We start from the raw sequence: 72089 nt of genomic DNA on the forward strand, positions 1-72089 counted from the left end.
TTTGGGCCTACTGCGTCTGCCTCCCATTACAGTTGTCCTCCACTGAACAAAGCTATGCCACCTGTTTAGTCCTTTTACCAGTTTTGAACTGCATTTAGCCTACTTATTTGGGCCTACTAACTGTGTCTGCCTCCCATTACAGTTGTCTTCCACTGAACAAAGCTATGCTGCCTGTTTAGTCCTTTTACAGGTTTGAACTGCATTTACCCTACTTATTTGGGCCTACTGGGTCTGCCTCCCATTACAGTTGTCCTCCACTGAACAAAGCTATGCCGCCTGTTAAGTCCTTTTACAAGTTTTGAACTGCATTTAGCCTACTTATTTGGGCCTACTAACTGTGTCTGCCTCCTATTATAGTTGTCCTCCACTGAACAAAGCTATGCCGCCTGTTTAGTCCTTTTACCAGTTTTGAACTGCATTTAGTCAACTTATTTGGGCCTACTAACTGTGTCTGCCTCCCATTACAGTTGACCTCCACTGAACAAAGCTATGCCGCCTGTTTAGTCCTTTTACCAGTTTTGAACTGCATTTAGCCTACTTATTTGGGCCTACTGTGTCTACCTCCCTTTACAGTTGTCCTCCACTGAACAAAGCTTTGCCGCCTGTTTAGTCTTTTTACCAGTTTTGAACTGCATTTGCCTACTTATTTGGGCCTACTAACTGTGTCTGCCTCCCATTACAGTTGCCCTCCACTGAACAAAGCTATGCCACCTGTTTATTCCTTTTTATCAGTTTTGAACTGTATTTTGCCTACTTATTTGGGCCTACTAACTGTGTCTGCTTCCCATTACAGTTGTCCTCCACTGAACAAAGCTATGCTGCCTGTTTAGTCCTTTTACCAGTTTTGAACTGCATTTAGCCTACTTATTTGGGCCTACTAACTGTCTGTCTCCCATAACAGTTGAACTCCACTGAACAAAGCTATGCCGACTGTTTGGTCCTTTTATCAGTTTTGAACTGCATTTAGCCTTCTTATTTGGGCCTACTAACTGTGTCTGCCTCCCATTACAGTTGTCCTCCACTGAACAAAGATATGCCGCCAGTTTCGTCCTTATACAAGTTTTGAACTGCATTTACCCTACTTATTTGGGCCTACTGTGTCTGCCTCCCATTACAGTTGTCCTCCACTGAACAAAGCTATGCCGCCTGTTTAGTCCTTTTACCAGTTTTGAACTGCATTTAGCCTACTTATTTGGGCCTACTAACTGTGTCTCCCTCCCATTACAGTTGTCCTCCGCTGAACAAAGCTATGCCGCCAGTTTAGTCCTTATACCAGTTTTGAACTGCATTTAGCCTAGTTATTTGGGCCTACTAACTGTGTCTGCCTCCCATTACAGTTGTCCTCCCCTGAACAAAGCTATGCTGCCTGTTTAGTCCTTTTAACAGTTTTGAACTGCATTTAGCCTACTTATTTGGGCCTACTAACTGTATCTGCCTCCCATTACAGTTGTCCTCCACTGAACAAAGCTATGCTGCCTGTTTATTCCTTTTAACAGTTTTGAACTGCATTTAGCCTACTTATTTGGGCCTACTAACTGTGTCTGCCTCCCGTTACAGTTGTCCTCCACTGAACAAAGCTATGCCGCCTGTTTAGTCCTTTTACCAATTTTGAACTGCATTTAGCCTACTTATTTGGGCCTACTAACTGTGTTTGTCTCCTATTACAGTTGTCCTCCACTGAACAAAGCAATGCCGCCTGTTTAGTCCTTTTACCAGTTTTGAACTGCATTTAGCCTACTTATTTGGGCCTACTAACTGTGTCTGCCTCCCATTACAGTTGTCCTCCACTGAACAAAGCTATGCCGCCTGTTTAGTCCTTTGACAGTTTTGAACTGCATTTACCCTACTTATTTGGGCCTACAGGGTCTGCCTCCCATTACAGTTGTCCTCCACTGAACAAAGCTATGCCGCCTCTTTAGTCCTTTTACCAGTTTTGAACTGCATTTAGCCTACTTATTTGGGCCTACTAACTGTGTCTGCCTCCCATTACAGTTGTCCTCCACTGAACAAAACTAGGCCGCCTGTTTAGTCCTTTTACCAGTTTTGAACTGCATTTAGCCTACTTGTTTGGGCCTACTAACTGTGTCTGCCTCCCATTACAATTGTCCTCCACTGAGCAAAGCTATGCCGCCTGTTTAGTCCTTTGACCAGTTTTGAACTGCATTTAGGCTACTTATTTGGGCGTACTAACTGTGTCTGCCTCCCATTATAGTTGTCCACCACTGATCAAAGCTATGCTGCCTGTTTCGTCCTTTTACCAGTTTTGAACTGCATTTAGCCTACTTATTTGGGCCTACTAACTGTGTCTGCCTCCCATCACAGTTGTCCTCCACTGAACAAAACTATGCCGCCTGTTTAGTCCTTTTACCAGTTTTAAACTGCATTTAATTCATCATCATCAGAAAATAACTGATGAATTACCGAGGCTAAGACAGATATAGATAAAATAAATATATTTTTATTAACAATAACAATACATAAAAACTCACATAAACAAAGCAAGGAAATTTCTGGAATATGAAATAACTAATGGTCATATCATTGTAAGGGTCAAAACATTCTAAGACCCGCGGATACAAAACAATACATATTGGTATGTCACTGTATAAAGGTATATTTCAAACATATATTGTTTTCAATCAAGCTCTGTTGCTGTTTCTAATAGAGTTCGTCTCATGCATAAATAAGACAGCAAGAATGTAGGCACTATATAAAGTGCTCTGTGCTGTGCAAAAAATTATGTGCTCAGTGCTATATAGCAATGCACTTATGCCAAACTCCAATAAAAATAGGTAGGCACTAAATAAAGTGCTCAGTGCTGTACAAAAAATACTGTACTCAGTACTGGATGGTAATGCACTAATAGAAAACTCCAATAGAAAACTCAAAAAGTACTATATAAGGTGCTCCGATACATTTTATAGCAAAAAACAGTAGATAATAAACTGGCACTATATAGAGTGCTCTATGCTGTTCAAACAATAGTATGCTTAGTGCTATATAACCATGCACCTATCAATAATCTCCAACAAATAAACTAACCGGCACTACATAAAGTGCTCCATGCTTGTATAAACAGTGCATATCGATAGATGCATGTAGATGTATAACAGAGCCTCCATAAAAGCAAATAGAGCTGAAAAATAACAATGCCGTAAAAGTGACCATAACCTCCGCCTGTGAATCTCGCTACTTACATTCAGAAAGACCATTAGTGACCCCGACAGCGCCGTTTCGCCATATTGGCTTCCTCAATAGGGGCGTATACATGTGTTCACCAGACCGCGTTTATAAGTCCACATAGGGCACATATCAACAGCTGATTCAAGAATCGGCATTAGCGGCGTTCAATTGCGCATGCGTCGTTTTTCGGACTGTTACTCCTAAAGAGTGACTTCCCTTGCCGCACGCCTGGAACGCAGGCGTGACACGCACTGCATCCAGAGAAAGGCGGGGTAAGAAGTCACGGAGTCGCCCCAAACTGCGCATGCGCTAGCCGTATGCCAAAAGAGCTGAGGAAAACGTCAATAAGAAAAGAAAGGAAAGAATGGGGGAAGCACCCATAGAGATGACGCGCCAACTGGATTAATAAATATCCAGTGTAAAAGGAAATAAAACTGTGCAATGAAGAAAATACTAAAAGTGGGGTAAGAAAAAATCTAAATAATATATACAGGCACATATATAAGAAATAAAAAATATATAATTCAAAAAAAGTGCCTGACTCAAATTTATGTTGTGTACAGTGACTGTTATTATAATCAGACAGTTCATTATCATAAAAAGTGAATATTATACTGTGATAACAAAAATTATTTATAACAGTAAGTAAGACAAATAACCATGCCTCAAAACACAATTGTGTGCATTGTTAAACATGAACAATTAAATAAACGTGATGTAACAGTACTAATAAAGACTCATATCTTGTAAACATATTTAAAACGGCTTCATCATCCCAGAGTTGTATAGCTTCCCCAAGATGGAACCTTTTCCAGGGTAGATAATTCTATTTTTCCAGATATTCAGTAAAAAGACCATCCCGAGCTCATCATCCCACGCTGAACAAGTGCTCCAAATAGAAGATTCTCGCTCTCTAAAAAATATATATTTCAAACACAATCAATTAAAATACTAACGCACAAACACATATATTAAAACCATATAAAAGAAAAGAAACAACAGGAAAATGGGAGATAGTCTTTCTAATATTCTTAAACCTTATTTTATAAAATTTCTCACCTGCAATATTTATTTTAATTTTTTCACAAAAATGCCATGAACCCCAAGTTTTCATTCAGGCCATCTGGGGCCATAGTGCCCAAGAGGTAAATCCATTTACTCTCTTTCTGAGCAAGGATTTTACTTAAATTCCCTCCTCTTGGTCCCAAATGGACCTGATCAATGGCTTGAATTCTCAAGCCGGATGGGTCACATTGATGAAAGGACTTAAAATGCCTTGGGAGCGTTTTCAAGGAGGCAATATCCTCTACTGCTGATGCCTTCTCTATGTCTCTAAGTAAAGAAAATTGGCGCGCACTCAGGATGATGAGGGAGCGAGGTGCAGGTGTAGTGGGCTGTGGGGAGCCCCGTGTACATAGAAAATATAGTACACCGCACACTCTATAAGTATTTTGCAAAAGTGAAAATTTATTTTAAAGGAACAATTATGCGATGTGAAAGCGACCAGAAGCAATTATGACGTTTCGGCCCTACCAGGGCCTTAATCATACAATCGCTTATTAATGCAGAGGAGAGAGGATAAAGATCCTTGAGGGAAGAGGCATAAACTTTAGTGCCAGATAGCTGAGGGCATGCAAACGCATAGGCTGCCCTACTGTGAGGGTCTTATGTATAAGGCTGCTAAGCGGCGCTCCCGCGCCCTGCTGTCAGCAGGGCGCGGGAGCGCCGCTTAGCAGCCTTATACATAAGACCCTCACAGTAGGGCAGCCTATGCGTTTGCATGCCCTCAGCTATCTGGCACTAAAGTTTATGCCTCTTCCCTCAAGGATCTTTATCCTCTCTCCTCTGCATTAATAAGCGATTGTATGATTAAGGCCCTGGTAGGGCCGAAACGTCATAATTGCTTCTGGTCGCTTTCACATCGCATAATTGTTCCTTTAAAATAAATTTTCACTTTTGCAAAATACTTATAGAGTGTGCGGTGTACTATATCTTCTCTATGTCTCTAACGTGTTCTCTGGTTCTAATCCTGAGTTCACGGGTAGTAAGGCCTATATAAATCTTTTTGCAGGGGCAAGAAGCATGATATATAACCCCCTTTGAAGAACAGGTAAGTTTTTTCCAGATCTTAAAAGTTCTTGTATTATTGTGATTATGAAAACAGGTACTCTTAAAGTGGTTACTACATGCTTTGCAGTCATTACATGGAAAAAATCCCTGGAGTTTTGATTCCATCTTCTCTCCAGTTTGTTTGAGGTAATGACTGTGTACCAAAAAATCGCCTAAGTTTTTAGATCGCCTGGGAGTTAGTAGTGGTCATTTCGGTAAAATCCTCCTCAAAATTGGGTCAGATTGTAGAATAGCCCAATGTTTTTCAAATATTGACACTAGATTAGGCCATTGTTTATTATTTGCGGTAATAAATCTTACATAGTTAGAGGTCCCCTTTTGGATTGTTTTTTGTTTGTATAGCAGTTCCTCTCTAGAATATCCAATTGCCTTTTTGAACCCTCTTTTTATAATCCTCTTACTGTACCCTCGGTCAGATAGCCTATGGGCCAAATCTGAAGCTTGCCGCATAAAGTCCTCTTCCGTAGTACATATCCTTTTTAATCTCATGAATTGGCCAGTTGGAATACCTTTTATTGTAGACCTATGATGTGCTGAGGCCGCGTGCAGCAGACTATTAGTCGCTGTTTCTTTTCTGAAAACGTCCGTGATTACATTTCCATCCGCCAAAGCCTCAATTTTAAGGTCCAGGAATTCCACTTTCCTTCCATAATTAAATGTGAGTTTGATATTGAACTCATTTTGGTTCAGCCTTTTCATGAGAGAAAATAAATTTTCAACCGAGCCCTCCCATATGAAGATTATGTCGTCTATGTAGCGACTCCACCCATGGATGGAGTCACTACCGACGACAGCCTCCTCCTGGAAGATCCTCCTCTCCCAAAATCCCATGAAAAGGTTTGCATACGAGGGGGCACAAGAGGCCCCCATCGCTGTACCTTGTTCCTGTAAAAAGATCTCATTGTTGAATATAAAGACATTATGCTCTAATACAAACCTGAGGAGTACCAGTATAAATTCAATTAGAGGGGGGTCCAAATTACTCTCATAGAGGAAATGAGCGACTGCCGACACACCATCCTCATGTCTTATGGATGAATATAAGGCTTCTACATCTGCAGTAACAAAAATTGCCCCCTCCTCCAACTGCAGTGAGTCTAGTCTCCTCAGCATACTAGTCGTATCTTTAATGTAAGAGGGTAGGGAAAGCACAAAAGGCTGCAAATAATAATCAATTATTGCACAAATATTTTCACATAGGCCTCCCATAGCCATACCTGGCGGACAAAAGTATCGGATTTGTTTAAGCAAGGGGTTTCGGTGGGATCACAGGAATTTACGGTAGAACATAGAAACCTCTCTCTGCAATATAAAAATGCCATTCACAAGAAAACAAGATTATGGTGGAATAGGGCCACCTTGGAGAACTATATAGCACAAAATATCATTCCTAGAGGACTTAGAGTGCAAGTTTACCCTTCCTTTGAATTGGAAGATGCTGATTTAATCCAGAGGTGGAAAAAGGCGGCTATTACATGCTCAATTGAGTTCATTAAAATCATAATTGACAAAAATACAAATAGCATGAATACTCTGGATATGGAAATCGAGGAGCTGCATAAAACTCTCAAGAGGCAACTAGCCGCTGATAAAATGGAGAATTTTATTACAACTCTGGAAAAAGACATAGATAAATGGGAAAAAGATATCAGTGAACTAAAGCTCAAGAAATTTCTGAGGGACACAGCTGATTTCGAAGCAGACAAAATATTTAGATGGCAACTCCCAAAGAAAAAATCTAACTCAGACAGTTTTAAAGATTCAAATTTGAGACGTGAGCAGAGATCTTATGCCGAAAGCAGCACCTCATGTAGTGAAGCTGAAAGTAGTGAGGAGAATCGCATGCAAACCAGGGCAGGTAATCGTGAAAACAAAAAACCTTAAAATTGAGGCTTTGGCGGATGGAAATGTAATCACGGACGTTTTCAGAAAAGAAACAGCGACTAATAGTCTGCTGCACGCGGCCTCAGCACATCATAGGTCTACAATAAAAGGTATTCCAACTGGCCAATTCATGAGATTAAAAAGGATATGTACTACGGAAGAGGACTTTATGCGGCAAGCTTCAGATTTGGCCCATAGGCTATCTGACCGAGGGTACAGTAAGAGGATTATAAAAAGAGGGTTCAAAAAGGCAATTGGATATTCTAGAGAGGAACTGCTATACAAACAAAAAACAATCCAAAAGGGGACCTCTAACTATGTAAGATTTATTACCGCAAATAATAAACAATGGCCTAATCTAGTGTCAATATTTGAAAAACATTGGGCTATTCTACAATCTGACCCAATTTTGAGGAGGATTTTACCGAAACGACCACTACTAACTCCCAGGCGATCTAAAAACTTAGGCGATTTTTTGGTACACAGTCATTACCTCAAACAAACTGGAGAGAAGATGGAATCAAAACTCCAGGGATTTTTTCCATGTAATGACTGCAAAGCATGTAGTAACCACTTTAAGAGTACCTGTTTTCATAATCACAATAATACAAGAACTTTTAAGATCTGGAAAAAACTTACCTGTTCTTCAAAGGGGGTTGTATATCATGCTTCTTGCCCCTGCAAAAAGATTTATATAGGCCTTACTACCCGTGAACTCAGGATTAGAACCAGAGAACACGTTAGAGACATAGAGAAGGCATCAGCAGTAGAGGATATTGCCTCCTTGAAAACGCTCCCAAGGCATTTTAAGTCCTTTCATCAATGTGACCCATCCGGCTTGAGAATTCAAGCCATTGATCAGGTCCATTTGGGACCAAGAGGAGGGAATTTAAGTAAAATCCTTGCTCAGAAAGAGAGTAAATGGATTTACCTCTTGGGCACTATGGCCCCAGATGGCCTGAATGAAAACTTGGGGTTCATGGCATTTTTGTGAAAAAATTAAAATAAATATTGCAGGTGAGAAATTTTATAAAATAAGGTTTAAGAATATTAGAAAGACTATCTCCCATTTTCCTGTTGTTTCTTTTCTTTTATATGGTTTTATTATATGTGTTTGTGCGTTAGTATTTTAATTGATTGTGTTTGAAATATATATATTTTTTAGAGAGCGAGAATCTTCTATTTGGAGCACTTGTTCAGCGTGGGATGATGAGCTCGGGATGGTCTTTTTACTGAATATCTGGAAAAATAGAATTATCTACCCTGGAAAAGGTTCCATCTTGGGGAAGCTATACAACTCTGGGATGATGAAGCCGTTTTAAATATGTTTACAAGATATGAGTCTTTATTAGTACTGTTACATCACGTTTATTTAATTGTTCATGTTTAACAATGCACACAATTGTGTTTTGAGGCATGGTTATTTGTCTTACTTACTGTTATAAATAATTTTTGTTATCACAGTATAATATTCACTTTTTATGATAATGAACTGTCTGATTATAATAACAGTCACTGTACACAACATAAATTTGAGTCAGGCACTTTTTTTGAATTATATATTTTTTATTTCTTATATATGTGCCTGTATATATTATTTAGATTTTTTCTTACCCCACTTTTAGTATTTTCTTCATTGCACAGTTTTATTTCCTTTTACACTGGATATTTATTAATCCAGTTGGCGCGTCATCTCTATGGGTGCTTCCCCCATTCTTTCCTTTCTTTTCTTATTGACGTTTTCCTCAGCTCTTTTGGCATACGGCTAGCGCATGCGCAGTTTGGGGCGACTCCGTGACTTCCTACCCCGCCTTTCTCTGGATGCAGTGCGTGTCACGCCTGCGTTCCAGGCGTGCGGCAAGGGAAGTCACTCTTTAGGAGTAACAGTCCGAAAAACGACGCATGCGCAATTGAACGCCGCTAATGCCGATTCTTGAATCAGCTGTTGATATGTGCCCTATGTGGACTTATAAACGCGGTCTGGTGAACACATGTATACGCCCCTATTGAGGAAGCCAATATGGCGAAACGGCGCTGTCGGGGTCACTAATGGTCTTTCTGAATGTAAGTAGCGAGATTCACAGGCGGAGGTTATGGTCACTTTTACGGCATTGTTATTTTTCAGCTCTATTTGCTTTTATGGAGGCTCTGTTATACATCTACATGCATCTATCGATATGCACTGTTTATACAAGCATGGAGCACTTTATGTAGTGCCGGTTAGTTTATTTGTTGGAGATTATTGATAGGTGCATGGTTATATAGCACTAAGCATACTATTGTTTGAACAGCATAGAGCACTCTATATAGTGCCAGTTTATTATCTACTGTTTTTTGCTATAAAATGTATCGGAGCACCTTATATAGTACTTTTTGAGTTTTCTATTGGAGTTTTCTATTAGTGCATTACCATCCAGTACTGAGTACAGTATTTTTTGTACAGCACTGAGCACTTTATTTAGTGCCTACCTATTTTTATTGGAGTTTGGCATAAGTGCATTGCTATATAGCACTGAGCACATAATTTTTTGCACAGCACAGAGCACTTTATATAGTGCCTACCTTCTTGCTGTCTTATTTATGCATGAGACGAACTCTATTAGAAACAGCAACAGAGCTTGATTGAAAACAATATATGTTTGAAATATACCTTTATACAGTGACATACCAATATGTATTGTTTTGTATCCGCGGGTCTTAGAATGTTTTGACCCTTACAATGATATGACCATTAGTTATTTCATATTCCAGAAATTTCCTTGCTTTGTTTATGTGAGTTTTTATGTATTGTTATTGTTAATAAAAATATATTTATTTTATCTATATCTGTCTTAGCCTCGGTAATTCATCAGTTATTTTCTGATGATGATGAATTAAATATAGTGATTGGAGGTGACTATTTCACTATTGGACCACTCCTCTCTTTTGGTAATGTATTAAACTGCATTTAGCCTACTTATTTGGGCCTATTAACTGTGTCTGCCTCCTATTACATTTGTCCTCCACTGAACAAAGCTATGCCGCCTGTTTAGTCTTTTTATCAGTTTTGAACTGCATTTAGCCTACTTATTTGGGCCTACTAACTGTATCTGCCTCTTATTACAGTTGTCCTCCACTGAACAAAGCTATGCCACCTGTTCAGTCCTTTTACCAGTTTTGAACTGCATTTAGCCTACTTATTTGGGCCTACTAACTGTGTCTGCCTCCCATTACAGTAGTCCTCCACTGAATAAAGCTATGCCGCCTGTTTAGTCCTTTTACCAGTTTTGAACTGCATTTAGCCTACTTATTTGGGCCTACTAACTGTGTCTGCCTCCCATTACAGTTGTCCTCCACTGAACAAAACTATGCCGCCTGTTTAGTCCTTTTACCAGTTTTGAACTGCATTTAGCCTACTTATTTGGGCCTATTAACTGTGTCTGCCTCCTATTACATTTGTCCTCCACTGAACAAAGCTTTGCCGCCTGTTAAGTCCTTTTACCAGTTTTGAACTGCATTTAGCCTACTTATTTGGGCCTACTAACTGTGTCTGCCTCCTATTATAGTTGTCCTCCACTGAACAAAGCTATGCCGCCTGTTTATTCCTTTTACCAGTTTTGAACTGCATTTACAAAACACAATTCCCCATACATACAGGTCCTTCTCAAAAAATTAGCATATAGTGTTAAATTTCATTATTTACCATAATGTAATGATTACAATTAAACTTTCATATATTATAGATTCATTATCCACCAACTGAAATTTGTCAGGTCTTTTATTGTTTTAATACTGATGATTTTGGCACACAACTCCTGATAACCCAAAAAACCTGTCTCAATAAATTAGCATATCAAGAAAAGGTTCTCTAAATGACCTATTACCCTAATCTTCTGAATCAACTAATTAACTCTAAACACATGCAAAAGATACCTGAGGCTTTTAAAAACTCCCTGCCTGGTTCATTACTCAAAACCCCCATCATGGGTAAGACTAGCGACCTGACAGATGTCAAGAAGGCCATCATTGACACCCTCAAGCAAGAGGGTAAGACCCAGAAAGAAATTTCTCAACAAATAGGCTGTTCCCAGAGTGCTGTATCAAGGCACCTCAATGGTAAGTCTGTTGGAAGGAAACAATGTGGCAGAAAACGCTGTACAACGAGAAGAGGTGACCGGACCCTGAGGAAGATTGTGGAGAAGGACCGATTCCAGACCTTGGGGAACCTGAGGAAGCAGTGGACTGAGTCTGGTGTGGAAACATCCAGAGCCACCATGCACAGGCGTGTGCAGGAAATGGGCTACAGGTGCCGCATTCCCCAGGTAAAGCCACTTTTGAACCATAAACAGCGGCAGAAGCGCCTGACCTGGGCTACAGAGAAGCAGCACTGGACTGTTGCTAAGTGGTCCCAAGTAGGGTTGAGCGAAACGGGTCGATCATTTTCAAAAGTCGCCGACTTTTGGCTAAGTCGGCGTCTCATGAAACCCGATCCGACCCCTGTGCTTGTCGGCCATGCGGTACGCGACTTTCGCGCCAAAGTCGCGTTTCAATGACGCGAAAAGCGCCATTTCTCAGCCAATGAAGGTGAACGCAGAGTGTGGGCAGCGTGATGACATAGATCCTGGTCCCCACCATCTTAGAGAAGGGCATTGCAGTGATTGGCTTGCTGTCTGCGGCGTCACAGGGGCTATAAAGGGGCGTTCCCGCCGACCGCCATCTTACTGCTGCTGATCTGAGCTTAGGGACAGGTTGCTGCCGCTTCATCAGAAGCAGGGAGAGCGTTAGGCAGGGTCCACTAACCACCAAACCGCTTGTGCTGCAGCGATTTCCACTGTCCAACACCACCTTCGGTGTGCAGGAACAGTGGAAGCTATTTTTTTTTTTTTTTCCCCTCAGCGCTGTAGCTCATTGGGCTGCCCTAGAAGGCTCCGTGATAGCTGTATTGCTGTGTGTACGCCACTGTGGAAACCAACTGCTTTTTTCAAAGCACATATCCTCTTGTTCCTTCCTTTCTGCACAGCTATCTTTTTTGTTTGTCCACACTTTTTATTTAATTTGTGCATCAGTCCACTCCTATTGCTGCCTGCCATACCTGGCTTACATTACTGCAGGGAGATAGTAATTGTAGGACAGTTTTTTTTTTTTTTGTTTTTTTTTTGTGGGAGATTAAGATTGGCATTTCTGCTACAGTGCCATCCCTGTGTGTGCCATCTCTCACTGAGTGGGCCATAGAAAGCCTATTTATTTTTTCCGTGATTTGTGTTCTAAAATCTACCTCAACACAGAAACACTACATCAATCAGTGGGAGAAAAATATTGGCCTCAGTCAGGGCTTGTGTGCCACTGCTGTGTGTGCGCTATCTCTCATTCAGTGGGCTATAGCAAGCCTATATTTTTTTTTTTTTTTTTTTTTTAATATTATTTGGTTTCAAAAGTCTCCCTGAAAAAAAAAAAAAACCTAAAAAAACAGTGGGAGAGTAATATTGCCCTTTCAGCTTGTGTGCCAGTCTTGACTCCTGGGTGTGCCACCTCTCTCCCTCTCATTCAGTGGGCCATAGAAAGCCTATTTATTTTTTTTTTTAAATATTATTGGGTTTCTAAAGTCTCCCTGAAAAAAACAAAAAATACATAAAAAAACAGTGGGAGAGTAATATTGCCCTTTCAGCTTGTGTGCCAGTCTTGACTCCTGGGTGTGCCACCTCTCTCCCTCTCATTCAGTGGGCCATAGAAAGCCTTTTTTTTTTTTGGTTTTTTTAATATTATTTGGTTTCTAAAGTCTCCCTGAAAAAAACAAAAAAAACATAAAAAACAGTGGGAGAGTAATATTGCCCTTTCAGCTTGTGCGCCAGTCTTGACTCCTGGTTGTGCCACCTCTCTCTCTCTAATTGTGGGCCATAGAAAGCCTTTTTTTTTTTTTAAAATATTATTGGGTTTCTAAAGTCTCCCTGAAAAAACAAAAAATACATAAAAAAACAGTGGGAGAGTAATATTGCCCTTTCAGCTTGTGTGCCAGTCTTGACTCCTGGGTGTGCCACCTCTCTCCCTTTCATTCAGTGGGCCATAGAAAGCCTATTTATTTTTTCCGTGATTTGTGTTCTAAATTCTACCTCAACACAAAAACACTACATCAATCAGTGGGAGAAAAATATTGGCCTCAGTCAGGGCTTGTGTGCCACTGCTGTGTGTGCTATCTCTCATTCAGTGGGCTATAGCAAGCCTATTTTTTTTTTTTTTTTTTTTTTTTTAATATTATTTGGTTTCTAAAGTCTCCCTGAAAAAAAAAAAAAACCTAAAAAAACAGTGGGAGAGTAATATTGCCCTTTCAGCTTGTGTGCCAGTCTTGACTCCTGGGTGTGCCACCTCTCTCCCTCTCATTCAGTGGGCCATAGAAAGCCTATTTATTTTTTTTTTTAAATATTATTGGGTTTCTAAAGTCTCCCTGAAAAAACAAAAAATACATAAAAAAACAGTGGGAGAGTAATATTGCCCTTTCAGCTTGTGTGCCAGTCTTGACTCCTGGGTGTGCCACCTCTCTCCCTTTCATTCAGTGGGCCATAGAAAGCCTATTTATTTTTTCCGTGATTTGTGTTCTAAATTCTACCTCAACACAAAAACACTACATCAATCAGTGGGAGAAAAATATTGGCCTCAGTCAGGGCTTGTGTGCCACTGCTGTGTGTGCTATCTCTCATTCAGTGGGCTATAGCAAGCCTATTTTTTTTTTTTTTTTTTTTTTTTTAATATTATTTGGTTTCTAAAGTCTCCCTGAAAAAAAAAAAAAACCTAAAAAAACAGTGGGAGAGTAATATTGCCCTTTCAGCTTGTGTGCCAGTCTTGACTCCTGGGTGTGCCACCTCTCTCCCTCTCATTCAGTGGGCCATAGAAAGCCTATTTATTTTTTTTTTTAAATATTATTGGGTTTCTAAAGTCTCCCTGAAAAAACAAAAAATACATAAAAAAACAGTGGGAGAGTAATATTGCCCTTTCAGCTTGTGTGCCAGTCTTGACTCCTGGGTGTGCCACCTCTCTCCCTTTCATTCAGTGGGCCATAGAAAGCCTATTTTTTTTTTTTTTAATATTATTTGGTTTCTAATTCTCCCTGAAAAAAAAAAAAAAACCTAAAAAAACAGTGGGAGAGTAATATTGCCCTTTCAGCTTGTGTGCCAGTCTTGACTCCTGGGTGTGCCACCTCTCTCCCTCTCATTCAGTGGGCCATAGAAAGCCTATTTATTTTTTTTTTTAAATATTATTGGGTTTCTAAAGTCTCCCTGAAAAAAACAAAAAATACATAAAAAAACAGTGGGAGAGTAATATTGCCCTTTCAGCTTGTGTGCCAGTCTTGACTCCTGGGTGTGCCACCTCTCTCCCTTTCATTCAGTGGGCCATAGAAAGCCTATTTATTTTTTTTTTTAAATATTATTGGGTTTCTAAAGTCTCCCTGAAAAAAAAAAAAAAACCTAAAAAAACAGTGGGAGAGTAATATTGCCCTTTCAGCTTGTGTGCCAGTCTTGACTCCTGGGTGTGTCACCTCTCTCCCTCTCATTCAGTGGGCCATAGAAAGCCTATTTATTTTTTTTTTTAAATATTATTGGGTTTCTAAAGTCTCCCTGAAAAAACAAAAAATACATAAAAAAACAGTGGGAGAGTAATATTGCCCTTTCAGCTTGTGTGCCAGTCTTGACTCCTGGGTGTGCCACCTCTCTCCCTCTCATTCAGTGGGCCATAGAAAGCCTTTTTTTTTTTTGGTTTTTTTAATATTATTTGGTTTCTAAAGTCTCCCTGAAAAAAACAAAAAAAACATAAAAAACAGTGGGAGAGTAATATTGCCCTTTCAGCTTGTGCGCCAGTCTTGACTCCTGGTTGTGCCACCTCTCTCTCTCTAATTGTGGGCCATAGAAAGCCTTTTTTTTTTTTTTTTTTAATATTATTTGGTTTCTAAAGTCTCCCTGAGAAAAAAAAATAAATAAATTAGGTGGGAGATTAATATTGACATTAGTGCTTGAGTGACAGTCCTGCGTGTGTGTCATCTCTGTGATTTTGTGCCACAGAAAACAGAGTGTGTAACATTGTGCCTGATTTTCCTTGTGGTCTCACCAACCTGTTAAGGGATATTGAAATCATACTGAAGTTATAGCTCACCGTGTAAGTTGTTTGATAGCAACAAATAAAGTTACTTTGGTTAAGATTTTAAAACAATGAGGAAGTCTGGTGCAAGAGGTCGTCGTGGGCGTTCATTGTCAGCTGGTAATGATGGTAGTGGTAGTGGAGCATCAGGTGGTCGTGGGGATAAAAATATTCCACCTAAGTCTGGAGCTGTGGAGCCAGTTTCGTCGTCAGGCTACACAAGGCCTCGAACGCTCTCTTTTCTGGGAGTAGGAAAACCGCTTTTAAAGGCGGAGCAGCAACAGCAAGTTTTGGCTTACATTGCAGACTCAGCCTCTAGCTCTTTTGCCTCCTCTTCCGAAACTGGTAAATGTAAAAGCAGCGCGTCGCTTGTGGATGTTCACGGTCAGGGACAAGTCGCTTCCTTGTCCTCCTCAGCAAAAACTACAACAAGAGAGAAGGATGCAGCAGGCGACACAACGGGTCACTCCATGGAGCTCTTTACACATACCGTCCCTGGCTTAGAAAGTGAAACATTTAACAGGCCATGCCCATTACAAGTATATTCTGACATGGAGTGCACTGATGCACAGCCACAGCCAGAGTACTATGCTGCTCCTTTGACTCAGACCACCACATTGCCCTCTCAGGGTACAGATCCACAATCAGACCCTGATGAGACTATGTTGCCCCGCCACGAACGCTATACCACCGACCGACACAGTGACACAGACGAAGTTGCACACGAGCTCGAAGAGGAGGTAATAGATGACCCAGTTATTGACCCCGATTGGCAGCCATTGGGGGAACAGGGTGCAGGCGGCAGTAGTTCAGAAGCGGAGGTGGAGGAGGGGCCGCAGCAGGCATCAACATCGCAACAGGTTCCATCTGCCGGGCCCGTATCTGGACCAAAACGCGTGTCAAAGCCAAAACCTGTTGGAGCACAGCGTTGCCATCCGGTTAAAGCTCAGTCTGCAATCCCTGAAAAGGGATCAGAGTCTAGGAAGAGTGCAGTCTGGCATTTTTTTAAACAACATCCAACTGATCAGCGCAAAGTCATCTGTCAAAAATGTTCAACTAGCTTAAGCAGAGGTCAGAATCTGAAAAGTCTAAATACTAGTTGCATGCATAGACACTTAACCACCATGCATTCTCAAGCCTGGACTAACTACCAAACGTCCCTCAAGGTTGTAGCACCCTCGGCCAATGAAGCTAGTCAGCAACGCAACATCCCTTCCGTCACTGTAAGGCCACCATTTTCCGCACCACCGGCAGTATCTGTGCAGGTTTCTTTGCCAGCCAAAAGCAGTCAGGGTCAGGGAATCACCAGTTTTGTAGGAGGAAATATTGCATGTAGGGCACCGGCGGAAACAATACCGTCTCCAACCGTCTCTCAGTCTGCCATGTCCACCGGCACACCCGAAAGTTCCACGATCTACAGCTCTCCAGTCCAGCTCACCCTACATGAGACTCTGGTTAGAAAAAGGAAGTACTTATCCTCGCATCCGCGTACACAGGGTTTTAACGCCCACATAGCTAGACTAATCTCGTTAGAGATGATGCCCTACCGGTTAGTTGAAAGCGAAGCTTTCAAAGCCCTGATGGAGTACGCTGAACCACGATACGAGCTACCCAGTCGACACTTTTTTTCCAGAAAAGCCATCCCAGCCCTGCACCAGCATGTTAAACAGCGCATCGTCCATGCACTCAGGCAATCTGTGAGTACAAAGGTGCACCTGACTACAGATGCATGGACCAGTAGGCATGGCCAGGGACGTTATGTGTCCATCACGGCACACTGGGTGAATGTGGTGGATGCAGGGTCCACAGGCGACATCAATTTAGGGACAGTTGTGCCTAGCCCACGGTCTAGGAAACAGTTGGCTGTAGGCGTTCGCACCCCCTCCTCCTCCTCCTCGTCCTCCTGCAGAAGCTACAGCTCTTCCACAGAACGCAGTCGGCCAACCACTCCATCGGCAGATGACACTGTTGCACACCAGTTGTCCCATTATGGGCCAGCTACTGCCAAGCGTCAGCAGGCTGTATTGGCTATGAAGTGTTTGGGCGACAACAGACACACCGCGGAAGTTCTGTCCGAGTTCTTGCAACAAGAAACGCAGTCGTGGCTGGGCACAGTAGATCTTGAGGCAGGCAAGGTAGTGAGTGATAACGGAAGGAATTTCATGGCTGCCATCTCCCTTTCCCAACTGAAACACATTCCTTGCCTGGCTCACACCTTAAACCTGGTGGTGCAGTGCTTATTGAAAACTTATCCTGGGTTCTCCGACCTGCTCCTCAAAGTGCGTGCACTTTGCTCACATATCCGACGTTCGCCTGTACACGCCAGCCGTATGCAAACCTATCAGCGGTCTTTGAACCTTCCCCAGCATCGCCTAATCATAGACGTTGCAACAAGGTGGAACTCAACACTGCACATGCTTCAGAGACTGTGCGAACAGAGGCGTGCTGTTATTTATTTGTGGGAGGATACACGGGCAGGCAGTAGGATGGCAGACATGGAGTTGTCAGGTGTGCAGTGGTCGAAGATACAAGACATGTGTCAAGTCCTTCAGTGTTTTGAGGAATGCACACGGCTGGTTAGTGCAGACAACGCCGTAATAAGCATGAGCATCCCCCTAATGCGTCTGCTGATGCAAAGTTTGACGCACATAAAGGAGCAGGCGTCTGCACCAGAGGAAGAGGGAAGCCTTGATGACAGTCAGCCATTGTCTGGTCAGGGCAGTGTACAGGACGAGGTAGCGGGCGAAGAGGAGGTGGAGGACGAGGAGGATGATGGGGATGAGTATATTTTTAATGCGGAAACTTTCACGGGGGCACAGGAAATTGGTTGCGTGTCACGGCCGGGTTCTGGTTTTTTGAGGGACACAAGTGACGTAGATTTGCCTGCAACTGCCCCTCAACCAATCACAACCGGAGATTTGACAACTGGAACTTTGGCCCACATGGCGGATTATGCCTTACGTATCCTAAAAAGGGACACACGCATTACGAAAATGATGAACGATGACGATTACTGGTTGGCCTGCCTCCTTGATCCACGCTATAAAGGCAAATTGCAAAATATTATGCCACATGAGAACTTGGAACTAATATTAGCAACCAAACAATCAACTCTTGTTGACCGTTTGCTTCAGGCATTCCCAGCACACAGCGCACGTGATCGTTCTCACACGAGCTCCAGGGGGCAGCAGACTAGGAGTGTTAGGGGTGCACACATCAGAAGTGGCGTTGGACAGAGGGGTTTTCTGACCAGGTTGTGGAGTGATTTTGCTATGACCGCAGACAGGACAGGTACTGCTGCATCAATTGAAAGTGACAGGAGACAACATTTGTCCAGTATGGTTACTAACTATTTTTCATCCCTTATCGATGTTCTCCCTCAACCGTCATTCCCATTTGATTACTGGGCCTCCAAATTAGACACCTGGCCAGAATTGGCAGAATATGCATTGCAGGAGCTTGCTTGCCCGGCAGCAAGTGTCCTATCAGAAAGAGTATTCAGTGCTGCAGGGTCAATATTAACCGAAAAAAGGACTCGTCTGGCTACCCAAAATGTTGACGATCTAACATTCATTAAAATGAACCACAACTGGATTTCAAAATCTTTTGCCCCACCTTGCCCGGCCGACACCTAGCTTTCCTATGAAAAGCTCTTGCCTGTGAATTACTTTTCTAATGTCTAATTTGCTGCTGCAGATTGTACAGCATACGACATGTTTACACCTCCCTAAATGGCCAAACTCCCCACACGGGGCCGTGGTATCGCGACTTGGCGCAAGCACCCGTGAGACTGCTGTTTGTCTGAAGAGGTGGGTGTGCTCGCTTTTGGTTGACGGCATTGCTACTGGGTCCCTCATAGTACAATGTAGTGTCTCTGGCGGTGGTGGTGCGCACCCAACGTCAGACACACCGTTGTAACATGAGTGGCCCTGGGGCGGTCCCGCCGGCCTCAAGAGAGTTCCCCCCTACCCCAGCTCAAACTGGGCTCTACTACGTGCAAAATTATGTCGCACAGCTCCACCAATCTTTAGTCTATTCGCTGACATCATTCAATGTCTGGCACTGACAATACAAATTTGTAGACATCTATGATGCAACTTAAAGTAGTCTGTGTCTGTGTCCTATATTGGCACCATTAAATAGTTACTGCCAAATTACTATGTCAGAAACACAGCAGATGAGCCCACCCCTGTACCTAAGTATGCCATCTTTTTTTTTGTTTTGGTTGTTTTGCGAGACATTAACATCTATTTATATTTTGGGAGTACTGGGACAGACACTCCTTGCACTACTCCTCCACTCAGCACCAAGCTGCCTGCCCGTGTATCCATGTAACCGCTGTAAAACTGCCATGAGCCTATTGTTTGTTATTTTAGGCCTTTGATAGCCTGTCTGCGGTCCCTACTCCTCCACTGACCACCAAGCTGCCTGCCCGTGTATCCATGTAACCGCTGTAAAACTGCCATGAGCCTATTGTTTGTTATTTTAGGCCTTTGAAGCCTTTCTGCGCTCCCTCCTTCCACTAGTCCTCCACTGACCAGACCACTGCTGCCCGTGTACCCCTGGAACCAATTTTAAAGTGCCTACAGCCAGCCCATTTTATTGTGTTAGGCCTTCGAAGCCTGTCTGCGGTCCATACTTCCACTAGTCCTCCACTGACCAGACCACTGCTGCCCGTGTACCCCTGGAACCAATTTTAAAGTGCCTACAGCCAGCCCATTTTATTGTGTTAGGCCTTCGAAGCCTGTCTGCGGTCCATACTTCCACTAGGCCTCCACTGACCAGACCACTGCTGCCCGTGTACCCCTGGAACCAATTTTAAAGTGCCTACAGCCAGCCCATTTTATTGTGTTAGGCCTTCGAAGCCTGTCTGCGGTCCATACTTCCACTAGGCCTCCACTGACCAGACCACTGCTGCCCGTGTACCCCTGGAACCAATTTTAAAGTGCCTACAGCCAGCCCATTTTATTGTGTTAGGCCTTCGAAGCCTGTCTGCGGTCCATACTTTAAATACTCCTCCACTCACCACCAAGCTGCCTGCCCGTGTATCCATGTAACCGCTGTAAAACTGCCATGAGCCTATTGTTTGTTATGTTAGGCCTTTGATAGCCTGTCTGCGGTCCCTACTTTAAATACTCCTCCACTCACCACCACCAAGCTGCCTGCCCGTGTATCCATGTAACCGCTGTAAAACTGCCATGAGCCTATTGTTTGTTATGTTAGGCCTTTGATAGCCTGTCTGCGGTCCTTACTTTAAATACTCCTCCACTCACCACCTAGCTGCCTGTGTATCCATGTAACCGATGTAAAACTGCCATGACTGCCTACTGTTTGTTATTTTAGGCCTTTGATAGCCTGTCTGCGGCCCCTACTTGCAATACTCCTCCACTGACCACAATGCTGCCTGGAGTGCCTGCCTGTGTATCCATGTAACCGATGTAAAACTGCCATGACTGCCTACTGTTTGTTATTTTAGGCCTTTGATAGCCTGTCTGCGGCCCCTACTTGCAATACTCCTCCACTGAGCACAATGCTGCCTGGAGTGCCTGCCTGTGTATCCATGTAACCGATGTAAAACTGCCATGACTGCCTACTGTTTGTTATTTTAGGCCTTTGATAGCCTGTCTGCAGCCCCTACTTGCAATACTCCTCCACTGACCACACCAATGCTGCCCGTGTACCCCTGGAACCTATTTAAAAGTTCATAGAGCCTAGTTATATATTTTATTTACTATTAATAAGGCCATGATGGACTACGCTGTACCACGCTACAAGCTAACCAGTCGACACTTCTTTTGCGAGAAAAGCCATCCCAACCCTCCACCAGCATGTAGAAGACCGCATTGTCCATGCACTCTGGCAATCTGTGAGTACAAAGGTGCACCTGACAACAGACGCATGGACCTGTAGGCATGGCCACGGAAGATTACGTGTCCATTACGGCGCAATGGGTTAATGTGGTGGATGCATGGTCCACAGGGGACAGCCTACTAAGTCTGTCTGCAGTCCCTAATTCAAATTGTCCTCCACTGTCTAAATCGGAACTTCCACCTTCTGGCTTTCGGCCTATAGTATCAGAAATTAAACTGCATTTGGCCTTCAACTTTGGTTAGGGCCTACTAACGGCTTCTGCCCCTCCCTGGTGTTGCCCTCAACTAAATAAAGCTGAGCTTCAACCTTCCGGCTCTCATTAAGTGGTTTTTAAAAAAAAATGGTGGTTAGGGCCTACTAACGGCTTCTGCCCCTCCCTGGTGTTGTCCTCAACTAAATAAAGCTGAGCTTCAACCTTCCGGCTCTCATTATGTGGTTTAAAAAAAAAAAATGGTGGTTAGGGCCTACTAACGGCTTCTGCCCCTCCCTGGTGTTGTCCTCAACTAAATAAAGCTGAGCTTCAACCTTCCGGCTCTCATTAAGTGGTTTTAAAAAAAAAATGGTGGTTAGGGCCTACTAACGGCTTCTGCCCCTCCCTGGTGTTGTCCTCAACTAAATAAAGCTGAGCTTCAACCTTCCGGCTCTCATTAAGTGGTTTTAAAAAAAAAAAAAATGGTGGTTAGGGCCTACTAACGGCTTCTGCCCCTCCCTGGTGTTGTCCTCAACTAAATAAAGCTGAGCTTCAACCTTCCGGCTCTCATTATGTGGTTTTAAAAAAAAAAATGGTGGTTAGGGCCTACTAACGGCTTCTGCCCCTCCCTGGTGTTGTCCTCAACTAAATAAAGCTGAGCTTCAACCTTCCGGCTCTCATTAAGTGGTTTTTAAAAAAAAATGGTGGTTAGGGCCTACTAACGGCTTCTGCCCCTCCCTGGTGTTGTCCTCAACTAAATAAAGCTGAGCTTCAACCTTCCGGCTCTCATTAAGTGGTTTTAAAAAAAAAAAAAATGGTGGTTAGGGCCTACTAACGGCTTCTGCCCCTCCCTGGTGTTGTCCTCAACTAAATAAAGCTGAGCTTCAACCTTCCGGCTCTCATTATGTGGTTTAAAAAAAAAAAATGGTGGTTAGGGCCTACTAACGGCTTCTGCCCCTCCCTGGTGTTGTCCTCAACTAAATAAAGCTGAGCTTCAACCTTCCGGCTCTCATTAAGTGGTTTTAAAAAAAAAATGGTGGTTAGGGCCTACTAACGGCTTCTGCCCCTCCCTGGTGTTGTCCTCAACTAAATAAAGCTGAGCTTCAACCTTCCGGCTCTCATTAAGTGGTTTTAAAAAAAAAAAAAATGGTGGTTAGGGCCTACTAACGGCTTCTGCCCCTCCCTGGTGTTGTCCTCAACTAAATAAAGCTGAGCTTCAACCTTCCGGCTCTCATTAAGTGGTTTTAAAAAAAAAATGGTGGTTAGGGCCTACTAACGGCTTCTGCCCCTCCCTGGTGTTGTCCTCAACTAAATAAAGCTGAGCTTCAACCTTCCGGCTCTCATTAAGTGGTTTTAAAAAAAAAAAAAATGGTGGTTAGGGCCTACTAACGGCTTCTGCCCCTCCCTGGTGTTGTCCTCAACTAAATAAAGCTGAGCTTCAACCTTCCGGCTCTCATTAAGTGGTTTTTAAAAAAAAATGGTGGTTAGGGCCTACTAACGGCTTCTGCCCCTCCCTGGTGTTGTCCTCAACTAAATAAAGCTGAGCTTCAACCTTCCGGCTCTCATTAAGTGGTTTTAAAAAAAAAAAAAATGGTGGTTAGGGCCTACTAACGGCTTCTGCCCCTCCCTGGTGTTGTCCTCAACTAAATAAAGCTGAGCTTCAACCTTCCGGCTCTCATTAAGTGGTTTTTAAAAAAAAATGGTGGTTAGGGCCTACTAACGGCTTCTGCCCCTCCCTGGTGTTGTCCTCAACTAAATAAAGCTGAGCTTCAACCTTCCGGCTCTCATTAAGTGGTTTTAAAAAAAAAAAAAATGGTGGTTAGGGCCTACTAACGGCTTCTGCCCCTCCCTGGTGTTGTCCTCAACTAAATAAAGCTGAGCTTCAACCTTCCGGCTCTCATTATGTGGTTTAAAAAAAAAAAATGGTGGTTAGGGCCTACTAACGGCTTCTGCCCCTCCCTGGTGTTGTCCTCAACTAAATAAAGCTGAGCTTCAACCTTCCGGCTCTCATTAAGTGGTTTTAAAAAAAAAATGGTGGTTAGGGCCTACTAACGGCTTCTGCCCCTCCCTGGTGTTGTCCTCAACTAAATAAAGCTGAGCTTCAACCTTCCGGCTCTCATTAAGTGGTTTTAAAAAAAAAAAAAATGGTGGTTAGGGCCTACTAACGGCTTCTGCCCCTCCCTGGTGTTGTCCTCAACTAAATAAAGCTGAGCTTCAACCTTCCGGCTCTCATTAAGTGGTTTTAAAAAAAAAATGGTGGTTAGGGCCTACTAACGGCTTCTGCCCCTCCCTGGTGTTGTCCTCAACTAAATAAAGCTGAGCTTCAACCTTCCGGCTCTCATTAAGTGGTTTTAAAAAAAAAAAAAAATGGTGGTTAGGGCCTACTAACGGCTTCTGCCCCTCCCTGGTGTTGCCCTCAACTAAATAAAGCTGAGCTTCAACCTTCTGCTCCAAATTACCATTTTAAAAAATGCAATAGGCTTTTCCGGCCTACTAAAGGTGTCTGCCCCTCCCTGGTGTTGTCCTCAACTGAACAAAGCTGAGCTTCCACATTCTGGCTTTCGCCCTATACTATCAGATATTAAACTGCATTTGGCCTACTAGTGTGGTTAGGCCCTTGAAACAGTGTCTGCTGCTCTTGGGTTTGCTACTCCACTGAACAAAGCAATGCCGCCTGTTTAGTCCTGTTACCAATTTTGAACTGCATGTAGCCTACTTTATTCTTTGGCCCTATATCTGTTTCCTCCTCATCCTGCCCATTGCCCAGCCACTGCTAAATGAGTCTGCTGGTACATTGACCTAGACCACTACATTCCCCTTGTACTCTACACAGCCAGAATCTGTCCCTGCTGAAAGTAAGGTTCCCCTTCCCGCATGTTATACCACCTTACACAGGGACAAAGAGGAAGGTGCAGATGAAAGTGCAGGTTCCTTCATCAGGTGGGGGGGCATACTCGTTGGCGACGTCACTGGCACAGGGCCCCTCAGAGTACGCAAAAGTGTCGCTGCTGGTGGGAGGCGCCCCCGCCATGCAAACACACCGCCGTACTTTGAGGGGCCCTGTGCCAGTGGCAATGCGAACGAGTGGGCCCCCCCTGCTTGCTCAGGATCACAGCACTTGCAACTTTTAAATACTTACCTTTCCCTGCAACACCGCCGTGACGTAGTCCGCATTTCCTGGGCCCACGAAAAACTTGAGCCAGCCCTACTCCCCCCACAACTTTCCCCCAATTCCCTATGCCCAACTATTATTATACAGTTAATTAAGATTGGCAAGCTTCAGAAACAAGAATGGATGTTTTTGGCATTAAAATGGGCACTGTAGGTGTTTTCCTGGCCTCCACTCACTGCCGACTATGCTTCCCCATTGACTTGCATTGGGTTTCGTGTTTCGGTCGATCCCCGACTTTTAGCGATAATCGGCCGACTGCACTCGACTCGACTCTGGACAAAATCGGGTTTCCCAAAACCCTACTCGATCTTAAAAAAATGAAAGTCGCTCAACCCTAGTCCCAAGTACTTTTTTCTGATGAAAGCAAATTTTGCATGTCATTCGGAAATCAAGGTGCCAGAGTCTGGAGGAAGACTGGGGAGAAGGAAATGCCAAAATGCCTGAAGTCCAGTGTCAAGTACCCACAGTCAGTGATGGTGTGGGGTGCCATGTCAGCTGCTGGTGTTGGTCCACTGTGTTTCATCAAGGGCAGGGTCAATGCAGCTAGCTATCAGGAGATTTTGGAGCACTTCATGCTTCCATCAGCTGAAATGCTTTATGGAGATGAAGATTTCATTTTTCAGCACTACCTGGCACCTGCTCACAGTGCCAAAACCACTGGTAAATGGTTTATTGACCATGGTATTACTGTGCTCAATTGGCCTGCCAACTCCCCTGACCTGAACCCCATAGAGAATCTGTGGGATATTGTGAAGAGAAAGTTGAGAGACGCAAGACCCAACACTCTGGATGAGCTTAAGGCCGCTATTGAAGCATCCTGGGCCTCCATAACATCTCAGCAGTGTCACAGGCTGATTGCCTCCATGCCACGCCGCATTGAAGCAGTCATTTCTGCCAAAGGATTCCCGACCAAGTATTGAGTGCATAACTGAACATTATTATTTGATGGTTTTTTTGTTTGTTATTAAAAAACACTTTTATTTGATTGGACGGGTGAAATATGCTAATTTATTGAGACAGGTTTTTTGGGTTATCAGGAGTTGTATGCCAAAATCATCAGTATTAAAACAATAAAAGACCTGACAAATTTCAGTTGGTGGATAATGAATCTATAATATATGAAAGTTTAATTGTAATCATTACATTATGGTAAATAATGAAATTTAACACTATATGCTAATTTTTTGAGAAGGACCTGTATAGGGGAAATAATGGCATGCGAGAAAGTATAAAATTGAAAACAACTTTATTAACAATAACCATGAAAAATCATGAAAATAAACAAACAGGGAAAATCTCAATTAAAAACAAAGCAAACACTGGGCAGATGTGATATACCAGACATAATGAGTATATATTATTTGTATGGTTCTTTTGTGAAACCCAATCAATGTAGTCCAAAGACTAAAATATAATGTGTACTATGTGACTGTGCCAATATATCACATATGCCAGTATAACTGGCTAAAAATGTTACTGTACTACAAAGTACTGACTGTACAGCAATTACTCTAAGATTGGGTTCACACAACCTATATAAATGCGTGTAATAAGCAAAAAAGTGCTACATACGTTAGACCAACAAGGATAATTGAAATGCCATATATGCTAAATAAGTGTGTAACAGGCATAAAGAAAATTAGAGATATATAGTAAAGTGCAATTAGTGCCAAAAGCCTATAGTTATATGAAACCTTAATAGGTACAATACGCAATCTCTATGGGAAAGATTTGATTCAAATATACAATGCTATGTCTGAATGCAGACATGCAAATGCTTAGGGTGAAGGCAAATGTGCACCAACTGAATAGTATACACGCCTGTAGATGTAACTTACATTAATGCTATGATAGATGTCTGGTGCCTGTGTTGCGACCCCGACAGCGCCGTTTCGCCAATCAGGCTTCTTCCATAAGGGGGCAAGTGTGCGTTATGTAAAGAAATGCTCATTTTATATGGCATAGATCAGCCCTGATATCCCTAACAGCTGGTAATGTGAGTCGCGTCCCAGATGTATGACGGCGCATGCGTCGATTACCAGCCACTCATGAATAGTGACTTCCGGATCTCCTCATCTGGAGCGCAAGCGTGGAACGCTCGCGTCACCTAATGAGCGGGGCCGGAAGTCACAGAGTAGCTGAAACCGAGGCATGCGCACAAATCCATGGACATGGATGTATGTATAAGAATATCGCTACCGAAGTGGAGCGAAGCTAGTAGAGGGCGTAATAAAGACAGACTATGCAGTATAAACCAAAGTTCAATATCAATAAATATACACATGTGAGTATAACAATACAAGAGAAACGTGTATTAATAGACTAAATAATAAATAAATACAAAGCAATATATAATAATGAACAATACAATAGCAAAGTGTTAATAGAGTTAATAAGCAGATAACTATAATTAATAAATACACAATGTGAACTCTGCCGTATATAGTATAAATAGATAATAAATAGATAAAAAGTGTATGAAAGCAATATATTTTTTCTCCTTTTACATAATAATAAATAATATAGTGACAAGGTGAACAAATAATTATATACTTAATAAAAATGGACTATAAAGTATAAATTACTTCACAGTGTAAAAATAATAAATTAATCTATATACATAATAACTATTGATATGAACATTCATATAAATAAGCAACAAAAATAGAAATATGGATATAAACAACAAATAATATATTATATTAAACAGAATGGACGGACAAATATAACAACAATAAGTTAGATAAATTTTGATAGTAGATTGACAGGGTAACCACCCTATGTAAAAGGAGAAAAAATATATTGCTTTCATACACTTTTTATCTATTTATTATCTATTTATACTATATACGGCAGAGTTCACATTGTGTATTTATTAATTATAGTTATCTGCTTATTAACTCTATTAACACTTTGCTATTGTATTGTTCATTATTCTATATTGCTTTGTATTTATTTATTATTTAGTCTATTAATACACGTTTCTCTTGTATTGTTATACTCACATGTGTATATTTATTGATATTGAACTTTGGTTTATACTGCATAGTCTGTCTTTATCACGCCCCCTACTAGCTTCGCTCCACTTCGGTAGCGATATTCTTATACATACATCCATGTCCATGGATTTGTGCGCATGCCTCGGTTTCAGCTACTCTGTGACTTAAGGCCCCGCTCATTAGGTGACGCGAGCGTTCCACGCTTGCGCTCCAGATGCGGAGATCCGGAAGTCACTATTCATGAGTGGCTGGTAATCGACGCATGCGCCGTCATACATCCGGGACGCGACTTGCATTACCAGCTGTTAGGGATATCAGGGCTGATCTATGCCATATAAAATGAGCATTTCTTTACATAACGCACACTTGCCCCCTTATGGAAGAAGCCTGATTGGCGAAACAGCGCTGTCGGGGTCGCAACACAGGCACCAGACATCTATCATAGCATTAATGTAAGTTACATCTACAGGCGTGTATACTATTCAGTTGGTGCACATTTGCCTTCACCCTAAGCATTTGCATGTCTGCATTCAGACATAGCATTGTATATTTGAATCAAATCTTTCCCATAGAGATTGCGTATTGTACCTATTAAGGTTTCATATAACTATAGGCTTTTGGCACTAATTGCACTTTACTATATATCTCTAATTTTCTTTATGCCTGTTACACACTTATTTCGCATATATGGCATTTCAATTATCCTTGTTGGTCTAACGTATGTAGCACTTTTTTGCTTATTACACGCATTTATATAGGTTGTGTGAACCCAATCTTAGAGTAATTGCTGTACAGTCAGTACTTTGTAGTACAGTAACATTTTTAGCCAGTTATACTGGCATATGTGATATATTGGCACAGTCACATAGTACACATTATATTTTAGTCTTTGGACTACATTGATTGGGTTTCACAAAAGAACCATACAAATAATATATACTCATTATGTCTGGTATATCACATCTGCCCAGTGTTTGCTTTGTTTTTAATTGAGATTTTCCCTGTTTGTTTATTTTCATGATTTTTCATGGTTATTGTTAATAAAGTTGTTTTCAATTTTATACTTTCTCGCATGCCTTTATTTCCCCTATATGTATGGGGAATTGTGTTTTGTAATAGTAATTGAAGGTTTATATGATATTTTGGATCTTGTGTTATATATCTATGTTTCTGTTTTCTAACAGATTATCCTGGCTACTTAAGATGGACCTTAAAGCTAGGGAAACATCCTGGCGGTCCAAAGCCACGGATTTATTCAAACAGGGCATTTCTACTGCCGCACAGGATGGTAATTCGGAGAATCAGGATCTTACGATCCAATATAAAAATGCAATACATAAGAAACTTAGAACTTGGTGGAATCGTACTGCTCTAGAGAATTATGTTGAACAGAACATCATCCCTAGAGGCCTTCGTGTGCAGGTATATCCTTCCTTTGATTTGGATGATGCAGAACTGATAAGAAGGTGGAAAAAGGCTGCTACTATGTGTTCCTTGGAATTCATTAAAATCATTATTGATAAGAACTCAGCATCATTAACCCTAATTGATAAAGAAATTGATGATTTGCAAAAAAATTTAAAAAAATACCTTACTTCCGAAAAATTGGAAAACTATATGCAAACCATTGAAAGAGATATTGACAAGTGGGAAAATGATATTAGTCAGTTGAAACTAAAGAAATATTTGAGGGACTCCAAGGATTATGAAATGGATAAGATCTTTAAATGGCAGTGTCCTAAGAAAAGAACAAAATTTACATCTCCTAATGGGAAAGTGGCGTCCACAGAGACGCCATCTGGCTCTGAAAGCAGTGCTTCGTGTAGTGAGTCAGAAAGCACAAGTGACTACTTCATGCGGACAAGAGTGGGGAATAATAAAAAATATGCAGATATCTTCTCCAAAAAGAATGTTAAACGTAATAATGACCGCATGAAGGTAATTAATTTATCAGACCACCTATTATCAGAGACCCAAGTTAGAGTGTTAGAGAAGGGTTTAACCTTTTCCCCTTCTTCTACACTAGACAAATTCACGGTGGTAAAAGACCTGCACCTTTTTGCCCGTAAAATTGTACTTCAAAAAATGCATCATAAAACGGATCTGGATCCCCTTTTCCCTACTGCCATGGAAAGAGAGGCCTTGAGGGATCTTGCGGATTTATTAGAAGAGAATGCCCAGACTGAGGTTGGTAAGTTCCCTATGCATTTAATCGCTAAGTCCAAAACTTTTCCAAGTTTGAGTACTTGTCCAGCAGTTGATGTTTTTACAAAGCTAGTGACTAGAGATATTGAGCTTTTACCCAACAGTCCGAGTTGGAACTTTAATTTAAATAGGGATGAACGTATGGCAGTGAAAGAACTACAAAATCTTAGCAATGTGGTCATAAAACAGGCAGACAAGGGTGGGAACACCGTTGTCTGGCCTATTGAAATGTACGTAAGACAAGCTGATAAAATATTGTCTGTAAAATCGTGCTATAAAAAAATGACATATAATCCGTTGACACAATTTCAGCAAGAACTAATTAAGATCTTAGAATTAGCACATGAGAAAGGGATTATCCCAAAAAAGTTAATTGACCACATTGTGAAGTTACAACCTAAAATGGCCACGTTTTATCTTTTACCGAAACTACACAAAGACCCACTTGATCCTCCAGGAAGGCCCATAGTTTCAGGTAAAGAGAGTTTATGTGAATCAGTTTGTACCATTATAGACTTTTACTTACAACCACTAGTATCTACACTTCCCTCATATATTAAGGATACAACATCTGTTCTACAAAGACTAGATTCTGTTTTTTTTGGAGGATAATGCAATTCTAGTGACAGCAGATGTAGAGGCATTGTATTTCTCAATAAGGCACACTGATGGTTTAAATGCTGTCTCTTATTATCTAAATCAAAGCAACCTGGACAAGGCACTAGTTGAATTTATTTTGATTTTATTAAAGTTTGTACTGGAACACAATGTGTTCATTTTCAATAAAACCTTTTTTCTTCAAAAGCAGGGAACTGCCATGGGCGCTACCTGCGCCCCTACCTACGCTAATCTTTTTATGGGTTATTGGGAGAGAGAAATTTTCCAAAATGACCAAATAACAGGAATGGAATTTGTACAAGGGTGGAGTTGTTACATTGACGACATCCTGTTTGTCTGGGAAGGGAGTGTTGGACAACTGACATCTTTGATGGAAATGTTAAATGAGAATAACTTTAACATCAAACTGACGTATAAATGGGGGAGGTCTTTGGAGTTTTTAGACCTTAGAATGATGGTGGCTTCTAATGGTAAGATCATTACCGATGTTTTTAGAAAACCGACTGCCACAAACACTCTGCTCCATGCGTCATCGGCTCACTTTAAACCAACGATTGATGGGATCCCAATAGGACAGTTCCTGAGGGTCAAAAAAATCTGTGCCACAGATAGTGATTTTCAGACCCAGTCAGCTGAACTGGCATACCGTTTCCAAGACCGTGGCTATAGCAAAAGACAAATCACAAAAGGATATAACAGAGCATCGAGGGTCTCAAGGGAGGAGCTACTTTATGGTAGTAGGACATCCTACAGAAAAAATAATACTAACCAGGCGAGATTTATAACAAACTATAATAAACAATGGCCTGAATTAACAACTATCCTTCAAAAGCATTGGAATGTCTTGCTTAGTGATCCAATATTGAAAAAAATCCTTCCTGTCTATCCAGCCATGACACCTAAGAGAGCACGCAACCTGAAAGATATCTTGGTACAGAGTCATTATTCAGGGATGGAAACAATGTCTGTCGCCTCAACAGTGAGTAGACATGGGTTTTTCCCATGTACAACACGTAAGGCTTGCAAAAATCATGTCAAAAGTACTATTTTCGTTAACCATGATGGGTCCAGATCATATTCCATTCAGAAAAACTTGACTTGCTCATCCAAGGGCGTTGTGTACCATGCGCAATGCCCTTGTAAGAAAGTTTACATCGGACTTACCACACGCGAGTTAAAGATACGGACTAGAGAACATGTCCTCGATATTGAGAAAGCTAATGCTGCTGAAGATATCAATATGCTGAAAACCCTGGCTAGACATTTTAGGTTGTATCATAACTCTAGTCCAGCAGGTTTAAAAATACAGGCCATTGATCAAGTTGTACTCAATGAAAGAGGAGGTAATTTGGGAAAAATTTTGGCACGAAAAGAGAGTAGATGGATATATCAACTTGGTACCCTTGCCCCACAGGGACTTAATGAAACTATGGGATTTAGTTCTTTCCTTTAAAATCTTTTGCATCCATCTTTTTGTATTAGCGACTTCATCCTCGCTTCTTCGTGCCTTTTTTATCCCCCTAATTCCCCCTTCCCCTCCTTCCCTCCCCATTTTTTCCAAATATTTTTGCTACTATATCCTGTTGTTCCTTTTCCGTTTTCTCTCTCTCTTTTTCTCATGATCCCTGGTTCTTCGTTTTCGTTATGTACATCTCTGTGCGGTTTTTAGTGTTTTAGTGTGTTGGTTTAATTTTGTTATTATTAATCTTTTAGGATCGTTTATTATATTGGGAAATCCATTTTATGTATGGTTTGGAACTTTGATAACAACCAGTGGCTATGGATCCGGGTGGTTACCCTGTCAATCTACTATCAAAATTTGTCTAACTTATTGTTGTTATATTTGTCCGTCCATTCTGTTTAATATAATATATTATTTGTTGTTTGTATCCATATTTATATTTTTGTTGCTTATTTATATGAATGTTCATATCAATAGTTATTATGTATATAGATTAATTTATTATTTTTACACTGTGAAGTAATTTATACTTTATAGTCCATTTTTATTAAGTATATAATTATTTGTTCACCTTGTCACTATATTATTTATTATTATGTAAAAGGAGAAAAAATATATTGCTTTCATACACTTTTTATCTATTTATTATCTATTTATACTATATACGGCAGAGTTCACATTGTGTATTTATTAATTATAGTTATCTGCTTATTAACTCTATTAACACTTTGCTATTGTATTGTTCATTATTCTATATTGCTTTGTATTTATTTATTATTTAGTCTATTAATACACGTTTCTCTTGTATTGTTATACTCACATGTGTATATTTATTGATATTGAACTTTGGTTTATACTGCATAGTCTGTCTTTATCACGCCCCCTACTAGCTTCGCTCCACTTCGGTAGCGATATTCTTATACATACATCCATGTCCATGGATTTGTGCGCATGCCTCGGTTTCAGCTACTCTGTGACTTAAGGCCCCGCTCATTAGGTGACGCGAGCGTTCCACGCTTGCGCTCCAGATGCGGAGATCCGGAAGTCACTATTCATGAGTGGCTGGTAATCGACGCATGCGCCGTCATACATCCGGGACGCGACTTGCATTACCAGCTGTTAGGGATATCAGGGCTGATCTATGCCATATAAAATGAGCATTTCTTTACATAACGCACACTTGCCCCCTTATGGAAGAAGCCTGATTGGCGAAACAGCGCTGTCGGGGTCGCAACACAGGCACCAGACATCTATCATAGCATTAATGTAAGTTACATCTACAGGCGTGTATACTATTCAGTTGGTGCACATTTGCCTTCACCCTAAGCATTTGCATGTCTGCATTCAGACATAGCATTGTATATTTGAATCAAATCTTTCCCATAGAGATTGCGTATTGTACCTATTAAGGTTTCATATAACTATAGGCTTTTGGCACTAATTGCACTTTACTATATATCTCTAATTTTCTTTATGCCTGTTACACACTTATTTAGCATATATGGCATTTCAATTATCCTTGTTGGTCTAACGTATGTAGCACTTTTTTGCTTATTACACGCATTTATATAGGTTGTGTGAACCCAATCTTAGAGTAATTGCTGTACAGTCAGTACTTTGTAGTACAGTAACATTTTTAGCCAGTTATACTGGCATATGTGATATATTGGCACAGTCACATAGTACACATTATATTTTAGCCTTTGGACTACATTGATTGGGTTTCACAAAAGAACCATACAAATAATATATACTCATTATGTCTGGTATATCACATCTGCCCAGTGTTTGCTTTGTTTTTAATTGAGATTTTCCCTGTTTGTTTATTTTCATGATTTTTCATGGTTATTGTTAATAAAGTTGTTTTCAATTTTATACTTTCTCGCATGCCTTTATTTCCCCTATATGTATGGGGAATTGTGTTTTGTAATAGTAATTGAAGGTTTATATGATATTTTGGATCTTGTGTTATATAATTATTGAACTGCATTTAGTCAACTTATTTGGGCCTACTAACTGTGTCTGCCTCCCATTACAGTTGACCTCCACTGAACAAAGCTATGCCACCTGTTTAGTCCTTTTACCAGTTTTGAACTGCATTTAGCCTACTTATTTGGGCCTACTGTGTCTGCCTCCCTTTACAGTTGTCCTCCACTGAACAAAGCTATGCCGCCTGTTTAGTCCTTTTACCAGTTTTGAACTGCATTTAGCCTACTTATTTGGGCCTACTAACTGTGTCTGCCTCCCATTACAGTTGTCCTCCACTGAACAAAGCTATGCCACCTGTTTAGTCCTTTTATCAGTTTTGAACTGTATTTAGCCTACTTATTTGGGCCTACTAACTGTGTCTGCTTCCCATTACAGTTGTCCTCCACTGAACAAAGCTATGCTGCCTGTTTAGTCCTTTTACCAGTTTTGAACTGCATTTAGCCTACTTATTTGGGCCTACTAACTGTCTGCCTCCCATAACAGTTGAACTCCACTGAACAAAGCTATGCCGACTGTTTGGTCCTTTTATCAGTTTTGAACTGCATTTAGCCTACTTATTTGGGCCTACTAATGGTGTCTGCCTCCCATTACAGTTTTCCTCCCCTGAACAAAGCTATGCCGCCTGTTTAGTCCTTTTAACAGTTTTGAACTGCATTTAGCCTGCTTATTTGGGCATACTAACTGTGTCTGCCTCCCATTACAATTGTCCTCCACTGAACAAAGCTATGCCGCCTGTTTAGTCCTTTTACCAGTTTTGAACTGCATTTAGCCTACTTATTTGGGCCTACTGTGTCTGCCTACCTTTACAGTTGTCCTCCACTGAACAAAGCTATGTCGACTGTTTAGTCCTTTTGCCAGTTTTGAACTGCATTTAGCCTACTTATTTGGGCCTACTGTGTCTGCCTACCTTTACAGTTGTCCTCCACTGAACAAAGCTATGTCGACTGTTTAGTCCTTTTGCCAGTTTTGAACTGCATTTAGCCTACTTATTTGGGCCTACTAACTGTGTCTGCCTCCCATTACAGTTGTCCTCCACTGAACAAAGCTATGCCACCTGTTTAGTCCTTTTATCAGTTTTGAACTGTATTTAGCCTACTTATTTGGGCCTACTAACTGTGTCTGCTTCCCATTACAATTGTCCGCCACTGAACAACGCTATGCTGCCTGTTTAGTCCTTTTACCACTTTTGAACTGCATTTAGCCTACTTATTTGGGCCTACTAACTGTCTGCCTCCCATAACAGTTGAACTCCACTGAACAAAGCTATGCCGACTGTTTGGTCCTTTTATCAGTTTTGAACTGCATTTAGCCTACTTACTTGGGCCTACTAACTGTGTCTGCCTCCCATTACAGTTGTCCTCCGCTGAACAAAGCTATGCTGCCTGTTTAGTCCTTTTACCAGTTTTGAACTGCATTTAGCCTACTTATTTGGGCCTACTAACTGTGTCTGCCTCCCATTACAGTTGTCCTCCCCTGAACAAAGCTATGCCACCTGTTTAGTCCTTTTACCAGTTTTGAACTGCATTTAGCCTACTTATTTGGGCCTACTAACTGTGTCTGCCTCCCATTACAGTTGTCCTCCACTGAACAAAGCTATGCCACCTGTTTAGTCCTTTTATCAGTTTTGAACTGTATTTAGCCTACTTATTTGGGCCTACTAACTGTGTCTGCCTCCCATTACAGTTGTCCTCCACTGAACAAAGCTATGCCACCTGTTTAGTCCTTTTATCAGTTTTGAACTGTATTTAGCCTACTTATTTGGGCCTACTAACTGTGTCTGCTTCCCATTACAGTTGTCCTCCACTGAACAAAGCTATGCCGCCTGTTTAGTCCTTTGACAGTTTTGAACTGCATTTACCCTACTTATTTGGGCATACAGGGTCTGCCTCCCATTACAGTTGTCCTCCACTGAACAAAGCTATGCCGCCTGTTTAGTCCTTTTACCAGTTTTGAACTGCATTTAGCCTACTTATTTGGGCCTACTAACTGTGTCTGCCTCCCATTACAGTTGTCCTCCACTGAACAAAACTATGCCGCCTGTTTAGTCCTTTTGCCAGTTTTGAACTGCATTTAGCCTACTTATTTGGGCCTACTAACTGTGTCTGCCTCCCATTACAGTTGTCCTCCACTGAACAAAGCTATGCCACCTGTTTAGTCCTTTTATCAGTTTTGAACTGTATTTAGCCTACTTATTTGGGCCTACTAACTGTGTCTGCTTCCCATTACAGTTGTCCTCCACTGAACAAAGCTATGCTGCCTGTTTAGTCCTTTTACCAGTTTTGAACTGCATTTAGCCTACTTATTTGGGCCTACTAACTGTCTGCCTCCCATAACAGTTGAACTCCACTGAACAAAGTTATGCCGACTGTTTGGTCCTTTTATCAGTTTTGAACTGCATTTAGCCTACTTATTTGGGCCTACTAACTGTGTCTGCCTCCCATTACAGTTGTCCTCCGCTGAACAAAGCTATGCTGCCTGTTTAGTCCTTTTACCAGTTTTGAACTGCATTTAGCCTACTTATTTGGGCCTACTAACTGTGTCTGCCTCCCATTACAGTTGTCCTCCCCTGAACAAAGCTATGCCGCCTGTTTAGTCCTTTTACCAGTTTTGAACTGCATTTAGCCTACTTATTTGGGCCTACTAACTGTATCTGCCTCCCATTACAGTTGTTCTCCACTGAACAAAGCTATGCCACCTGTTTAGTCCTTTTACCAGTTTTGAACTGCATTTAGCCTACTTATTTGGGCCTACTAACTGTGTCTGCCTCCCATTACAGTTGCCCTCCACTGAACAAAGCTATGCCGCCTGTTTAGTCCTTTTACCAGTTTTGAACTGCATTTAGCCTACTTATTTGGGCCTACTAACTGTGTCTGCCTCCCATTACAGTTGTCCTCCACTGAACAAAGCTATGCTACCTGTTTAGTCCTTTTATCAGTTTTGAACTGTATTTAGCCTACTTATTTGGGCCTACTAACTGTGTCTGCTTCCCATTACAGTTGTCCTCCACTGAACAAAGCTATGCTGCCTGTTTAGTCCTTTTACCAGTTTTGAACTGCATTTAGCCTACTTATTTGGGCCTACTAACTGTCTGCCTCCCATAACAGTTGAACTCCACTGAACAAAGTTATGCCGACTGTTTGGTCCTTTTATCAGTTTTGAACTGCATTTAGCCTACTTATTTGGGCCTACTAACTGTGTCTGCCTCCCATTACAGTTGTCCTCCGCTGAACAAAGCTATGCTGCCTGTTTAGTCCTTTTACCAGTTTTGAACTGCATTTAGCCTACTTATTTGGGCCTACTAACTGTGTCTGCCTCCCATTACAGTTGTCCTCCCCTGAACAAAGCTATGCCGCCTGTTTAGTCCTTTTACCAGTTTTGAACTGCATTTAGCCTACTTATTTGGGCCTACTAACTGTATCTGCCTCCCATTACAGTTGTTCTCCACTGAACAAAGCTATGCCACCTGTTTAGTCCTTTTACCAGTTTTGAACTGCATTTAGCCTACTTATTTGGGCCTACTAACTGTGTCTGCCTCCCATTACAGTTGCCCTCCACTGAACAAAGCTATGCCGCCTGTTTAGTCCTTTTACCAGTTTTGAACTGCATTTAGCCTACTTATTTGGGCCCACTAACTGTGTCTGCCTCCCATTACAGTTGTCCTCCACTAAACAAAGCTATGCCGCCTGTTTAGTCCTTTTACCAGTTTTAAACTGCATTTAGCCTACTTAATTGGGCTTACTGTCTCTGCCTCCCATTACAGTTGTCCTCCACTGAATAAAGCTATGCCACCTGTTTAGTCCTTTTTCCAGTTTTGAACTGCATTTAGCCTACTTATTTGGGCCTATTAACTGTGTCTGCCCCCCATTACAGTTGTCCTCCACTGAAGAAAGCTATGCCGTCTGTTTAGTCTTTTTACCAGTTTTGAACTGCATTTAGTCTACTTATGTGGGCTTGCTAACTGTGTCTGCCTCCCATTACAGTTGTCCTCCACTGAACAAAGCTATGCCGCCTGTTTAGTCCATTTACAGTTTTGAACTGCACTTAGCCTACTTAATTGGGCTTACTGTGTCTGCCTCCCATTACAATTGTCCTCCACTGAACAAAGCTATGATGCCTGTTTAGTCCTTTTTTTCAGTTTTGAACTGCATTTACCCTACTTATTTGGGCCTACTGTGTCTGCCTCCCATTACATTTGTCCTCCACTGAACAAAGCTATGCCGCCTGTTTAGTCCTTTTACCAGTTTTGAACTGCATTTAGCCTACTTATTTGGGCCTACTAACTGTGTCTGCCTCCCATTACAGTTGTCCTCCGCTGAACAAAGCTATGCCACCAGTTTAGTCCTTATACCAGTTTTGAACTGCATTTAGCCTACTTATTTGGGCCTACTAACTGTGTCTGCCTCCCATTACAGTTGTCCTCCCCTGAACAAAGCTGTGCCGCCTGTTTAGTCCTTTTACCAGTTTTGAACTGCATTTAGCCTACTTATTTGGGCCTACTAATTGTGTCTGCCTCCTATTACAGTTGTCCTCCACTGAACAAAGCAATGCCGCCTGTTTAGTCCTTTTACCAGTTTTGAACTGCATTTAGCCTACTTATTTGGGCCTACTAACTGTGTCTGCCTCCCATTACAGTTGTCCTCCACTGAACAAAGCTATGCCGCCTGTTTAGTCCTTTGACAGTTTTGAACTGCATTTACCCTACTTATTTGGGCCTACAGGGTCTGCCTCCCATTACAGTTGTCCTCCACTGAACAAAGCTATGCCGCCTGTTTAGTCCTTTTACCAGTTTTGAACTGCATTTAGCCTACTTATTTGGGCCTACTAACTGTGTCTGCCTCCCATTACAATTGTCCTCCACTGAACAAAGCTATGCCGCCTGTTTAGTCCTTTGACCAGTTTTGAACTGCATTTAGCCTACTTATTTGGGCGTACTAACTGTGTCTGCCTCCCATTATAGTTGTCCTCCACTGATCAAAGCTATGCCGCCTGTTTAGTCCTTTTACCAGTTTTGAACTGCATTTAGCCTACTTATTTGGGCCTACTAACTGTGTCTGCCTCCCATTACAGTTGTCCTCCACTGAACAAAACTATGCCGCCTGTTTAGTCCTTTTACCAGTTTTGAACTGCATTTAGCCTACTTATTTGGGCCTATTAACTGTGTCTGCCTCCTATTACATTTGTCCTCCACTGAACAAAGCTATGCCGCCTGTTTAGTCTTTTTACCAGTTTTGAACTGCATTTAGCCTACTTATTTGGGCCTACTAACTGTATCTGCCTCTTATTACAGTTGTCCTCCACTGAACAAAGCTATGCCACCTGTTCAGTCCTTTTACCAGTTTTGAACTGCATTTAGCCTACTTATTTGGGCCTACTAACTGTGTCTGCCTCCCATTACAGTTGTCCTCCACTTAATAAAGCTATGCCGCCTGTTTAGTCCTTTTACCAGTTTTGAACTGCATTTAGCCTACTTATTTGGGCCTACTAACTGTCTGCCTCCCATTACAGTTGTCCTCCACTGAACAAAGCTATGCCACCTATTTAGTCCTTTTATCATTTTTTAACTGCATTTAGCCTACTTATTTGGGCCTACTAACTGTGTCTGCCTCCCATTACAGTTGTCCTCCGCTGAACAAAGCTATGCCGCCTGTTTAGTCCTTTTACCAGTTTTGAACTGCATTTAGCCTACTTATTTGGGCCTACTAACTGTGTCTGCCTCCCATTACAGTTGTCCTCCCCTGAACAAAGCTATGCCGCCTGTTTAGTCCTTTTACCAGTTTTGAACTGCATTTAGCCTACTTATTTGGGCCTATTAACTGTGTCTGCCTCCTATTACATTTGTCCTCCACTGAACAAAGCTATGCCGCCTGTTTAGTCTTTTTACCAGTTTTGAACTGCATTTAGCCTAATTATTTGGGCCTACTAACTGTATCTGCCTCTTATTACAGTTGTCCTCCACTGAACAAAGCTATGCCACCTGTTCAGTCCTTTTACCAGTTTTGAGCTGCATTTAGCCTACTTATTTGGGCCTACTAACTGTGTCTGCCTCCCATTACAGTTGTCCTCCACTTAATAAAGCTATGCCGCCTGTTTAGTCCTTTTACCAGTTTTGAACTGCATTTAGCCTACTTATTTGGGCCTACTAACTGTCTGCCTCCCATTACAGTTGTCCTCCACTGAACAAAGCTATGCCACCTATTTAGTCCTTTTATCATTTTTTAACTGCATTTAGCCTACTTATTTGGGCCTACTAACTGTGTCTGCCTCCCATTACAGTTGTCCTCCGCTGAACAAAGCTATGCCGCCTGTTTAGTCCTTTTACCAGTTTTGAACTGCATTTAGCCTACCTATTTGGGCCTACTAACTGTGTCTGCCTCTCATTACAGTTGTCCTCCCCTGAACAAAGCTATGCCGCCTGTTTAGTCCTTTTAACAGTTTTGAACTGCATTTAGCCTACTTATTTGGGCCTGCTAACTGTATCTGCCTCCCATTACAGTTGTCCTCCACTGAACAAAGCTATGCCGCCTGTTTAGTCCTTTTACCAGTTTTGAACTGCTTTTAACCTACTCTGCTCACTTTATTGAAATCATTCGGGACATCCATCTGCCCATTGAATTCCATCTAGTCACATGCGATGTGGAATCATTATATTCCAACATCAGTCATGTTGACGGGATTAATGCTGTGTCCTTTTTCTTGGATCGTAGACAGTCTGAGGACTCCCGACACCACATGTTTTTGTTAGAGCTCCTCAAGTTTGTTTTACATCACAACTTTTTTCTTTTTGATAGGACTTTTTATCTCCAGGTGTCCGGCGTGGCCATGGGGGCTAAATGCGCACCAACTTACGCCAATATTTTTTTAGGCTGTGGGAGGAGACAGTGGAATACCCCTCCAAAATTTTCCAAGAGAAAGTGCGCCACTGGCATCGTTACATCGATGATGTGTTCTTTGTATGGTTGATTACCGAAACTGAGTGTGTACAATTTTTGCAGGATTTAAACACCAAAGCCTACAATATTTTCCTTACACACTCCATATCAACTACTTCGGTCACCTATTTGGACTTGAAAATCATGGCAGAGGATCGCCGTCTGATCACGGACCTCTTCCGCAAATCCACGGCTACCAACTCCCTACTTGAATACACCAGCTTCCATCCCACTCACACCAAGGTGGGTGTTCCCATCAACCAATTTCTGCGGGTAAGACGTAACTGCACGCATGATGCTGACTTTTTATCGCAGGCCCAGGAGCTTACCAATCGCTTCAGACAAAGGGGCTATCCCAAACGAGTTATATCATCAGCCTTTCAGAGAGCACGACGGGAGGATCAAGCATCACTGTTGACCCCTAGACCACGTAATTCGGACAAAGTTACCAGATTTGTCACAGATTACAACAATAGTTGGCACCAGGTAACAGCCATTATCAACAGACATTGGCCTATTTTAAGAACTGACTCTCAGACAGCAGAGGTGACTAGCGATAGACCATTACTTGCGATGAGACGGGCCCCAAATCTACGAGATCTTCTAACTAAAAGTCATTTTTCAAGACCTACAGTCAGACTTAATAGAGGTTTCAATCTCAAGGGGTCTTTTCCCTGCGGGGATTGTAATGTATGCCCTTTTATGATACCCACCAAGAATGTCTTTTTTAACCCAGTAGATTCATCTACCCATCGACTCAAACACTACATCAACTGCAAGACGAGAGATGTCATCTACGTCATCATTTGCCCGTGTGGCAAGCCGTACGTTGGGCAAACCTCCCAGGAGCTACGCAAGAGGATACAGAAACATATGTCCACCATCCACCTGGCAGCTACAGAACAACATAAGGGTAAGCCCCTCACCCCAGTAGCTGCACATTTCCTGGCTGCACATGGGGGATCCACCTCCAATACCAAGGTTGTGGGGTTGCAGAGAATACCATACAACGGCAGGGGTGGCAATCCACACAATCAGCTCCTTCGAACTGAGTCTAGGTGGATTTTCAATCTTAGGTCCGTGGCTCCGTTGGGACTCAACAAAGAACTATTATTTACCGGTTTTCTAGGCTAAGTAGATGTGGCAGACATTTTTCTATGTTTAGGAGGACTCTCTGTATATGCTGTTCACCCTGCTGCGATTTTCACGTGTTTGTTTTTTGCCTTTGTCTCATTTTCATGTCCAGAGCACCATCTCATTTGTCGTAATAGAAGATCTATTCGGCCTTGAACACCTTGCCTGGCTTTCTTGTTGATTTACAAACAAATCAGGTCTGACGGACTCACATATCTGGTTAATCTGGAAAAACAACGTCCTATTTGGAGCACCACATCCACATCATCCTGAGGACCACGCGTTGCAGTTTTTTTAGATTTTTGGACACCAATGATAACTATGACAACAAGCTTGAATATCTTTATAGGATAGACCGGGACTATGTGATCACATATATGGTGTCTTTTGGAGCCTTTGCCCTTGCTTTCATTTATATCACCTGCGTCACACCATCCGGAGACAGTGGCTTCACACACTGCCCAGGACCCCTCTGGACACCTACCCCACTACTATAGGGCCCAATATGTCTTCATTCCTATTTGGGTATCTACAGGTATTGAGCTTTAGTTCTTATAGCATTTAAATCTATACCCATACTGTGTCTCCTCACTTGGGTCCAGGTGGGCATTTATGTGCATTATAGTGCAAGTATATGTGGCCCCATTTGAGGACAGTTACCCTTTTTAGGTGTAATTTAATTTATTGCAGCTTATACTATCTGGTCATAAAATTTGGCTCAACTTTAGGCCATCTTACCGATGTTTTGTCAATATAACTTATCTGGGCACACTTTACCAACACATCTCCCTTGGGATGCTCGCCCTTTTTAGGACGCTCTCTCTCTCCCCCCTTTATAGTCTTGCCTTGCTGGGCATCATTATGCATTTTGATTTGGTCCATTTAAACATCACCTGGATAGCAGTTGGTTTCATTGTCCTTTATATCGCAGTCATTCCATCATTATTTGGGTGCTTTTGCATTTGTCCTTATGGTCGCCTTACATAGGTGCTCTTATATTTGTTTCCATGGTTGCCTTATCATGATTCTTTCTCCTGCTGTCCCTTTGAAAAATTTTTTTTTTTTTTTTAATACACGGGGAATAAGTATAACATTATTTCACTTCTTATTTCATTATGCCTATATATGTGTGCAGATATCACACTCATTGTTTGCATATATCAATGTGTACTTAGATCCCTTTTGCTGTCCACACTTGAATGCTGCTTGTCTTCTATTATGCTGCTAAATGCCCCAATGTCTCCCCCTAGTGTTGCCTTCCCGCATGTGCATCTGCACTATGACGACGGCATACACTTCTGGCTATAGCCACTTCCTGAATGCTCCATGCGGCGGCCTCCATTGTGAGTCACATCTGAACTGCACACCGTTCTGTATTTGATTCATTTCATTTCGCTTATATTAACCTCAGAATGGGCGTACCCTCTCACTTCCCCTGACGAAGCTGCGCCTGCAGCGATACGCGTGGGGCTTCAGCCTCACCCCTTAGCCCGTCTCCTGTCTTTCTCAGGCATCTGGGTTCATTGCTCAGCGTTGGTATTGTCCTTGCTGGACACTTTTTTCCTCTGTTTCAGCTTACTTACTATTATGTATTCATTAGGCTGCATTTGCATTACTTTGCACTCTAGATAATATGGGGTTGCCAGTGCACACCTGATTGAGGTTTTTTGCTTACAACAGAAGCCCAGACTAACATGCCAATACTGATATCTTTATCATCCTGGGCAAACAGCATGCTCATTTAACACTTTATATTTCCATACTTAATACACTGAACTGCAGTAATTTCATCACTTGACTATCCGCCAGTGTATTATTATAAGTCAATATATATCTCTGTTCAGTCCTTTACATTTTCATATGTTCATGCATGCTATATTGAGCCATTATCTGTATAGATAGGAGACATTGTGTATTTTTCTTGCACTTTATTGTTGTGTCTGTCATTCCATGGCATATGTGCTTAGGGGTGGTAGTTCATGGTTCTGTATTCAGGCCTTTTTAAATGGTTTTATTGTATTTGTCTTTTTTGAGGTATAATAAACATTTTTTAGATTTTTTGTATATTCTATGGGTGTGCATACCGTTATTGGCCTAGTCTTTTTTTTATCTGGTATTTCTAGTATTCATTTTACTGACCAGGTTTTGCACCCCATTTTCATGAGATTAGCAGGGGTGCACCGCTTATATAAATTACTATAGAGTGCGTCTTGCCCTGTCTCAGGGGCATTTTCTTAGTGGTTGCACATGCATATTGTGGCATATCCTGCTGGCTTATTGTAAGTAATATTGTTTTACCTTCGGCTCAGTTATTGCTCTGGTGTGTAGTTATGGATTGGGATGCCAGGGAAGCTGCATGGCTGGCACAGTCCTCTAGCATGTTTCACATAGCAGAATCTGTTGCTCCAGATTCAGATTTTTTGGTGTTGTGTACGGATCTTATTAGGGCCCACAAATCTGGAATTAAACTCTGGTGGAATATGAGAAGCCTTGAAGAGTATTCCAAGGCTGGTCTAGTGCCCAGAGGCCTTCGTGTTTCCATCTTTCCAGCTTGGGAGCCATCTGCTTCATTCCAACAAACTTGGGAGCAGGGTCTCACACGCTGTTCTAATATACTCATGACTCTACTAGTTGAACATGATAAGGGGCTGTTTTCTACCACCAAAACACATATTAAAGAACTAGAAGGCAAACTCAGCAAATTTGAGGAGACACAGGTGGCTACATTCAAAATTCAATTAAAAGACACATTGGATAAGTTTGAGGCAGAAATCATTGCGGGCAAACGGAAAAAGTTTCAGAGAGACAAAATGGACTATGAGCAACAACAAGTTTATAAATGGAAACACAGGGGTAACACTAGAGTGGGTACATCACATCGTCATGGGGGTACCACTCTTCCTGCCAGCACTGAGCCCTCACTCAGATGGGCTAGCTCTAGCGATTTTTTATCTTCAACGGGGAGCGAGCTCGATCACGGACCAGACGTGGCAGAAGAAAGAAGAAGGCCGGCAAGAAAACGCCCTCCACCATATCGAGGGAAGACATCGCCATACCGGCACAAGTATTTCACCAGACGCAAATAGAGAACACTGGCATCCAGGATATTCCAGCATCAGACTCAGAGGTACCGAGCCATGCTTTACAGGTTATCAATCTGTCTAACCACCCTTTATCACAGGTTGAACTCTCAGTCCTCCGTAGGGGCTTAACATTTGTCCCCGCACACAGGGTGGACAAGTTTACTCTTATCAAAGATCTGTACCTCTTTTGCAGGAATATTACTTTTCAAGTCATGTATAAGAAACCTGATATGTTACAGCACATCCCTCAGGATGAACGCCAGGCTTTCCAAGATTTGGTGGACCTATTGGAGGAGAACCAAACTGCGACTCTACACAATAAATTTCCATATAAGAAAAAATCCTTGAAGGCACCTTCCTTCACGCTGGTCCCGGCTGTCAAGATTTTCTATGAATTGGTGAAAAGAGACATAATGGCCATGGTTCCTAAGGTCAGTACACCCCCTAACCTATCCACTGCAGAAAGCCGTGCTATCTCTGAGTTGAGTAACAATGGGGCCTTCACAATCAAGGAAGCAGATAAGGGGGGTAATGTCGTCCTTTGGCCCACCCACATGTACCAGGAGGAGGCCATTAGACAACTAAACAACAGGCGATTTTACAGTAAGTTACCATCCGACCCTACACAAACATTTGTGTCCAAACTGCAGACTTTACTCTGCAGGGCCAATCAACTTGACATCATTACCCTCAATGAAAAACGTTACATGTGGGTGGAGGATCCTACTATCGCGACATTCTATATGTGTTGTGAATTAGACTTTTTGGCTCCCTCTTGTGGTCACTAGTGGTATGACTCTGGGATTGTCTTTTTTCTGTTTGGCACTCACCTGGGTCGTTAGTCCAGGGGTGTCGCTATATTAAATTCCTGGATCCTTAGTCCAGTGCCTGGCATCGTTGTAATCAGATCCTTCTGTTGCTCCTGTCTGCTGGTCCTAGCTCTTGCAAAATTAAGCTAAGTCTTGCTTCTTTGTTTTTTGAGTTACTTGCTTTGCTACTATTTTTGTCCAGCTTGAACTAAATGTGATTTCTGACCTTGCTGGAAGCTCTAGGGGGCTGGTGTTCTCCCCCCGGCCGTTAGACGGTTCGGGGGTTCTTGAATATCCAGCGTGGATATTTTAATAGGGTTTTTGCTGACCATATAAGTCATCTTACTATATTCTGCTATTAGCTAGTGGGCCTCTCTTTGCTAAATACCTAGCTCATTCTTATGTTTGTCTTTTCCGCTTACCTCACCGTTATTATTTGTTGGGGGCTTGTATCCAACTTTTGGGGTCTTTTCTCTGGAGGCAAGAAAGGTCTTTCTTTTCCCTTCTGGGGTTAGTTAGTTCTCCGGCTGGCGCGAGACGTCTAGAACCAACGTAGGCACGTTCCCCGGCTACTTCTATTTGTGGTGCTAGGATTAGATATATGGTCAGCCCAGTTACCACTGCCCTATGAGCTGGTTTTTTGTGTTTGCAGACTTGGTATTTATTCCTGAGACCCTCTGCCATTGGGGTCATAGCAGTATGCTGCCTAAAATTCACAAGGACGACAGCCAACCCCCTGGTCGCCCCATTGTTTCATGCATTGGCAGTTTATGTGAAAAAGCTTGCCATTATATTGACTTTTTTCTGCAGCCGGTCGCAACAGCATTACCCTCGTATGTGAGGGACTCTGCTCACTTTATTGAAATCATTCGGGACATCCATCTGCCCATTGAATTCCATCTAGTCACATGCGATCATTATATTCCAACATCAGTCATGTTGACGGGATTAATGCTGTGTCCTTTTTCTTGGATCGTAGACAGTCTGAGGACTCCCGACACCACATGTTTTTGTTAGAGCTCCTCAAGTTTGTTTTACATCACAACTTTTTTCTTTTTGATATGACTTTTTATCTCCAGGTGTCCGGCGTGGCCATGGGGGCTAAATGCGCACCAACTTACGCCAATATTTTTTTAGGCTGGTGGGAGGAGACAGTGGTATACCCCTCCAAAATTTTCCAAGAGAAAGTGCGCCACTGGCATCATTACATCGACAATGTGTTCTTTGTATGGTTGGGTACCGAAACTGAGTGTGTACAATTTTTGCAGGATTTAAACACCAACGCCTACAATATTTTCCTTACACACTCCATATCAACTACTTCGGTCACCTATTTGGACTTGAAAATCATGGCAGAGGATCGCCGTCTGGTCACGGACCTCTTCCGCAAATCCACGGCTACCAACTCCCTACTTGAATACACCAGCTTCCATCCCACTCACACCAAGGTGGGTGTTCCCATCAGCCAATTTCTGCGGGTAAGACGTAACTGCACGCATGATGCTGACTTTTTATCGCAGGCCCAGGAGCTTACCAATCGCTTCAGACAAAGGGGCTATCCCAAACGAGTTATATCATCAGCCTTTCAGAGAGCACGACGGGAGGAACAAGCACCACTGTTGACCCCTAGACCACGTAATTCGGACAAAGTTACCAGATTTGTCACGGATTACAACAATAGTTGGCACCAGGTAACAGCCATTATCAACAGACATTGGCCTATTTTAAGAACTGACTCTCAGACAGCAGAGGTGACTAGCGATAGACCATTACTTGCGATGAGACGGGCCCCAAATCTACGAGATCTTCTAACTAAAAGTCATTTTTCAAGACCTACAGTCAGACTTAATAGAGGTTTCAATCTCAAGGGGTCTTTTCCCTGCGGAGATTGTAATGTATGCCCTTTTATGATACCCACCAAGAATGTATTTTTTAACCCAGTAGATTCATCTACCCATCGACTCAAACACTACATCAACTGCAAGACAAGAGATGTCATCTACGTCATCATTTGCCCGTGTGGCAAGCCGTACGTTGGGCAAACCTCCCAGGAGCTACACAAGAGGATACAGAAACATATGTCCACCATCCACCTGGCTGCTACAGAACAACGTAAGGGTAAGCCCCTCACCCCAGTAGCTGCACATTTCCTGGCTGCACATGGGGGATCCACCTCCAATACCAAGGTTGTGGGGTTGCAGAGAATACCATACAATAGCAGGGGTGGCAATCCACACAATCAGCTCCTTCGAACTGAGTCTAGGTGGATTTTCAATCTTAGGTCCGTGGCTCCGTTGGGACTCAACAAAGAACTATTATTTACCAGTTTTCTAGGCTAAGTAGATGTGGCAGACATTTTTCTATGTTCAGGAGGACTCTCTGTATATGCTGTTCACCCTGCTGCGATTTTCACGTGTTTGTTTTTTGCCTTTGTCTCATTTTCATGTCCAGAGCACCATCTCATTTGTCGTAATAGAAGATCTATTCGGCCTTGGACACCTTGCCTGGCTTTCTTGTTGATTTACAAACAAATCAGGTCTGACGGACTCACATATCTGGTTAATCTGGAAAAACAACGTCCTATTTGGAGCACCACATCCACATCATCCTGAGGACTACGCGTTGCAGTTTTTTTAGATTTTTGGACACCAATGATAACTATGACAACAAGCTCGAATATCTTTATAGGATGGACCGGGACTATGTGATCACATATATGGTGTCTTTTGGAGCCCTTGCCCTTGCTTTCATTTATATCACCTACGTCACACCATCCGGAGACAGTGGCTTCACACACTGCCCGGGACCCCTCTGGACACCTACCCCACTACTATAGGGCCCAATATGTCTTCATTCCTATTTGGGTATCTACAGGTATTGAGCTTTAGTTCTTATAGCATTTAAATCTATACCCATACTGTGTCTCCTCACTTGGGTCCAGGTGGGCATTTATGTGCATTATAGTGCAAGTATATGTGGCCCCATTTGAGGACAGTTACCCTTTTTAGGTGTAATTTAATTTATTGCAGCTTATACTATCTGGTCATAAAATTTGGCTCAACTTTAGGCCATCTTACCGATGTTTTGTCAATATAACTTATCTGGGCACACTTTACCAACACATCTCCCTTGGGATACTCGCCCTTTTTAGGACACTCTCTCTCCCCCCTTTATAGTCTTGCCTTGCTGGGCATCATTATGCATTTTGCTTTGGTCCATTTAAACATCACCTGGATAGCAGTTGGTTTCATTGTCCTTTATATCGCAGTCATTCCATCATTATTTGGGTGCTTTTGCATTTGTCCTTATGGTCGCCTTACATAGGTGCTCTTATATTTGTTTCCATGGTTGCCTTATCATGATTCTTTCTCCTGCTGTCCCTTTGAAATTTTTTTTTTTTAATACACGGGGGATAAGTATAACATTATTTCACTTCTTATTTCATTATGCCTATATATGTGTGCAGATATCACACTCATTGTTTGCATATATCAATGTGTACTTAGATCCCTTTTGCTGTCCGCACTTGAATGCTGCTTGTCTTCTATTATGCTGCTAAATGAACAAAGCTATGCCGCCTGTTTAGTCCTTTTACCAGTTTTGAACTGCATTTAGCCTACTTATTTGGGCCTACTAACTGTGTCTGCCTCCCATTACAGTTGTCCTCCACTGAAGAAAGCTATGCCGCCTGTTTAGTCTTTTTACCAGTTTTGAATTGCATTTAGTCTACTTATTTGGGCCTACTAACTGTGTCTGCCTCCCATTACAGTTGTCCTCCACTGAACAAAGCTATGCCGCCTGTTTAGTCCATTTACAGTTTTGAACTGCATTTAGCCTACTTATTTGGGCCTACTAACTGTGTCTGCCTCCCATTACAATTGTCCTCCACTGAACAAAGCTATGATGCCTGTTTAGTCCTTTTTTTTCAGTTTTGAACTGCATTTACCCTACTTATTTGGGCCTACTGTGTCTGCCTCCCATTACAGTTGTCCTCCACTGAACAAAGCTATGCCGCCTGTTTAGTCCTTTTACCAGTTTTGAACTGCATTTAGCCTACTTATTTGGGCCTACTAACTGTGTCTGCCCCCCATTACAGTTGTCCTCCACTGAACAAAGCTATGCCGCCTGTTTAGTCCTTTTACCAGTTTTGAACTGCATTTAGCCTACTTATTTGGGCCTACTAACTGTGTCTGCCTCCCATTACTGTGATCCTCCGCTGAACAAAGCTATGCCGCCAGTATAGTCCTTATACCAGTTTTGAACTGCATTTAGCCTACTTATTTGGGCCTACTAACTGTGTCTGCCTCCCATTACAGTTGTCCTCCGCTGAACAAAGCTATGCTGCCTGTTTAGTCCTTTTACCAGTTTTGAACTGCATTTAGCCTACTTATTTGGGCCTACTAACTGTGTCTGCCTCCCATTACAGTTGTCCTCCCCTGAACAAAGCTATGCCGCCTGTTTAGTCCTTTTAACAGTTTTGAACTGCATTTAGCCTACTTATTTGGGCCTACTAACTGTATCTTCCTCCCATTACAGTTGTCCTCCACTGAACAAAGCTATGCCGCCTGTTTAGTCCTTTTGCCAGTTTTGAACTGCATTTAGCCTACTTATTTGGGCCCACTAACTGTGTCTGCCTCCTATTACAGTTGTCCTCCACTGAACAAAGCAATGCCGCCTGTTTAGTCCTTTTACCAGTTTTGAACTGCATTTAGCCTACTTATTTGGGCCTACTAACTGTGTCTGCCTCCCATTACAGTTGTCCTCCACTGAACAAAGCTATGCCGCCTGTTTAGTCCTTTTACAGTTTTGAACTGCATTTACCCTACTTATTTGGGCCTACAGGGTCTGCCTCCCATTACAGTTGTCCTCCACTGAACAAAGCTATGCCGCCTGTTTAGTCCTTTTACCAGTTTTGAACTGCATTTAGCCTACTTATTTGGGCCTACTAACTGTGTCTGCCTCCCATTACAGTTGTCCTCCACTGAACAAAGCTATGCCGCCTGTTTAGTCCTTTTACCAGTTTTGAACTGTATTTAGCCTACTTATTTGGGCCTACTGTGTCTGCCTCCCATTACAGTTGTCCTCCGCTGAACAAATCTATGCTGCCTGTTTAGTCCTTTTACTAAAAAAATTTAGTGGGAGATAAATATTGCCAAGTCTGCCTCCATGCCATTGCTGTGTGTGGCATCTGTCTCTCATTGTGTGCCACCGAAAACCACTGTGTAATACTTGGCCATTTTTTTATTTTTGGGTACATTCTCCCTTTTCAAAAAAAAATAATTAGTGGGAGATAAGTATTGGCAAGTCTGCCTCCGTGCCATTGCTGTGGGTGGCATCTGTCTCTCATTGTGTGGCACCGAAAACCACTGTGTAATACTTGGCCATTTTGTTTGGGGGGGTACATTCTCCCTTTTCAAAAAAAAATAATTAGTGGGAGATAAATATTGGCAACTCTGCCTCTGTGCCAGTCCTGTGTGTGGCATCTGTCTCTCATTGTGTGCCACCGAAAACCACTGTGTAATACTTGGCCATTTTTTTATTTTTGGGTACATTCTCTGTTATGACCCCAATGGCGAGGGTCTCAGAGGAACGTGGAAGTCTGCAGAATACAAAAATCCAGCTCATAGGGCAGTGGTAACTGGGTTGACCATATATCTACTCCTAACGCCAACACTAGAAGTAGCCGGGGATCATTCCTACGTTGATTCTAGATGACACGCGCCAGCCGGAGAATCTAGCTACCCCTAGTAGAGGAAAACAAAGACCTTTCTTGCCTCCAGAGAAGGGGACCCCAAAGCTGGATAGAAGCCCCCCACAAATAATGACGGTGAGGTAAGAGGAAATGACAAACACAGAAATGAACCAGGTTTAGCACAGAGAGGCCCGCTTACTGATAGCAGAATAAAGAAAGGTAACTTATATGGTCAACAAAAACCCTATCAAAATCCACACTGGAAATTCAAGAACCCCCGAACCGTCTAACGGTCCGGGGGGAGAACACCAGCCCCCCTAGAGCTTCCAGCAAAGGTCAGGATATAGATTTGGAACAAGCTGGACAAAAATACAAAACCAAAACAAATAGCAAAAAGCAAAAGGCAGACTTAGCTGATATAACTGGAACCAGGATCAGTAGACAAGAGCACAGCAGACTAGCTCTGATAACTACGTTGCCAGGCATTGAACTGAAGGTCCAGGGAGCTTATATAGCAACACCCCTAACTAACGACCCAGGTGCGGATAAAAGGAATGACAGAAAAACCAGAGTCAAAAAACTAGTAACCACTAGAGGGAGCAAAAAGCAAATTCACAACAGTACCCCCCCTTAGTGAGGGGTCACCGAACCCTCACCACGACCACCAGGGCGATCAGGATGAGCGGCATGAAAGGCACGAACTAAATCGGCCGCATGAACATCAGAGGCGACCACCCAGGAATTATCCTCCTGACCATAGCCCTTCCACTTGACCAGGTACTGAAGCCTCCGCCTGGAGAGGCGAGAATCCAAGATCTTCTCCACCACGTACTCCAACTCGCCCTCAACCAACACCGGAGCAGGAGGCTCAGCAGAAGGAACTACAGGCACAATGTACCGCCGCAACAAGGACCTATGAAATACATTGTGAATAGCAAACGACACAGGAAGATCCAGACGAAAAGATACAGGATTAAGGATTTCCAATATCTTGTAAGGCCCAATAAAACGAGGTTTAAATTTGGGAGAGGAGACCTTCATAGGAACAAAGCAGGAAGAAAGCCATACCAAATCCCCAACGCGTAGTCGGGGACCCACACCGCGGCGGCGGTTGGCAAAGCGCTGAGCCTTCTCCTGTGACAACTTCAAGTTGTCCACCACATGATTCCAGATCTGCTGCAACCTATCCACCACAGAATCCACCCCAGGACAGTCAGAAGGCTCCACATGACCCGAAGAAAAGCGAGGATGGAAACCAGAGTTGCAGAAAAAAGGTGAAACCAAGGTGGCGGAACTAGCCCGATTATTAAGGGCAAACTCAGCCAACGGCAAGAATGTCACCCAATCGTCCTGATCAGCAGAGACAAAACACCTCAAATAAGCCTCCAAAGTCTGATTGGTTCGCTCCGTCAGTCCATTAGTCTGAGGATGGAAAGCAGACGAAAACGACAAATCAATGCCCATCCTACTACAAAAGGATCGCCAGAACCTGGAAACGAACTGGGATCCTCTGTCTGACACAATATTCTCAGGGATGCCGTGCAAACGAACCACGTTCTGGAAAAACACAGGAACCAGATCGGAAGAGGAAGGCAGCTTAGGCAAAGGAACCAAATGGACCATCTTGGAGAAGCGATCACATATCACCCAGATAACGGACATGCCCTGAGATAGCGGAAGATCAGAAATGAAATCCATGGAGATATGTGTCCAAGGTCTCTTCGGGACAGGCAAGGGCAAGAGCAAACCGCTGGCACGAGAACAGCAAGGCTTAGCTCGAGCACAAGTCCCACAGGACTGCACAAATGACCGCACATCCCTTGACAAGGAAGGCCACCAAAAGGACCTGGCCACCAGATCTCTGGTGCCAAAAATTCCCGGGTGACCTGCCAACACCGAGGAATGAACCTCGGAAATGACTCTGCTGGTCCACTTATCCGGGACAAACAGTCTGTCAGGTGGACAAGACTCAGGCCTATCAGCCTGAAATCTCTGCAACACACGTCGCAGATCCGGAGAAATAGCTGACAAGATAACTCCATCTTTAAGAATACCAACAGGATCAGCGACTCCAGGAGCATCAGGCACAAAGCTCCTAGAAAGAGCATCGGCCTTCACATTCTTTGAACCAGGTAAATACGAGACAACAAAATCAAAGCGGGAGAAAAACAATGACCAGCGGGCCTGTCTCGGATTAAGGCGTTTAGCAGACTCGAGATACATCAGATTTTTGTGATCAGTCAAGACCACCACACGATGCTTAGCACCCTCGAGCCAATGACGCCACTCCTCAAATGCCCATTTCATGGCCAACAACTCCCGATTGCCCACATCATAATTTCGCTCGGCAGGCGAAAACTTCCTAGAGAAAAAGGCACAAGGTTTCATAACAGAGCAACCAGGGCCTCTCTGCGACAAAACGGCCCCTGCCCCAATCTCCGAAGCATCCACCTCAACCTGAAAGGGAAGTGAGACGTCAGGCTGGCACAAAACAGGCGCCGAAGTAAACCGGCGTTTCAACTCCTGGAAAGCCTCCACGGCAGCAGGAGCCCAGTTAGCTACATCGGAGCCCTTCTTGGTCATATCCGTCAAAGGTTTCACAATGCTAGAAAAATTAGCGATAAAACGACGGTAGAAGTTAGCGAAGCCCAAGAACTTCTGAAGACTCTTAACTGACGAGGGCTGAGTCCAATCAAGAATAGCTCGGACCTTGACTGGGTCCATCTCCACAGCAGAAGGGGAAAAAATGAACCCCAAAAAGGGAACCTTCTGTACACCAAAGAGACACTTTGAGCCCTTGACAAACAAAGAATTTTCACGCAAAATTTTAAAGACCAACCTGACCTGCTCCACATGCGAATCCCAATTATCAGAAAAAACCAAAATATCATCCAGATAAACAATCAAAAATTTATCCAGATACTTCCGGAAAATGTCATGCATAAAGGACTGAAAAACTGAAGGCGCATTGGAGAGCCCAAAAGGCATCACCAAGTACTCAAAATGACCTTCGGGCGTATTGAATGCGGTTTTCCATTCATCACCTTGCTTAATGCGCACAAGGTTGTACGCACCACGAAGGTCTATCTTGGTGAACCACTTGGCACCCTTAATCCGGGCAAACAAGTCAGACAACAGCGGTAAAGGATACTGAAATTTGACAGTGATCTTATTTAAAAGCCGATAATCAATACAAGGTCTCAAAGATCCGTCCTTTTTAGCCACAAAAAAGAATCCCGCACCAAGAGGGGAAGAAGACGGACGAATATGTCCTTTCTCCAGAGACTCCTTGATATATGAACGCATAGCGGTATGTTCAGGTACCGACAGATTAAACAGTCTTCCCTTAGGAAATTTACTGCCTGGGATCAAATCTATAGCACAGTCACAATCCCTATGAGGAGGCAGTGCACTGGACTCAGACTCACTGAAGACATCCTGATAATCAGACAAATACTCCGGAACTTCCGAAGGCGTAGAAGAAGCAATAGACACAGGCAGGGAATCCCCATGAATACCACGACAGCCCCAACTTGAGACTGACATAGCCTTCCAGTCCAGGACTGGATTATGGGTCTGTAACCATGGCAGCCCTAAAACAACCAAATCATGCATTTTATGTAAAACCAGGAAACGTATCACCTCGCGGTGTTCAGGAGTCATGCACATGGTAACCTGTGTCCAATACTGCGGTTTATTTGCTGCCAATGGTGTAGCATCAATACCCCTAAGAGGAATAGGATTTTCTAATGGTTCAAGAGTAAAACCACAGCGCTTAGCAAATGAGAGATCCATGAGACTCAGGGCAGCACCTGAATCTACAAACGCCATGACAGGATAAGATGACAGTGAGCAAATCAAAGTTACAGACAGAATAAATTTAGGTTGCAAATTACCAACGGTGACAGGACTAACAACCTTAGCTATACGTTTAGAGCATGCTGAGATAACATGTGTAGAATCACCACAGTAGTAGCACAAGCCATTCCGGCGTCTATGAATTTTCCGCTCATTTCTAGTCAGGATTCTATCACATTGCATTAAATCAGGTGTCTGTTCAGACAACACCATGAGGGAATTTGCGGTTTTTCTATCACATTGCACCGAATTAGGTGTCTGTTCAGACAACACCATGAGGGAATTTGCGGTTTTGCGCTCCCGCAACCGCCGGTCAATTTGAATAGCCAGTGCCATAGTATCATTAAGACCTGTGGGAATGGGAAAACCCACCATAACATTCTTAATGGCTTCAGAAAGGCCATTTCTAAAATTAGCGGCCAGTGCACACTCGTTCCAATGTGTCAGCACGGACCATTTCCGAAATTTTTGGCAATACACTTCAGCCTCGTCCTGCCCCTGAGACATAGCCAGCAAGGCCTTTTCTGCCTGAATCTCAAGATTGGGTTCCTCATAAAGTAAACCGAGCGCCAGAAAAAACGCATCAAGATCAGCCAATGCCGGATCTCCTGGCGCCAGCGAAAAGGCCCAATCCTGAGGGTCGCCCCGTAAGAACGAAATAACAATTTTTACTTGCTGAGCAGAATCTCCAGATGAACAGGGTCTCAGGGACAAAAACAATTTACAATTATTCACGAAATTCCTAAACTTAAACCTGTCTCCGGAAAACAGTTCAGGAATCGGTATTTTAGGTTCTGACCTAGGATTTCTGATAACATAGTCTTGTATGCCCTGCACACGAGTAGCCAGCTGGTCCACACTTGTAATCAAGGTCTGGACATTCATGTCTGCAGCAAGCATAGCCACTCTGAGGTAAAGGGGAAGAAGAAAAAAAAAAAAAAAAAAAAAAAACTCAGAATCTTCTTTCTTATAATCCCTCTTCTGCAATGCATTAAACATTTAATACTGGCCTGGCAAACTGTTATGACCCCAATGGCGAGGGTCTCAGAGGAACGTGGAAGTCTGCAGAATACAAAAATCCAGCTCATAGGGCAGTGGTAACTGGGTTGACCATATATCTACTCCTAACGCCAACACTAGAAGTAGCCGGGGATCATTCCTACGTTGATTCTAGATGACACGCGCCAGCCGGAGAATCTAGCTACCCCTAGTAGAGGAAAACAAAGACCTTTCTTGCCTCCAGAGAAGGGGACCCCAAAGCTGGATAGAAGCCCCCCACAAATAATGACGGTGAGGTAAGAGGAAATGACAAACACAGAAATGAACCAGGTTTAGCACAGAGAGGCCCGCTTACTGATAGCAGAATAAAGAAAGGTAACTTATATGGTCAACAAAAACCCTATCAAAATCCACACTGGAAATTCAAGAACCCCCGAACCGTCTAACGGTCCGGGGGGAGAACACCAGCCCCCCTAGAGCTTCCAGCAAAGGTCAGGATATAGATTTGGAACAAGCTGGACAAAAATACAAAACCAAAACAAATAGCAAAAAGCAAAAGGCAGACTTAGCTGATATAACTGGAACCAGGATCAGTAGACAAGAGCACAGCAGACTAGCTCTGATAACTACGTTGCCAGGCATTGAACTGAAGGTCCAGGGAGCTTATATAGCAACACCCCTAACTAACGACCCAGGTGCGGATAAAAGGAATGACAGAAAAACCAGAGTAAAAAAACTAGTAACCACTAGAGGGAGCAAAAAGCAAATTCACAACAATTCTCCCTTTTAAAAAAAAATAATTAGTGGGAGATAAATATTGGCAACTCTGCCTCTGTGCCAGTCCTGTGTGTGGCATCTCTCTCTCATTGTGTGCCACCGAAAACCACTGTGTAATACTTGCCCATTTTTTTTGGGGGGGTACATTCTCCCTTTTCAAAAAAAAATTAGTGGGAGATAAATATTGCCAAGTCTGCCTCCGTGCCATTGCTGTGTGTGGCATCTGTCTCTCATTGTGTGCCACCGAAAACCACTGTGTCATACTTGGCCATTTTTTTATTTTTGGGTACATTCTCCCTTTTCAAAAAAAAATAATTAGTGGGAGATAAGTATTGGCAAGTCTGCCTCCGTGCCATTGCTGTGTGTGGCATCTGTCTCTCATTGTGTGGCACCGAAAACCACTGTGTAATACTTGGCCATTTTTTTTGGGGGGGGTACATTCTCCCTTTTCAAAAAAAAAATTAGTGGGAGATAAATATTGGCAAGTCTGCCTCTGTGCCATTGCTGTGTGTGGCATCTGTCTCTCATTGTGTGCCACCGAAAACCACTGTGTAATACTTGGGCCATTTTTTTTGGGGGGGGTACATTCTCCCTTTTCAAAAAAAAAATTAGTGGGAGATAAATATTGCCAAGTCTGCCTCTGTGCCATTGCTGTGTGTGGCATCTGTCTCTCATTGTGTGCCACCGAAAACCACTGTGTAATACTTGGCCATTATTTTATTTTTGGGTACATTCTCCCTTTTCAAAAAAAAAATTAGTGGGAGATAAATATTGCCAAGTCTGCCTCCGTGCCATTGCTTTGTGTGGCATCGGTCTCTCCTTGTGTGCCACCGAAAACCACTGTGTCATACTTGGCCATTTTTTTATTTTTGGGTACATTCTCCCGTTTAAAAAAAAAATAAGAGTGGGAGATTAAGATTGGCATTTCTGCTTGAGTGCTGGTCCTGTGTGTGCCATCTGTCTCAAATTATTGGGGCACAGAAAACCTAGTGTGTAACATTGGGCCTGATTTTCCTTTCAGTGTCAGGCACCTATAAAGGTATATATAAATCCAACAGAAGTTTGAGTTCACCTTATAAGTTGTTTTACAGTAACAAATACCGTTACTTTGGTTACGTTTTGCAAACAATGAGGAAGTCTAGTGGAAGAGGTCGTGGCCGTGGGCGGTCATTGTCAGCTGGTAATGATGGTAGTGGTGGTGGAGCATCAGGTGGTCGTGGTAAAAGCAGTACAGCACCTAAGTCTCGAGTTGTTGAGCCAGGTTCATTGTCTGGCTACACAAGGCCTCGAACGCTCTCTTTTCTGGGAGTAGGAAAACCACTTTTGAAGCCGGAGCAGGAGGAACAAGTATTGGCTTTCATTCCTGCCTCTGCCTCTAGCTCTTTCGCCTCCTCCTCGGAAAGTGCCAAATGTCAGAGCAGTGCATCGTCAGTGGATGCTCCCGGTCAGGAACAAGTCGCTTCCTTGTGTCCTTCACACAGAACAACAGTGAAGGATGCGTCAGTCGACAGAACAGGTTACTCCATGGAGCTCTTTACACATACCGTTCCTGGGTTAGACAGTGAAACAGTTAACAGGCCATGCCCATTCGAAGTTGAATCAGACATGGAGTGCAAAGATGCACAGCCACAGCCAGATTACTATGCTGTTCCTTTGACTCAGACCAGAACATTGCCCTCGCAGTGTACTGAGGCAGAATCAAACCCAGCGGAGACTATGGTGCCCCGTCACGAACGCAATACCACCGGCTTACACGGTGACACAGACGAAGTTGCACACGACATAGAAGAGGAGGTCATAGATGACCCAGTTGTTGACCCCGATTGGCAGCCATTGGGGGAACAGGGTGCAGGCGGCAGTAGTTCTGAAGTGGAGGAGGAGGAGCCGCAGCAGGCATCAACATCACAACAGGTTCCATTTGCCGGGCCCGTATCTGGCAAAAAACGCGTGGCAAAACCAAAAGCAGTTGGAGGACAGCGTGGCCATCCGGTTAAAGAAGCTTAGTCTGCAATGCCTGAAAAGGTATCCGATAGTAGAAAGAGTGCAGTCTGGCATTTTTTTAAACAACATCCAAATGATCAGCGCAAAGTCATCTGTCAAAAATGTTCAACTACCTTAAGCAGAGGTCAGAATCTTAAAAGTCTAAATACAAGTTGCATGCATAGACACTTATCCACCATGCATTTGCAAGCCTGGACTAACTACCAAACGTCCCTAAAGGTTGCAGCACCCTCGGCCAATGAAGCTAGTCAGCAACGCTACATCCCTTCCCTCACTGTCAACCCACCATTTCCCGCACCACCTGCAGTATCTGTGCAGCTTTCGTCGCCAGGCCAAAGCAGTCAGGGAATCACCAGGTTTGCAGTAGGAAACACCGCATGTAGGGCACAGGCAAGAATACCATCTCCAACCCTCTCTCAGTCTGCCATGTCCACCGGCACCACCGCTAGTTCCACGATCTCCAGCTCTCCAGTCCAGCTCACCCTACATGAGACTCTTGTTAGGAAAAGGAAGTACTCATCCTCGCATCCGCGTACACAGGGTTTGAATGCCCACATTGCTAGATTAATCTCATTAGAGATGATGCCCTACCGGTTAGTTGAAAGCGCTGATGGACTACACTGTACCATGCTACGAGCTACCCAGTCGGCACTTCTTTTCTAGAAAAGCCATCCCAGCCCTCCAACAGCATGTTAAAGACCGCATCGTCCATGCACTCAGGCAGTCTGTGACTACAAAAGTGCACCTGACAACAGATGCATGGACCAGTAGGCATGGCCAGGGACGTTACGTGTCCATCACGGCACACTGGGTGAATGTGGTGGATGCAGACTCCACAGGGGACAGCAATATTGGGACAGTTCTGCCTAGCCCACGGTCAAGGAAAGAGTTGGCTGTAGGCGTTCACCCCCCCTCCTCCTCTTCCTCCTCCTCATGCAGAAGCGAGAGCTCGTCCACAGACCGCAGTCGCACATCCACTCCATCCGCAGCTGCCACTGTTGCACACCAGGTGTGCCATTATGGGACAGCTAGTGGCAAGCGTCAGCAGGCTGTATTGGCAATGAAGTGTTTGGGCGACAACAGACACACCGCGGAAGTTCTGTCCGAGTTCTTGCAGAATGAAACTCAGTCATGGCTGGGCACTGTACATCTTGAGGCAGGCAAGGTAGTGAGTGATAATGGAAGGAATTTCATGGCTGCCATAGCCCTTTCCCAACTGAAACACATTCCTTGCCTGGCTCACACCTTAAACCTGGTGGTGCAGTGCTTCCTGAAAAGTTACCCGGGGTTACCCGACCTGCTCCTCAAAGTGCGCAGACTTACATATCCGCTGTTCGCCCGTACACTCCAGCCGTATGCAGAACTATCAGCGGTCTTTGAACCTTCCCCAGCATCGTCTAATCATCGACGTTGCAACAAGGTGGAACTCCACACTGCACATGCTTCAGAGACTGTGCGAACAGAGGCGTGCTGTTATGTTTTTGTGGGAGGATACACATACACGGGCAGGCAGTTGGATGGCAGACATGGAGTTGTCAGGTGTGCAGTGGTCGAAGCTACAAGACCTGTGTCAAGTCCTTCAGTGTTCTGAGGAATGCACACGGCTGGTTAGTGCAGACAACGCCATAATAAGCATGAGCATCCCCCTAATGCGTCTGCTGATGCAAAGTTTGACGCACATAAAGGAGCAGGCGTCTGCAGCCGAGGAAGAGGAAAGCCTTGATGACAGTCAGCCATTGTCTGGTAAGGGCCGTGTAGAGGACGCGGTAGCGGGCGAAGAGGAGGAGGAGGACGAGGAGGATGATGGGGATGAGTACTTTTTGAATGAGGAAGCTTCTCCTGGGCCAACAGAAATTAGTAGCATTGCAAGGCCGGGTTCTGTTTTTTTAAGGGAGACAAGTGACGTAGATTTGCCTGTAACTGCCCCTCCAACCAGCACAACCGCAGATTTGAAAACTGGAACTTTGGCCCACATGGCGGATTATGCCTTACGTATCCTCAAAAGGGACACACGCATTATAAAAATGATGAGCGATGATGATTACTGGTTGGCCTGCATCCTTGACTCTCGCTATAAAGGCAAATTGCAAAATATTATGCCACATGAGAACCTCAAACAAATATTAGCAACCAAACAAGCTACTCTTGTAGACCGTTTGATTCAGGCATTCCCAGCACACAGCGCCGGTGATGGTTCTCACACAAGCTGCAGGGGGCTACATGGCAGAGGTGTTAGAGGTGCACAGATCAGAAGTGGCGTTGGACAGAGGGGTTTTCTGACCAGATTGTGGAGTGATTTCGCAATGACCGCAGACAGGACAGGTACTGCAGCATCTATTCAAAGTGACAGGAGACAACATTTGTCCAGTATGGTTACTAACTATTTTTCATCCCTTATCGATGTTCTCCCTCAACCGTCATTCCCATTTGATTACTGGGCATCCAAATTAGACACCTGGCCTGAATTGGCAGAATATGCATTGCAGGAGCTTGCTTGCCCAGCAGCTAGTGTGCTATCAGAAAGAGTATTCAGTGCTGCTGGTTCAATATTAACCTAAAAAAGGACTCGTCTGGCTACCCAAAATGTGGATTATCTCACCTTCATTAAAATGAACCACTCCTGGATTTCAAATTATTTTGCCCCACCTTTCCCGGCTGACACCTAGCTTTCCTATAAAAATTGCTTGCTTGTAGACTGGTCTTACTGAGTGTTCCAATCTCTTAATTTGCAGCAGCTGTTTGTCCAGCATACGACATGTTTACACCTCCCTCAATGGGAAAACTCCCTCCACGGGGCCGTGGTCTCGCCACTTGGCGCAAGCCCCCGTTACAGTGCTGTTTGTCTGAAGAGGTGGGTGTGCCCGCTTTTGGTCGACGGCACTGCCACTGGGTCCCTCATAGTACAATGTAGTGTCTCTGGCGGTGGTGGTGCGCACCCAACGTCAGACACACCGTTGTAACATGAGGGGCCCTGGGGCGGTACCGCCGGCCACAAGAGAGTTCCCCCCCCCAGCTCAAACTGTGCTCTACCACGTTCAAAATTATCTCGCACAGCTCCACCAATGTTTAGTCTATGCGCTGACATCATTCAATGCCTGGCCCTGACAAACAATACCAATTTGTTGACATCGATGATGCTAGTTAAAGTAGTCTGGGTCAGTGTCCTATATTGACACCAGTAAATAGTAATTTACTGCCAAATTACTTTGTCATAAACTCTGCAGATGAGCCCACCCCTGTACCTAAGCATGCCACCCTTTTTTAATTTATTGTTGTTTTGCGAGACATTAACATCTATTTATTTTTTGGGAGTACTAACTGTGTCAGACACTCCTTGCAATACTCCTCCACTGACCACAATGCTGCCTGTGTATCCATGTAACCGATTTAAAACTGCCATGAGCCTATTGTTTGTTATTTTAGGCCTTCGTTAGCCTGTCTGCGGTCCCTTCTTGCAATACTCCTCCTCCGCTGACCACAAAGCTGCTTGTGAATCCATGTAACCGATTTAAAACTGCCATGAGCCTATTGTTTGTTATTTGAGGCCTTTGTTAGCCTGTCTGCGGTCCCTACTTGCAATACTCCTCCACTGACCACAATGCTGCCTGGAGTGCCTGCCTGTGTATCCATGTAACCGATTTAAAACTGCCATGAGCCTATTGTTTGTTATTTTAGGCCTTTGTTAGCCTGTCTGCGGTCCCTACTTGCAATACTCCTCCACTGACCAAAATGCTGCCTGGAGTGCCTGCCTGTGTATCCATGTAACCGATTTAAAACTGCCATGAGCCTATTGTTTGTTATTTTAGGCCTTTGATAGCCTGTCTGCGGTCCCTACTTGCAATACTCCTCCACTGACCACAATGCTGCCTGGAGTGCCTGCCTGTGTATCCATGTAACCGATTTAAAACTGCCATGAGCCTATTGTTTGTTATTTTAGGCCTTTGTTAGCCTGTCTGCGGTCCCTACTTGCAATACTCCTCCACTGACCACAATGCTGCCTGGAGTGCCTGCCTGTGTATCCATGTAACCGATTTAAAACTGCCATGAGCCTATTGTTTGTTATGTTAGGCCTTCGTTAGCCTGTCTGCGGTCCCTTCTTGCAATACTCCTCCTCCGCTGACCACAAAGCTGCCTGTGTATCCATGTAACCGATTTAAAACTGCCATGAGCCTATTGTTTGTTATTTTAGGCCTTTGTTAGCCTGTCTGCGGTCCCTTCTTGCAATACTCCTCCTCCGCTGACCACAAAGCTGCCTGTGTATCCATGTAACCGATTTAAAACTGCCATGAGCCTATTGTTTGTTATTTTAGGCCTTCGTTAGCCTGTCTGCGGTCCCTTCTTGCAATACTCCTCCTCCGCTGACCACAAAGCTGCCTGTGTATCCATGTAACCGATTTAAAACTGCCATGAGCCTATTGTTTGTTATTTTAGGCCTTTGATAGCCTGTCTGCGGTCCCTACTTGCAATACTCCTCCACTGACCACAATGCTGCCTGGAGTGCCTGCCTGTGTATCCATGTAACCGATTTAAAACTGCCATGAGCCTATTGTTTGTTATTTTAGGCCTTCGTTAGCCTGTCTGCGGTCCCTTCTTGCAATACTCCTCCTCCGCTGACCACAAAGCTGCCTGTGTATCCATGTAACCGATTTAAAACTGCCATGAGCCTATTGTTTGTTATTTTAGGCCTTTGACAGCCTGTCTGCGGTCCCTTCTTGCAATACTCCCCCACTGACCACACCAATGCTGCCCGTGTACCCCTGGAACCTATTTAAAAGTTCATAGAGCCTAGTTATATATTTTATTTACTATTAATAAGGCCATGATGGACTACGCTGTACCACGCTACAAGCTAACCAGTCGACACTTCTTTTGCGAGAAAAGCCATCCCAACCCTCCACCAGCATGTAAAAGACCGCATTGTCCATGCACTCTGGCAATCTGTGAGTACAAAGGTGCACCTGACAACAGACGCATGGACCTTTAGGCATGGCCACGGAAGATTACGTGTCCATTACGGCGCAATGGGTTAATGTGGTGGATGCATGGTCCACAGGGGACAGCCTACTAAGTCTGTCTGCAGTCCCTAATTCAAATTGTCCTCCACTGTCTAAATCGGAGCTTCAACCTTCTGGCTTTCGGCCTATAGTATCAGAAATTAAACTGCATTTGGCCTTCAACTTTGGTTACGGCCTACTAACGGTGTCTGCCCCTCCCTGGTGTTGACCTCCACTGTATAAAGCTGAGCTTCAACCTTCTGGCTCTCATTAAGTGCTGTTTTTTAAAAAACTTGGTGGTTACAGCCTACTAACGGTGTCTGCCCCTCCCTGGTGTTTGTCCTCAACTGAATAAAGCTGAGCTTCAACCTTCTGGCTCTCATTAAGTGCTGTTTTTTAAAAACTTGGTGGTTAGGGCCTACTAACGGTGTCTGCCGCTCCCTGGTGTTTGTCCTCAACTGAATAAAGCTGAGCTTCAACCTTCTGGCTCTCATTAAGTGCTGTTTTTAAAAAAACTTGGTGGTTACAGCCTACTAATGGTGTCTGCCCCTCCCTGGTGTTTGCCCTCAACTGAATAAAGCTGAGCTTTAACCTTCTGGCTTTCGGCCTATAGTATCAGATATTAAACTGCATTTGGCCTTCAACTTTGGTTACGGCCTACTAACGGTGTCTGCCCCTCCCTGGTGTTGACCTCCACTGTATAAAGCTGAGCTTCAACCTTCTGGCTCTCATTAAGTGCTGTTTTTTTAAAAACTTGGTGGTTAGGGCCTACTAATGGTGTCTGCCGCTCCCTGGTGTTTGTCCTCAACTGAATAAAGCTGAGCTTCAACCTTCTGGCTCTCATTAAGTGCTGTTTTTTAAAAAACTTGGTGGTTACAGCCTACTAACGGTGTCTGCCCCTCCCTGGTGTTTGCCCTCAACTGAATAAAGCTGAGCTTCAACCTTCTGGCTTTTGGCCTATAGTATCAGATATTAAACTGCATTTGGCCTTCAACTTTGGTTACGGTCTACTAACGGTGTCTGCCCCTCCCTGGTGTTGACCTCCACTGTATAAAGCTGAGCTTCAGCCTTCTGGCTCTCATTAAGTGCTGTTTTTTAAAACCTTGGTGGTTAGGGCCTACTAACGGTGTCTGCCCCTCCCTGGTGTTGTCCTCCACTGTATAAAGCTGAGCTTCAGTCTTTAGGCTTTTGGCCTAAAGTATCAGATATTAAACTGCATTTGGCCTATTAGTGTGTTTGGGCCCTTAAAACAGTGTCTGCTGCTCCTGGGTTTGCTACTCCACTGAACAAAGCAATGCCGCCTGTTTAGTCCTGTTACCAATTTTGAACTGCATTTAGCCTACTTTATTCTTTGGCCCTATATCTCTTTCCTCCTCATCCTGCCCATTGCCCAGCCACTGCTAGATGAGTCTGCTGGTACATTGACCTAGACCACTACATTCCCCTTGCACTCTACACAGTCTGAATCTGACCCTGCTGAAAGTAAGGTTCCCCTTCCCGCATGTTATACCACCTTACACAGGGACAAAGAGGAAGGTGCAGATGAAAGTGCAGGTTCCTTCATCAGGTTGGGGGGGCATACTCGTTGGCGACGTCACTGGCACAGGGCCCCTCAGAGTACGCAAAAGTGTCGCTGCTGGTGGGAGGCGCCCCCGCCATGCAAACACACCGCTGTACTTTGAGGGGCCCTGTGCCAGTGCCAATGCGAACGAGTGGCCCCCCCCTGCTTGCTCAGGATCACAGCACTTGCAACGTTGAAATACTTACCTCTCCCTGCTCCACCGCCATGACGTAGTCCACGATTCCTGGGCCCACTAAAACCTTGAACCAGCCCTACCCCCCACAACTTTTGCCAAATGACCCCCAAGTTCCAATGAACAACTATTATTATAAAGTTAATTAAGATTGACAAGCTTCAGAAACAAGAATGGATGTTTTTGGCATTAAAATGGGCACCGTAGGTGTTTTCCTGGCCTCCACTCACTGCCGACTATGCTTCCCAATTGACATGCATTGGGTTTCGTGTTTCGGTCGATCCCCGACTTTTAGCGATAATCGGCCAACTGCACTCGACTCGACTCTGGACAAAGTCGGGTTTCACAAAACCCGACTCGATCTTTAAAAAATGAAAGTCGCTCAACCTTAGATAGAAGGAATGAGATATATAGATAGATAGAAGGAATGAGACAGATAGATAGATAGAAGGAATGAGATAGATAGATCGATAGAAGGAATGAGATAGATAGAAGGAATTAGATAGATATAGAATAAATTAGATTGATAGAAGGAATGAAATAGATAAATAGATAGATAGAAGGAATGAGATAGATAGATAGACAGATAGATAGATAAAAGGATTGAGATAGATAGATAGATAGATAGATAGATAGATAGATAGATAGATAGATAGATAGAAGGAATTGGATAGATAGATATATAGTTAGATAGATAGATAGATAGATAGATAGATAGATAGATAGATAGATAGATAGATAGAAGGAATTGGATAGATAGATATATAGTTAGATAGATAGATAGATAGATAGATAGATAGATAAAAGGAATGAGATAGATAGATAGATAGATAGATAGATAGATAGATAGAAGGAATTAGATAGATAGAATAAATGAGATAGATAGAAGGAATGAGATAGATAGAAAGAAGGAATGTGATAGATAGATAGATAGATAAATACATAGAAGGAATGAGATAGATAGAAGAAATGCAATAGACAGATAGATAGATAAAAGAATTGTGATAGATAGATAGAAGGAATGAGATAGAGAGATGAAAAGAGAAAGATAGATAGATAGCAATGAGATAGATAGAAATGAAATACATAGATAGATAGATAGATAGAGAAATGAGATAGATAGATAAATGGAATGAAATGCATGGATGGATAGAAGGAATGAGATAGATAGATAGATAGATAGATAGATAGATAGATAGATAGGAATGAGATAGAAAGAAGAAATGAGATCAATAGATAAATAGGCAGAAGGAATGAGATAGATAGATAGATAGATAGATAGATAGATAGATAGATAGATAGATAGATAGATAGAAGAAATGAGATAGATAGAAGGAATGAGATATAAAGATAGATAGAAGGAATGAGATAGATAGAAGGAATTAGATAGATATAGAATAAATTAGATTGATAGAATGAAATATAAATGAGAAAGATAGATAAATGGAATGAAATGCATGGATAGATAGAAGGAATGAGATAGATAGATAGATAGATAGATAGATAGATAGATAGATAGATAGATAGATAGATAGATAGATAGATAGGAATGAGATAGAAAGAAGAAATGAGATCAATAGATAAATAGGCAGAAGGAATGAGATAGATAGATAGATAGATAGATAGATAGATAGAAGAAATGAGATAGATAGAAGGAATGAGATATATAGATAGATAGAAGGAATGAGACAGATAGATAGATAGATAGATAGATAGATAGATAGATAGATAGAAGGAATGAGATAGATAGATCGATAGAAGGAATGAGATAGATAGAAGGAATTAGATAGATATAGAATAAATTAGATTGATAGAAGGAATGAAATAGATAAATAGATAGATAGAAGGAATGAGATAGATAGATAGACAGATAGATAGATAAAAGGATTGAGATAGATAGATAGATAGATAGATAGATAGATAGATAGATAGATAGAAGGAATTGGATAGATAGATATATAGTTAGATAGATAGATAGATAGATAGATAGATAGATAGATAGATAGATAAAAGGAATGAGATAGATAGATAGATAGAAGGAATTAGATAGATAGAATAAATGAGATAGATAGAAGGAATGAGATAGATAGAAAGAAGGAATGTGATAGATAGATAGATAAATACATAGAAGGAATGAGATAGATAGAAGAAATGCAATAGACAGATAGATAGATAAAAGAATTGTGATAGATAGATAGAAGGAATGAGATAGAGAGATGAAAAGAGAAAGATAGATAGATAGCAATGAGATAGATAGAAATGAAATACATAGATAGATAGAGAAATGAGATAGATAGATAAATGGAATGAAATGCATGGATAGATAGAAGGAATGAGATAGATAGATAGATAGATAGATAGATAGATAGATAGATAGATAAGAATGAGATAGAAAGAAGAAATGAGATCAATAGATAAATAGGCAGAAGGAATGAGATAGATAGATAGATAGAAGAAATGAGATAGATAGAAGGAATGAGATATAAAGATAGATAGAAGGAATGAGATAGATAGAAGGAATTAGATAGATATAGAATAAATTAGATTGATAGAATGAAATAGATAAATAGATAGATAGAAGGAATGAGATAGATAGATAGATAGATAGATAGATAGACGGATAGATAGATAAAAGGATTGAGATAGATAGATAGAAGGAATTGGATAGATAGATAGAATAAATGATATAGATAGATAGATAGAAGGAATGAGATAGATAGATGGAAAGAAGGAATGTGATAGAAAGATAGATAATTAGAGGGAATGGGATAGATAGAAGGAATGCAATAGACAGATAGATAGATAGATAGACAGACAGATAGATAGATAAAAGGATTGAGATAGATAGATAGATAGATAGAAGGAATTGGATGGATAGATAGAATAAATGATATAGATAGATAGATAGATAGATAGATAGATAGATAGATAGATAGAAGGAATGAGATAGATAGATGGAAAGAAGGAATGTGATAGATAGAAAGATAGATAATTAGAGGGAATGAGATAGAAGGAATGCGATAGACAGATAGATTGAAAGATAGAAGAAATGTGATAGATAGAAGGAATGAGATAGATAGATAGAAGGAATGAGAGATAGATAGTAGGAATGAGATAGAAAGATAGATGAATGAAATGAGATAGATAGATAGATAGATAGATAGATAGATAGAAGGAATGAGATAGATAGAAGGAATGAGATAGAATGATAGAAGAAATGAGATAGAAAGATAGATAGAAAGAAGAAATTAGATAGATAGAAGGAATGAGAGAGATAGATATATAAATACATAGAAAGATAGAAGAAATGAGATAGATAGAATGAATGAGATAGATATATAGATAGATAGCAGGAATGAGATAGAAAGATAGGTGGATGAAACGAGAAAGATAGACAGAAGAAATTAGATACATAGATAGAAAGATAGATACAAGGAGCAAGATTGATAGACAGATAGATATATAGATAGATAGATAGATAGATAGATAGATAGATAGATAGATAGATGGAATGAGACAGATAGATAGAATAAATGAGATAGATAGAAGGAATGAGATAGATAGATAGAAAGAAGGAATGTGATAGATAGATAGATAAATAGATAGATAGATAGATAGATAGATAGATAGATAGATAGATAAATACATAGAAGGAATGAGATAGATAGAAGAAATGCAACAGACAGATAGATAGATAAAAGAATTGTGATAGATAGATAGAAGGAATGAGATAGAGAGATGAAATGAGAAAGATAGATAGATAGCAATGAGATAGATAGAAATGAAATACATAGATAGATAGAGAAATGAGATAGATAGATAAATGGAATGAAATGCATGGATAGATAGAAGGAATGAGATAGATAGATAGATAGATAGATAGATAGATAGATAGGAATGAGATAGAAAGAAGAAATGAGATCAATAGATAAATAGGCAGAAGGAATGAGATAGATAGATAGATAGATAGATAGATAGATAGATAGAAGAAATGAGATAGATAGAAGGAATGAGATATAAAGATAGATAGAAGGAATGAGATAGATAGAAGGAATTAGATAGATATAGAATAAATTAGATTGATAGAATGAAATAGATAAATAGATAGATAGAAGGAATGAGATAGATAGATAGATAGATAGATAGATAGATAGATAGATAAGAATGAGATAGAAAGAAGAAATGAGATCAATAGATAAATAGGCAGAAGGAATGAGATAGATAGATAGATAGAAGAAATGAGATAGATAGAAGGAATGAGATATAAAGATAGATAGAAGGAATGAGATAGATAGAAGGAATTAGATAGATATAGAATAAATTAGATTGATAGAATGAAATAGATAAATAGATAGATAGAAGGAATGAGATAGATAGATAGATAGATAGATAGATAGATAGACGGATAGATAGATAAAAGGATTGAGATAGATAGATAGAAGGAATTGGATAGATAGATAGAATAAATGATATAGATAGATAGATAGAAGGAATGAGATAGATAGATGGAAAGAAGGAATGTGATAGAAAGATAGATAATTAGAGGGAATGGGATAGATAGAAGGAATGCAATAGACAGATAGATAGATAGATAGATAGACAGACAGATAGATAGATAAAAGGATTGAGATAGATAGATAGATAGATAGAAGGAATTGGATGGATAGATAGAATAAATGATATAGATAGATAGATAGATAGATAGATAGATAGATAGATAGATAGATAGAAGGAATGAGATAGATAGATGGAAAGAAGGAATGTGATAGATAGAAAGATAGATAATTAGAGGGAATGAGATAGAAGGAATGCGATAGACAGATAGATTGAAAGATAGAAGAAATGTGATAGATAGAAGGAATGAGATAGATAGATAGAAGGAATGAGAGATAGATAGTAGGAATGAGATAGAAAGATAGATGAATGAAATGAGATAGATAGATAGATAGATAGATAGATAGATAGAAGGAATGAGATAGATAGAAGGAATGAGATAGAATGATAGAAGAAATGAGATAGAAAGATAGATAGAAAGAAGAAATTAGATAGATAGAAGGAATGAGAGAGATAGATATATAAATACATAGAAAGATAGAAGAAATGAGATAGATAGAATGAATGAGATAGATATATAGATAGATAGCAGGAATGAGATAGAAAGATAGGTGGATGAAACGAGAAAGATAGACAGAAGAAATTAGATACATAGATAGAAAGATAGATACAAGGAGCAAGATTGATAGACAGATAGATATATAGATAGATAGATAGATAGATAGATAGATAGATAGATAGATAGATGGAATGAGACAGATAGATAGAATAAATGAGATAGATAGAAGGAATGAGATAGATAGATAGAAAGAAGGAATGTGATAGATAGATAGATAAATAGATAGATAGATAGATAGATAGATAGATAGATAGATAGATAGATAGATAGATAGATAGATAGATAAATACATAGAAGGAATGAGATAGATAGAAGAAATGCAACAGACAGATAGATAGATAAAAGAATTGTGATAGATAGATAGAAGGAATGAGATAGAGAGATGAAATGAGAAAGATAGATAGATAGCAATGAGATAGATAGAAATGAAATACATAGATAGATAGAGAAATGAGATAGATAGATAAATGGAATGAAATGCATGGATAGATAGAAGGAATGAGATAGATAGATAGATAGATAGATAGATAGATAGATAGATAGGAATGAGATAGAAAGAAGAAATGAGATCAATAGATAAATAGGCAGAAGGAATGAGATAGATAGATAGATAGATAGATAGATAGATAGATAGAAGAAATGAGATAGATAGAAGGAATGAGATATAAAGATAGATAGAAGGAATGAGATAGATAGAAGGAATTAGATAGATATAGAATAAATTAGATTGATAGAATGAAATAGATAAATAGATAGATAGAAGGAATGAGATAGATAGATAGATAGATAGATAGATAGATAGATAGATAGATAGACGGATAGATAGATAAAAGGATTGAGATAGATAGATAGAAGGAATTGGATAGATAGATAGAATAAATAATATAGATAGATAGATAGAAGGAATGAGATAGATAGATGGAAAGAAGGAATGTGATAGAAAGATAGATAATTAGAGGGAATGGGATAGATAGAAGGAATGCAATAGACAGATAGATAGATAGACAGACAGATAGATAGATAAAAGGATTGAGATAGATAGATAGATAGAAGGAATTGGATGGATAGATAGAATAAATG

This window comes from Ranitomeya variabilis, chromosome 3 (assembly GCF_051348905.1).
Source record: "Ranitomeya variabilis isolate aRanVar5 chromosome 3, aRanVar5.hap1, whole genome shotgun sequence".
Lineage (NCBI taxonomy): Eukaryota > Metazoa > Chordata > Amphibia > Anura > Dendrobatidae > Ranitomeya > Ranitomeya variabilis.